Source organism: Rhinopithecus roxellana, chromosome 3 (genome assembly GCF_007565055.1).
Source record: "Rhinopithecus roxellana isolate Shanxi Qingling chromosome 3, ASM756505v1, whole genome shotgun sequence".
Taxonomy (NCBI): domain Eukaryota; kingdom Metazoa; phylum Chordata; class Mammalia; order Primates; family Cercopithecidae; genus Rhinopithecus; species Rhinopithecus roxellana.
In genome coordinates, this window is record NC_044551.1 from 54593618 (window position 1) to 54665706 (window position 72089).

General features: G+C 42.3%; 1 long non-coding RNA gene and 1 pseudogene across 1 annotated transcript; both read right to left on the bottom strand.

Annotated features, from left to right (window-relative positions):
• Positions 1 to 9747: 9747 nt before the first annotated feature.
• On the bottom strand, positions 9748 to 58194 carry LOC115896514. The gene is made up of 8 exons (XR_004056411.1): positions 57672 to 58194; positions 57170 to 57399; positions 55996 to 56031; positions 41617 to 41750; positions 40614 to 40783; positions 30220 to 30288; positions 14342 to 14462; positions 9748 to 10126 (listed from the first exon to the last, which is right to left on the bottom strand). It is a non-coding gene; the product is annotated as an uncharacterized LOC115896514 (long non-coding RNA).
• LOC115896620 lies at positions 10728 to 10822 on the bottom strand (annotated as a pseudogene).
• Positions 58195 to 72089: the final 13895 nt, after the last annotated feature.

Below are 72089 nucleotides of genomic sequence, written 5' to 3' on the forward strand. Positions count from 1 at the left end.
AAGTGCTTCAGTAAAGGGTCAGATAGTAAATATTTTATGCTTTGTGGACCACAAATGATGTCTTCCTCCTCCTCCTCCTTCAAAAAAATAATCCTTTAAAACAGTACAAACTTGTAGGACACACAAAAAGAGACTTCAGGCTAGATTTGACCTGTGGGCTGTAATTTGCCAACCTCTTATGTAAACAATCAACAACACAATAAATCAAGCCCTGATTTATAGCGTTTGCTAATTTCTGTCGATGTGATGGCACTGAACACGAAATTGGGAAGAGATGCATAACAACATGTCTTAATATAGTGTTGCCACCATTCAGATGTGGTAAGCAACCTCAAAAGCATAGGAGTAGTAAAATTATTATTAAATGATAAGTTTTGAGTATTTATTACCTTTATTTTCAATGACTTATTTAATTATAAGCTTATGTCTTCTGATCTTTAATAATGACTGTGTTTAACAATTGACTCTGAAAATTCCTGAAAATTTAACAGCCATCTTTTCTGAGCTGGGAAGAACTGGCTCTAGCACACCACTGGGTGGACCCAGGCATCATGATTTTTTTAAAGCTCCTCAGAGATTTCCAAGGAACAACCACTGCTGTCAGTACATCTGGCCCCTTAAAGACTGGAGCAGAATGCCCAGGGGTGTGGTTTTTTGGTTTCTTTCCAATCTGTCAGTCACATTTTCCAAAGTCTGATTAATCCATTCCAAGTTTCTCTCTCTTTCTATCTCTGGAATAAACTCCTGACATTGTCCTGCCAGCCTCCCCAAGCTTCTGTGGTCTCCCGCTCTAATTTACCACCCTTGCTACTTTTCAGTCTGAGCAGACCAGTCTCGGTCTTGAATATTTACTTGCAACTCTTGGGCTGAATTCTGCAGCTTTCCTCCTGGAACTACTGCCTGACACACAGTTTAATGCACAATAGATATGAAAACCCAGGTTCTATCATGGCTCCATGAGCAGGAGAGGCCAGGTCATGAAGGGCTTTTGTGTGACTCACTGGCCTGTTGTATCTTTTTTTTTTTTTTTTTTTTTTAAGACAGAGTCTTGCTCTGTCGCCCAGGCTGGAGTGCAGTGATACGATTTTGGCTCACTGCAACCTCCGCCTCCTGGGTTCAAGCAATTATCTTGTCTCAGCCTCCTGAGTAGCTAAGACTACAGGCGTCGGTCATCACGCCTGGCTAGCTTTTTATTTTTAGTAGAGATGGGGTTTCACCATTTTGGTCAGGCTGGTCTTGAACTCCTGACCTCAGGTGATCCACCTGCCTCGGCCTCCAAAAGTGCTGGGATTACAGGCATGAGAAGCCATGCCCGGGCTGGCCTGTTTTATCTTAGGCTCATCACAGCCTTCCCCCTGCCCTGGTCCTCAGGCATCCCTGCAGGCTTCCGCTCAGCTGGCTTCTGAGTCACGTGGTCTGTGAAGACTGGAGAGCTGTAGGAGAAAAGAAGCCCAGAGAGTCCTCACCTTCTCTTTCTGCTTTGGCAGCATCACCAGCTGTGGCTGGGTCTTTTTTCCTGGACTCCAACTCCTACTGAGAGACCCCTGCTATGATTTTGGCTCCCCGGCACAGCCCTGGCTCCTGGGCTCTGGTGACATCACCTCTTCCCTTTGACCCCCAGGCCTCAGTCCTGGCTTGCTGCTGGTGTCGATCTTTGCATTGCCTTACCATTGCCCTTGTCATTTCACCTCTTTCTCCACCCTTGCAACAACTCCCCTGTATTAAATTTCCCCTTAGCTCTTTTGTTAATGGGGCCTTGGCAGATTTAGCCTGAAATGCTGCTCTGAGGAGTCTGGGTTTCATGCTTTCTGGTAGTTGGTTTGACATCAGTAGAGGCTTTTGAGAAGGAACATGGTATGATCAAGTGGAACAAATGGGTGTTCGATATTGGGGGTTTCATGGATGTCCTAGAAAATTTGTAAATAGCCTTTGTCTATGAAACATGCCACAATTGTCTGAAATTTTGTGCATATGTGCATAAGTGACTTTTTTGTGTGTGTGGGGAGAGAGCCTATAGCTTTCATCAGATTCTCTGTGGGATTTCAGAATATCCTGAGAACTACTGAACTAGAAGTAGGATCAGTTAGCAATCTAAATCACTCAATGCATCAGAGTCCAAGCAGGAAACAGAACTCACTGGAGATGGTTCTGCTGGAGACTTTAAAGAAGGGGCTACTTCAGAAGTGTGGGCAGAAGTAGGTGGACAAACAAGAGATGGGAGGCACCCCAAGTTTAGCATCAGTGGGGAGCTGGTATCCCGGAGGACTGAAGGGTCAAGGGAAGGAAACTGAGGGACTGGGGCCCATGACATTTGGAGCCCTGGAGGAAGAGCCTCTCAGTAGAAGCAGGAGTGCTGGAGGGACACAGTCTTCTGAGATGGAGAGTCCAAGCAGGGGACAAGGACACAGTGTAGCCTCTCTCTTCCCACTTGACTGGCCGTTAGTGCCTCCCCTCATCTCTAACACAATTGGAAGCCAGCAGTCACGGGTGTTTGGGTGATCTGGTCTGTGGGGTCAAAGTGGGGGAGAAAATGCAATAAATGGGTACATTGGGACACAGCAGGGTAGATGGAGAAAAACCAACATTCATAGAACCAACACATTCACAGAAAACACGTTACTTAGGACTTCCAGCATTGTGCAAGAAGGAAATTGACAGAAGCCAAGTTTGGTAGTTGCTGGCATCATTCCTCACATTCTAACTTCTGGATTCTGCTTTTCATCAATCCCTTCTGCACTAACTTGCCCAGCCTAGTAAAGTCATATAACGAGAAGCAAAATTCAGAGGATTCCTTTGTTGTTGTTGCTAACTTTTTCCTTCCACTGCTACTTACAAGCTCTCTGACCTTGGAAGTCACAAAAATGTCTCAGAGCCTCATTTATCAAGTATGGAAGAGGTTGGGTTTGATGTTTTGCATTGTGCCTTCTGGCTTGAAGGTTTTATGATGCTTTAAGAGGGTCTTTGGCTTCCTCTTTATGAAAGGCATGCAGTGTTTTGGCCCCTTCCAAAGGGGTGAGCCGCCTTCCCTTGCCCGTTGTCGCCTGCAATGGTCTGAAGGCTGGAAGAGAGCACAGCAGCAGTACTCCAGTCCTCCAAGGAACAGACCACAGCAGGTTATTAGCATTTTATCGACTTTGGCTCTGCTGTTGATTGTCAGGATCTGTAGTGAAATGCTTTAATATACATTTGAGTCTAAGTGTTACCCAGGCCGAAGAAGCACTAATTTTGAAGATATGTTTGCATTATAGCCTGTGTTCTAGAGAGACCTAATATAAAGAAACACACCCAGCAACTCTGCTTACTCGGCTGGTGGAGAGAATTGAGGAGTGTTGCTGAAGGGAACTCACTTTTGTATGCATTTTAGAGATTTAATTTTATTAGCCAATGCAAATGATCTGTTCCACAAATGTAAAACAAAAGGACAAGAAAATGATCCCTGTGTCAATATCAGGATGTCTGACTTAAAATCCCATTCAAATAACTCCCTAAAAATGATCAGACACTGAATACATTATTATTCTGACTTTGACAAAACTAGTCTGCACAAAGAAGCAGCCCCATGAGGCTATGGATAAACCAACCACCTTAAAACTTCAGCATTTTCATGTCAGTCACAGATTTTCTTAAGGGCCAAGTCACTGTTTAAGGACTAATATGTTTGGAGAGGGAAAAAAACCACACTGCGTTATTAGGCAGAATCCTCTTTACATACAGGGATCGGATCAGTTTGCCCTGATTGTGTTGCCTGCTTTATTGTCCTACTTCAAACACGGGGCCTTGGGCATCATCTCGAGGAAGGGCTGATTGAACTGTCGGCCTGACACTTGTCAGCTGTGGATAATACAGGCTTCAGTCCGTCATGCTCACACATAAATGAACCATGACAGAGATAGACTGTTGAATAGAAAAAGCAGTTTTACTGTGGATAACCTTTCTTGAATAAATGCAACAAATAATAAAGTCTGAAAAGGGGGAACATGTACCTTAGGAAAGCAGTGGCGTTCAGAACCAAACAGTTATTATCTTTTTGGGCCATCAAAAATTGTCCATTTATCCAAGTACGTTATTGAGGGAAAAGCTAAAAGTGCTGTGATTATCATAAAAATGATGGCAGTTGAATCTATGCAGTCTTCAATATTATATCACATAACAAAACCTAGTTACAGCTCACCAGGATTGAAAAAGGAGGCATTGTTTACATACCAAATGGAATCCACAATTGTTCTTAGAAAATGGTGGCACACATCTTAATTAAAAGAGCAGAAAAAGAATCTAAAGCTCTTTCTTTATGTCTTTAAAACATTTCTCCTTTTTCATTAAAAGAAAAAAAAAAAACAAACCCAGAACTCCCAGTAGAAACTGTGGAAACTCTACATTTCAATCAAGACAGTCAAAAGAATGATTTGAATTTACAGGCCTGTAATTGGAACAAATTGGAAACAAAAGAAGAGCTCGTTTAAGCCACGTGATGTGGCCACAGTGCTGCCATGTACAGTATGTTAGAAAAAAAAAATCATGTTTCTTTAAAGCAAAGCTAACTCCACTGCAGGCTCTGAGCAATTTGCATAAATGTCTCTACCATGATTTTTTTTTATTTATGGGCCCTAAGTTTCTAATTAAATACTAATTAATACTATCACCAGAATTGTCTCCCATCCCCAGCTCTTCATAGCTTTGTCACTTTGATTAATGCACAGTCATTTATTAACTTATTTAACAAGCTGGGGTGCCTCATGACAAACTAGATTAAATTATCCTCATAACAGTCTCATTACTGGAAAAAGGGAGTTTTAAACTTAATAAAAATTATCCTCAATAATGTTAAAGCTTTTTCACCGTACCCTTAAAAGATAGAAATAGGTTTCTTGTTTGATTTATAATATATGGAGTTGTATAAAGCATCCATTAATAAAATTTATAAGTTCATTTAAGCTTGCACATTACAGTAGTGCTGTAGCCTTGGGTGCTTATTATTTAACTTTTGCTGTAGTTATGAAGATAATTAATGTCCTGACCAGACAGGGACTAAAATACCCACCAGAACAAGATAATTAGAGACATAAATAATGTTTAAGTTCTTGTGTGCTGCTCTTAAAATTAATTGTTTTGTTTTCCATCCAAACTTGATAAAGAAGAAAATAAGAGTTTACCAAGGAACTGTACGATGAAGGTGAGATGTTTGCTTCGGTGGACTGGCAAAGGCTAGCAAGTCTGGCAGCTTCTGGGCTGGAGGAGGGAGCAAATGTGGCAGGGGATTTGGGTCTTTCTGGGAAACTGTTCGGCCCTCATTGCTCTCTGTCGCCCTCTGGTGGCCAGGTCCTGTTGACAAGCACACCTTGCAGCCAGGCCTGTTTGTCAGTGGGAGGCGGAAGGGTGAGGCAGAAGTGGGAGCTGGAGGACGTCTCTTCATTTAAGGGCTGGGATAAGCTTCTCATCTCAGTCAGACTCCAGGAGAAGGGGGGGCCCCAGAGGGAGCTCAGCATGCCTATGGCAGCAAATCTTTCGTGCTGACAAAGCAGAATGCTGGAAGCTGTGGCTCAGGCCCTGCCGCTCTCAAAATAAATAGGCACAAACGCTTTAAAACATGCGTGGAGCACTGACCCTCCGTGGGGCTGTGTGCTAAAATAAGTGTTCAGCATGTTTGGAGGGCAGATTCTCTTTTCATTTTCAGTTTCTTGCTAAAATAGCACCCTTGTTAAGGGCCTACGTGACCCGGTAGGAAGGGCAGGGAAAGGTATCTGCTGACGGAGAGTCTGCTGTCTAAACTTCCTTCTGGCCTGGGCCGTGCTGAGTCTTTGAGTGGGGCTGTGGGAAAGGCGCAGTAGCTCCCTGGTCATAGATAGGGAGCTGCCACCCTATGTAGAAAACACTTCACCATTGACAAGGCACCTTGGCATGTATCCTGCAGTCTTCGCCCCTTCGCCCCTCCAGAGCCCTGTGAGACCAGAGGGAGGGACTGTTACTATGGTTGCTGAGGGTCACGTGCTGATTTCAAGCTCTAAACCGGCCGGCTGGTGACTTCCTTCCCGGGAAGAGCATCTGGCTCCTTTTCCTTCGGTATCTGAAGTCCTTTCTGCTCATACCCTCCTTCTCCCGCTCACCTTTTCTTTTCATCCTTGATTCAGAGCAGAGATAACAATAACTCTACTTGTTCCCATACCAAAATAGCTCACTTGTCAAAGCTGCAGGGAGACTGGTGCCCGGAAATTCTGTGAGCGGAAGAATGGCTCGGAGAATTTTCTCTGAGTTTAGATTAGAACGCTTCATGGTCAGAGTCCTCTCCCATTCACTCCCATCCCTGGGAGGTAAGAAGACAGCAAACGTCTTTATGATTTATAACTCTTGTTTAGCATCGATTAAGAGCGACATCTTTGCAAGTCTATTAGTAGAGACCTATTAGTGGAGGGTGGCTTTGGCCAAAAATAGATCAACATTAGGCCAAACCTTAGCTCCCTGATTCCCTCAGTTTCCTCCAGGCAACTTCATTTGAATTCAGGGTACTAAGTTCCCAGGCTTGCCCAGGATTCTGCTTGGGCAAGGAGGCCAAATTAAATGAAGCAGGGCCTCTAGGATCCAAGAGAGGGGATGTCCTAGATTAAAATAAAAGCACAGGAAGAGAAGAGCTCTTGGTCGGTGAAGGAAGGTGAAGGCCCAGGTGATCTTATTCCTGTCTGGGTCCTTCCACTGGCGTTCCCACCGGCTTCATCATGATGGCCTCAGGAGTGGAGGGGCAGAGGGGAATGGTGGCAAGATGGATGCGGGCCACAGATTAGGGATGCGTAGTTGGGAAGAACACAGGAGAAGAAGAGAGGGTTTTTCAGTGGTGCTCAAACTTTAATGGGCAAAACATTGTTTAAATGCAGAGTCTCTTGCTCCAGTTTCAGAGTTGCTAATTCTCTTAGACTGAGATGTCGCCAAGAATCTGCATTGATAACAGGGCTTTAGTGACTTTGATTCAGGGGCCAGTCCATGACCAGTCGTTAAGAAACATTGGACGAGGAAGGGAGAAAGAGAAGATGAAAGAACTGTAGGAAGTGAGGGAATTTTGCCTAAATCATCTTTACCTCCTGAGAAAGTGCCATAGCTGTCTTCTCTCTGTCTCTCTCTCTCTGTCTCTCTGTCTCTGTGTGTGTGTTTGTGTGTGTGTGTGTGTGTGTGTGTGTGAGACAGAGAGAAAGAGAGAGAGAGGGAGAGAGAGAGAGAGATGCCCTTCATGTCCAGAGATGAAGGTAGGTCAAACACATCTCCTGGGCTCTTCCAGCACTTCTCCTTGTGCTTACCCTGGAGGCCCTGCTCAAATCTAGTCTACGTTGTGTCCACTGGAGGCTGCTGTGTAAGCTCTGTCACTCTCCTCACCCCTTTCCTTTGACAGTAGCATCATTCTGTGAGGCGACATCTGAAGGAAAAGGGGGTACAGCTGTGCTCTGAGCCAGAGTTGCTGCAAGTATTAAAGAGAAGATTGAAAAAGCCCTATTTCTCACCTCCATACAACCTCCTGGAATAGTTAAGGTGTCAAAATGGCCTTAATTAAACTGCCTCAGGCACATCCTGAGGGCCAGTCTATTGCTTGGGCCACCATGGGCAGACAGAGGTGCTGTGAGGGTAAGGCACCCTCACACAGCTTCAGAACTAAATGCGCCCCAGCTGGGATGTCCTGACCTGTCACGGCTGTCTCTATTGTGCTTTTCATGCCTTGGTAATCACGTAGGCAGAATGATGTGGATGCTACATGTGTGCACAGATCAATGCATTCATGGTCACAGGCTAGTGCCAGGCACTGTGCTGGGTGCTGGCAATAGATGAAGATGAAAGAAGTTTTCTTGCAGACTAGCTTGACTGTTGACCCTTGAAGGCTCTCAGTGGCATTGCCCTGAGCTGAAAGAGTATATCCAGAGGTTACCTGGGACTGAGTGTGTCTTCTAGCACCACTTAGCCACCTGGCACAGAACAGGACACTCATGACTAGATGGGCTCAGGGATGGCTTTGTAGGGTGGATGTGACAGAGGGAGAAGAGTGATAGGGTTTAGGGCTATGGTCCCTAAACTGGAGTGCACACACCCTCAGGGGCTGTATAAAATGCTCCAATGGGAATGGGCAGAAAAACTGAAATGCTTGTTATATTGGTCTTCTAAAATCATGTCATTTGTGCCTTTCCATTTTTGTGATACGTTTTAAAATGAAGAAAATGTCAGCCCAGTAGTAAAATGTATTCGATTTATGAACATATTGGGGCTATGTGCTTGATTCTTTTCTTGCTTCGTTGCCAACTGTGCACTACGAAGCAGGTTCATAGTCTGTTGGTTTAGAAAGGGGGCTGTTGTCAAAAATGGGGCTGAAGTGCTGGGACCTGGAGTGTAGGTGGGAGGGTGAAGGAAGCAAAACCAAAAGGGGGATGAGAGAATGAGGAAATGGGAAGATCAGGGATGGATGGGCTCAGGGAGATTGAAAGTCAGGGGCAGTGGGTTGAAGGGAACCAGGATCCCAGGAGAGGAGGCTGTGGTGAGGCATCAAGATACAGGTTGAAAATATCTCAGGTGGGACCACTCTAGGCCATTGGCAGGTTAGGGGTGTCACCAGGTGAGGGAGGGAAAGAAAGGGACAGCAAATGTATTGGATGTGCTGCCCACAGGGAGGGACACTGAAGTGTCCATGCCGATGGCAAGATCTAGGACAGAAAAGAAGATGGTAAGTTCCCAAGATGTGAGTGGAAGGTTCAGGTGGTGTTGGGCAACCAGGTGGCTAAGGGAGAGAAAGAGAGAGGGATTTACATACAGTTGGAAGGACACAAAGCCCTTTCCAGTCCCCAGGAGGATGGGGCCATGAAACGCTCCCTACCTGGGGTAGGCTGGGCAGCACCCAGGAGAGCCACAGTCCCTGCGGACACAGGAAGAGAAAGGAGTGCTCCGCCCTCCCCACAAGCTTGGGTGCGTTGCTCACCCTGGAACCAAGGTCCCAGAAGGCACTGGAAGAGCCTTTGGATGTGAGGGATGCAGCAGGAGTGGGTGTCTCAGGGGTCAGAGCAGCTGGCGGGAGCCTGTGGGAGGGGAGGGGACAGCAGAGGCTGCTCATGCCGCCTGCACCTCTAGTGTGCGCTCCTCCACACAGTCTGCTTGGGATTTGTGGAATCGATTTTGTGAGCATCACCAGCTTTTTAACATTATTATTATTGTAAGGAATGTATAAATGTCTTTTCATTCAAAAACACAAAATAAGTTATCAGTAGGCATGGACAATGACAACTACAAACCATCAACCATCATATACCTTGTCAAATGGAACCCTTTACTGAAACCTGCAACCTGTTCTTTAGTCTCTTTTTTGAAGTGATTTCTCTGAGATTATTGGTGAGAAACACAACTCTGAGCTTCCTGTAACAGTTCCTGAGTAGTGATAAAGCACTATTTAAGGAGTTAGAACTCACTGCCTCCCATGCCACCTCCACCCACTCTGCCTGTGCCAGGGTCCTTCTCTTTAGGATCTTCCTGACACCTTCTTCTCTGAAACAGGTGTTCTCTGTTTCAGGCAGAGAAGCAGCAGTCCTTCCTATACCATAATAGTGATGATTATGCCTGTCCCCCTCCCCACCATCCCTCTCCCCCGTGCAGCCAAAGATCTCCCAGCAGGGCTTCACAACTAACTTCTGAGGGGCTTCGCACAATGTTCTCGGCTGTCAGGGATCCTCCTAACTTCTGCTCTTGTGAAGGTCACTGCAGGCATTTTGAATGTTTTATAAAACAATTTCTGTATCAGTATTTTGATCTTTATTAGTTGCAATTCATGAGTCCCAAACTGGAATACACCGAAACCAAGCCCAACCACCTCTTAGAAAGAAGCCTCCTTCACAAGCAGCTGGAACCACCTTGAGTGTCTCTGGGGCTGCTTCTTTTTATTCACTCGGCCTCACCTGTCCCACAAGCCCTTGGCATGGCTGTTTCATCTGAAATTTTTGCTATGTGTTCATTCATACTCGCTAGTATTGACCTTTCTTGAATGTGTTTTTCCATCTGAGGTTCATCACCTTTCTTTTTTAAAGGTGTGGTGGCATCATCTTTGGTCACAATGACTTCTACTTTTTCGAGGCTGAACATCTTCAAGATTTGGAGTGAGCCCCTCTTCTTCAAACACCTGCAAAAACATTTAAAAATAAGGTAGTTTCAGGGTATGGTTTTTCTTTAATCTACCAAATTTATTCATAATACATTATGCAGGTGTTTTGATGAGAATCCAGAAACCTCTTTAGATACCATATTTCTCTGAAATGTGAGAATGGAAGATCATTGCTATTCCAGGACAAGTCTTGTGCATAGAGCTTTTTATTGCTTTAATTTGCATTATTTCATTTACTCCTCAGAACTCTGTCAGTTAGCAACAGCTTGATCATGCAGATGAGTTAACGGAACCCAGAGGAAACTCGCCCAAAGTTATACAGTTAGCAGTTGGTGGAGCCAGGACTAGATGCTGGGCCTTGACTGTCAGTCCAGTATTCTGTCTACTAGATCATTCTGTCTTTCAGATCATTCTAATCTGAGAACAGGTAGACAGGAAGATCATTCCTGACCAGGAGCATGATGCTTAGACCTAAAAGGGACCCTGTTCTGTATCTAAGTCAACCCCCGTCCTCCTAAATATTCAAGTGGATGTATCTAACTAAGAAAATGCAAACTATAGGACTGTATACCTATAAATGTTATCCCTGGAAAGAAAAGTAACATTTGGTAAATGTACAAAAAATATGGAAAAAATTTGCATGTTATCCTTGTGCAGGGGCCATGCTAATCTTCTCTGTACTGTTCCAATTTGAGTCTACGTGCTGTTAAGCAATCTCCAGAATATTTTAAAATGAATCTACTACAATAAAAAAGATCAAAGGGTGTCACATGGTAAGCACTGTTTTGTAAAACATTTGTATAAGTTGCATACGTGTGTATATGTGTGAATCAGGATGTAAAGTTTCCTTCTGACTGTGAGTTGTGCCAGCAAATGTTGGGAGCCACTGGTATGGTGGAAAGAGCCTTGGAAGTGGGTTCAAATACTTAGTTCCAGTCTCTGCTTTGCCAGCAACTACCTGTGTGAGTGCGGCCAAGTAAGTTATCCCCTCAGGCCCTCGATTTCCTTATTTTTCAAAGGAGTAGGTTGGACTAGATTATTTTTGAGTTCCATTCCTCTCAGATTCTATCAGTCTGGGGGTTCTTTCATGGCATCACTGAAACACAGAAGCCTTCTAAATGGGGAAGATGGGTGGAAAGAGGGGACAGGCTCAGAACAGCAAGCAGGAGCCAGGTACAGCCACGTGACTTTGCCGAAAGCGGTTGCTGCCAGTGCTCATACTCACTGCCTGTTATCATGTTAGTGGCACCCCTAGATCCTGCTGTCATGAGGGTGTGAATGATGACCACGGTTAAATCCAAATTGGAGCCTGTGGATGGCAGTGGAGGTGAGGACTGCCAAACGCATGCACCTGGTCCCAGGCTTGGCACTGCGAGGGCTCAAAAGCAGTTCTTAATGATAAGCATGATAAATACTCAAAGTGGGAAGCAAAGGAAAGGCAACTTAAATAGAACAAGTTGAAATTTAGCAGCCGTATTCCCTCTACAATCTAAGTGGCCCTGGAGTAATAAAGACCTTCTTTGGAAAAAAAAATAAGGGAGGTGAGCGATTTCAGCAGATATGCAATGTGAAATTCCTACTGTAACTCCTCTTCTGTTGTAGACTAGCATTTAGTTTTCTGTAAAGAGCAGGGACCTGTTCTCACGTTTCACTCATTTGATGGGTAAGATGCAAAGCTAATTTCATGGTGGTGAAACACCCAAGAGGTTGCTTGCTTTCCGTTAATGTAGAAGACATCTTTGACATTAACACATAGGAGATTATATACATATATACACACATACACATGAGAGCTGATAAATGCATTTAATGCATAAATTATTTATTGGTCTTGGGACGGCATACAACATGACAAGAAATGAGATATATCTGTGTGATATGCTTGCACATGTAGAAATTGAAGGAGTATTTTTTTTCCTCAGGTAGAAACATAATTCCAGAAAACATTCTGCCTTTGAAGAACAAAAGTACAAAGATGTTCCAACAGTTGAATGTTACAGTTTTGCAAAATTGCTTATTATTCATTGCATTTGGAAACAGGGCATGGAGAAGAAAATCATCTTTCTCAGCCTAAATCTCTTTAGCATGCTCCAGTTTCATGTCACCGGCTAGGTAACATTTAATAAGATGTGTCTGTTGGCCTGCACAAAACCTGGCCGACAAGAGTCTCGTGTGTCATGATGCAGATCAAAAGTGGGCTTGGTTGTTGTTCAGCACTGTGTATTTTCAAAGAAATAAATTAATAATTTAAGGCCTTTTAGAACTTGTGGAGGGCACCAGACTGACAGCTTGGGGCTGGGGCCTGTCTACTGCCCAGAAGCATCATGGGTGCAAGTCTGGAAATGTCCCCACCCAGCCCACAAGAGAGCCTCCCCCAGTCTTCCTTCCACGAGACCCAAGAGAAAATGTAGCATGGTGGTTGGGTCCCAGCATGACCTGGGGTGTGCAGGAGGCACTGCTGGACGAAGTGGGGAGAAAACGCGCTTGTCAGCCCCTCCTTTGGGGTAGGTGGCTGGGGAGATTTAAGAGGTGAGTACCTTTCTGGTCATGACCCATCACTACTGGAACTAACTAAACCCAGGAACCTCATGTAGGAAGTTGGTGTGGCCACTTCTTCAGTTACTCTATCTACTTTCAAACTACAAAAACAAAAACAAAAAAATCCAAAACCAAAACAAAAAAATAACTCAGTATGAAGTCTCAACAGAAAAAAAGAAAAACTCCACAGTCTTTGCTAACCAAGTGGCTGTTATTTTTGGCTGTGGCTGGGCTGGTGAGATGCTCTTTGGCCGTCTGTCACTGTGCACAGCAGTCTGACTGGAATTTTAGCGAACCAGGAAAGGGATGGCTATATTTGGCCTCTGGAAGGGAAGTTGCTGAGATGGAGACCGTGCTTTGGGTCACAGGATTTGAGCCAGCAGGAGGGGAAGCAACTTGCCCCATTTCCCATTTTCAGCTGAGGAAGCGGGTGGGACAACACAACCTAAACCTTTGTCAGGAAGAGGTCTCTAGGTGAACACACCACACTGTTCCCAGGGGAACTTGTTCCAGCCCAAGGAGACCGGCCTTGGCCTGACTGGCCAGGTGAGCGTGGGCTCAGTTACAGTGCCTGTGAAGCAGGATTATTACCTCTGTTAGTCTTTATTTAGCCCTTGGCACTGGATCTAGGCCTTCTCCTGGTATTTTATTCATGGAAGCATCTAGGACTTGTTTACTAGTTACTATTCATGTGCCCCTATGTTTGCTCTTGGAATGTCAGCATTTTGGTTTACTTTTAGGACCCACAGAGCTTCTACATACAAGGACATTTAAAAATTTTTAAAAATCAGACATTGGACTAGGTTGCCTTCCCCATTTAGGCTCTAGGTTATGTGTGTATATATATGCACACACACACACACACATATACACACACATATACATACACTATATATATGTACACATATATACACACACACACATATAACCTAGAGCTTAAATGGGGAAGGCAACCTATATGTATTATGTATACACACATAACCTAGAGCTTAAATGGGAAGGCAACCTATATAATAAATTATTAAATCTTCAATTATATTATAAAAAGAATGACATTCGAGTTATGATAGAAAAACAAGATTATTGTTTATAGAGATATCACTAAAATATGCATTTTGTAAGGCTCATTGATTTATTTCCAATTCGAGAAGCAACATAGACATACAAAATGGTTCATTAGATATTCATTATACCTCCTTGGCTGCTTTTATTAGAAGTACCCATGGTGCCAATGGCAAGGTTGATATTTTCAGGGGTGGAATCAATGCTTGAAACTCATCAATATCTTATAAGCAGTTTTGGTTTAAGGTATTTTGATGATTTCATTGAAATGTTTTACCCCATTAAAAAGCTATAACTTAAACTGTGGTGCAGGGCGGGTGCACATTAGATGATAAATGGCTTTGTGTAAGAGATTTCAGATTTGTCAAATCTGCATTAAAGAACTATATTTGAAATTGGTTGGAAGGTTGGGTGAATTCTCTAGGTAAAAATGACATTTGTTTTATGGATCCCTCCGAAACAATTTCCCAAGAGTTTTCATTTGAATAAATCACATCTAAGTTCAGCACTCCAGAAACAGCTAGAAAGGGAGAGTTGCCTTTGCTTTTCTGCTTCCTCTTTTCTGGGAAAAGAGTCAATTTCCTCATCTATAAAGAGAGTGAGACTAGATAACCTGGAGGTCAAAGTACTTACAGCCTTTCACTTATTAATTCATTCACTTAATGCTTATTTACTGACCAGGGGTGGGCATGTTCTGGCACTAAAGGAACAGCAACATACAAAACCTAGTCCTTGTTCTGGTGGAGGTGACATCCTACAAGGAGAAAGACAATAAACAGATGAGATAATTTCATGAATAATGTATTGCTATGAAGGCAGGAAAGAGTATTGTGTTTAGAAGTTGTGGGTGGGTGGTGCCTGCAACCTTCTCTGAGAAAGAGTCATTTCAGCTGAAGAGAAGCCAGGAGTGAACATCTAGAGGAAGAGTATTCCAGAGAGAGTAACAGCCAGGGTGAGAGGCAATGCAATAGCATGCTAGGGGAAGAGAAGTGTCCAGGTCTTCCCTTCTTGGGTCTTCCTCCCCTGCCTCTGCTGCAACGGTGAATACTCTGCTGTAAGGAAGTGACTGAGGCCAAGGTGGCTGCAGAAGGAGTACAGAAGGGAGAGAAATCAGAGGATGGGGAACACTGGGGTCAGAGGTGGATAGATCTGTTACAATAGACTAGGCTGCACTGCAGTGATGAGGAAGCACCCCATCTCAGTGGCTTAACCAAGCACATGTTTCTTTCTTGCTCGTGTTGTGGTCTGATGCCAGTCTGATGCTCCTTTCTGAGTAGGGATACAGATTCTTGCCGTCATGTGTCTCCACCATCGCAGGGTCCTTTATTTTCAGTCTCACAAATTGGAAGGGGAGAATGAGTGGAATATTGTGTTGAATGTTTTAGAGGCCAGCCCTGTACTGGCCGCCTGACTAGAATCCAGTGACATGACTCTAATCTAATTGGTGAGCATCGAGTCAGTTTTAGCCAAAAGAGAAAAAGGCATAAAAGAAGGGGTTCTACTGCTCTCCCCAAATACTTGAAGACTTGCACTGCACATGTACCATCTTGTCCAGGAGTGCTGGTGAAGGGGTTCAGATGGGGAGGTAATGTCCTCACAGTGATGACTTCTCATCATCTCCACTAGACAGTACACGGAGAAGAAAGACTGGGGAAAAGGTCACCATTTCAGCCCTTGAAGGGAGCTCAGGAAGATGAGCCTCTCACTTTAAGCTCAAACCAAGTTATTTTGCTACTTGTTCTGAATCTGGAGGAAGAGCCAGGTTTGATGCGAGAGGCTCCTAACTCCTATTGCCTGGCATTCAAGACTTCCTTCCATCTGTCTTTAGCTCATGTTCTATCCAACATTGCTTCTCACATCTCAGAACATCTGCTCTAGCCAGGCCAGACTTCTCCAGCCTTCCCATCCAATAGAGAATGAACTTCATTCTCCTGTGTTCTCATCATTCTTCTCTTGCAGTGCCTGGTTCCTCCTCTCCACCCAAATCTTGAGTCCTTCTTATCTTTGTGGAAGTTCGCTGCCTTGGGGACCCTCAGCTCTGGGGGATCATATGCATTATTCCTATGTACCACTGGTGGAATAGGCTGGCTCAAGGGGGTACAGTCACAAAGAGGCTGTACATTTCTCCTACCCAGCTTCAGATATGCTCAGGCAGGTCCCTACTTCCTGTGCTTTGGCGACATCTCTTGCAGATGCCTTGGCTTTCTGGATTGCTTCCAACTACTAGAAAAGCCTCAATTCTGATAATGAGATTTCTTTTCAGTGTTAAAGGTCCAGTTCAGCTTAATGTCAAACTTCAATCTCACCTGCAAATCAAAGTTAGTGATATCAGCTGAAGCTCAGGTTCATGCAGTTGGGAAGGAGGGGTTGATTGGCAATTTTATTCTCTCTCTACCTCATCTCTCTTCTGGCTCTTCCAGGATCCAGGCTGGTATTGGTGAGATTAGAGGAAGAGGGACAGAAAAATATCTCACATCAAGATTCTCTCTTGGCTGTGGTTGAGAGGCCCTGCAATGCCCTTCATTCTGGCAGGGTTCTTTCATGAGGCACATTTTTGGCAACGCAGAGGAAACTCCTCTCACTCATCACACAACCTTCAACCACTTCTCCCTCTCACTACGCTCCAGCCACGCTGGCCTTCTTTCCATTCTCAATTCTGGGCAGTTCTTTTCAGCTTCAGAGCCTTGGCATTTTCATTCTCCCTGTCTGGATCCTGCTGTCCCTCTCTTTTCTAAGTAGCCCCTAGTGATTTTTAAAATCTCAGCTCAAGTGTCAAGTCTTCAGAACACCCTAACATAAACTCTTACCAGGGCAGGCCCTAGTTGTGCACTCTCCTAGCCCCTGTAATGAGGACATTAATTGTATAAACAGCTGTTTAGCATCTCTCTTTCCCACGTGAATGTGAGTTCCAAGAAGGCTTGATAAATTGGTTTATTGGGCTGTTTTTACATTGCTGTAAAGAAATACCCAAGGCTGGGTAATTTGTAAAGAAAAGAAGTTTAATTGGCTCACGATTCTGCCGGCTGTACAAGCATGGCTGCAACATCTGTCTCTGGTGAGGCTTCAGGAAGCTTACAATCATGGTGGAAGGCAACGAGGAGTCAGCATGTCACATGGTGAGAGCAGAAACAAGAGAGAGAAAAGGGGGAGGTCCCAGAGTTTTAAACAACCAGGTCCCTCATGAACTAACTTGAGTGAGAACTCACTTGTCCCCAAAGGGATAGTGCTAAACTATTAATGAGAGATCTGCCCTCATGATCCAATCACCTCCCCCCAGGCCCAACCTGTAACACTGGGAATCACATTCCAACATGAGATTTGGAGTGGACAAACATTCAAACCATATCAATAGGCATTTGTAGAAAGACAGAGCAAATGAATGTTCCTAATAAGTAAATGAGCACCTCGACATGCCAAGCAGATAGTAGGCACTTAATAATTATTTGTGGAACTGACATGAAATTGAAGGCAGGAGCCATGTCTGTTAATTTCTGGATTCGTGATATGACTTAGTTCAATAAATGCCTGTTGCCCAATGTTTTGAATAACCTCATCGGAATTAACACAAATAATGGAGAATTGGCTGCAACATGGTTCTGACCTGCACCTTATGGATGTTCCTCAATGTCAGCAGAAGAATTACTTTTATCTTTACAAAGAACTACGTCAGCCAAGACAGGATGCTTGCATTTAATCAGCTGACTTTATATTCTGTAGTCTGAGAGGAGCATGATTGCAGGAAGGGACATGGATAATGTAACCATAGATCCAAAGAATGACAATTTCTAAATAATTTGTCCCTTTGTTCTCTTTAGTGCACTTGTACTTCTATTAGCCCAACCAATCCAATTCTTGGTTCCCCAAACAGGGTCACCATATGTACCTTCAACCTGACTTGTATGAAGACTTGTTTTATTAGTCACAATTAGTTGCAGGTGCAAAGACTGGGGGCACAACTAACTGTGTCTGGAATCACCTCCTCACATATGCAATTAAACACTTGCACACTCAGAATTAGGTTCAAGTGGCTAATTGCACCCGGAAGCAGGTAATTGCAGGTGCAATTAGCTACAAGTGCAATTTTTCACCCGAGACTAATTGCTCCCAAAGTAAGGAGAGAGGGATTGGAAATTCAGCACCGAATGTATGTGTGGTTATTGCAACCACCTGTGATTTTAATAGTCGCTTCCCCCCTCCCCCCCGACTTATAGTGTGGTGGCCTCCCTTTGGTCTTTTTGAATAGCTAAATTGCTTAACTCCTTCTGTATATTTGTTCTACAGCATTCTCTTTCCAGCTGGGTATTCTTTTCCTTACTTAGACTCTCTTTCTTTAGAATTTATTTATTTTGTTCTGTAATCCCTGGCTATTTAAAGACCATGTATTCCTCCATTGTTTAACTGTATCTAAAACTTCTCAGAATCTAAGTAAATAATGGTCAATAACTTGAACAGCTTAGTAGATGGTAACCGTCAAGTAGCTCTTGAACACTGTTCCTTGAGGAATATCATTTAAACATAACAGATGTAAAGCTCTTTTTCCCATCCCTGGTGACGAGGAGATGGATCACTCAGTCAAAGCACCCAGAAACCTGTCTTCACTAGCAGGTTTATTTTTTTCCTACTAGCTTTTCTCCCGTATCAGTAAAAGTCCAATCAGGAGAGCACCATCTTTTTTTAATTTTAATTTAATTTAATTTAATTTAATTTTTTAGATAGAGACTTGCTTTGTCACCCAGGTTGGAGCATAGTCGCATGATCTTGGCTCACTGCAACCTCCGTCTTCTGAGTTCAAGCAATTATCCTGCTTCAGCCTCCCAAGTAGCTGGGATTACAGGCACCCACCACCATGCTCAGCTAAATTTTTGGATTTTTAGTAGAGACAGGGTTTCACCATGTTCGCCAGGCTGGTTTCAAAATCCTGATCTCAAGTAATCCATCCACCTCATCCTCCCAAAGTGCTAGGATTGCAGGCATGAACCACCACGCCTAGCCAGTTTTTTAATTTTTTAATGACTACAAAATGAAAGCATAATTGGAAAAAAATTCAATGAATTTAATTTAAATTGAATACACTTAAAATAACCAAGGAAACCAGAACTTTTAATACTACTACAGAAAATCTTTTGATCATGTAAACATTATTTAAGTAAGCTGTTGATCACCAGTTATTTTAACAGAGATAATTTAATAAAGGGGATTATTAGGTTAGTATTAGGACGGAAAAGGCAAAAAAGGAAGCCTGAGGTATCTCAGTGATAGTAACTGCAGGGAGCAGCTACCACTCCAAGGGCTGAGGAAACAAAGCAAGAGACTGGAGTTAATAGAACCTAGATGCTTAGGGGAAGGGCCAAGCAAAGCTGGAACACAGGCCTCTGGTGGAGGGTTTTCCCAGGCTGGTGCGGAACCTCAGCAGCTTGAGGAGGGATCACATAGAGTTGGGACTCAGAGCTCTTAAGAGATGTCCAACTGGTTTTGTACCCTTGGAATTTGGAGAAGAGACCTGGCAGAGCTGGGACCCACAATGTTGAGTGGGGCTTCCTCCCAGGTGGTCCTGAACTGTGAGCAACCCACCAAACACTGCAGCGCTATTTATAAAACAGAAAAAAATGCCTGCAGGATGTGCCCTGAGAGTGGGGCTGGTAGTCTTTTGCTGGATCCAACCAGGACGAAGCATGTTTTGATATGAGCAGGTAAAAAAGGGGCATGAAGTTAGTGAATCAGAGCCTTTGCAGGCGTGTGAGTTTATGTGTCTTCTTTTCTCTGCATTCGGCATTTTCCTTTGCATGATTTTATTCTCATTGTGTCATGCTGAAAATACGTGCATGTGTGAGAGAGACAGAGAGAGAGAGAAAAAGAATATCATAGTGAGTGCAAGCCAGTGGTGGTCATAAGATGGTGATCTTAGCAGGTGTGCACAGCTGGCTCTGCCCAGCGATGTGCAGCAGATTTCATTTCCTCATAGCTCACCTGGCTGGTTAATCTCCTTTTGCCCTTTCCTGCTGTGAGAATTCATGGCCAGCCTGAAGCCAACCTCCTGACTTCTGTGGAGTGCTGACTCCTCCACTTCCCTGCTTAGTCACTCTGAGGTGGAACAGGATCCCACTTGCTAAGCTAGTGGCTGCCTCTGCTGAATGCCAATCTGAAGGGGCGATCAACCCCTTTGAACTCCCTCTGGCTATTGAGTCTGCCATTGTTCAGACCCTGCAGTGTGCATGGACCGGTGACAAAGCCCGGGTGAGGAAGCAAGAGATGACAACCGGAGGGGAACAGGGGAGGGCAGGAAGGCCTTTGACTTGGCCTGGACACCTGGCGACGCTTTATGGCCCCAGACAGACTCTCCTGCTCCAAGATCCAGCCCAGGGGCTGTGAAGGTCACTTGGTGCTCGCTGCCCATGGGAAGGAAGTGTTTCCTTGGGCAGCAGAACCAGGCTCCTTAATGACTGCTTCAGCTGAACATTTCTACTTGGAAAGAAGAGCAAATGTTCCTTTGCCCTTGCCACCCTGCTTAGTTGTAACTTAGGCCCCTCAAGAAGGAACATAAATATTAGGGAAGTCAGGTCACCTACCAATGGTTTGGGCTAAGAAAAACATTTTTTTCTTCTCAGGAAAGTGAATAAAACCACATGATGGAAAATGTTGGAAATAGAGGAAAGAGAACAACAGCTTTAAAAAATCTGAGTAACCTGTACTAGTCACTAACAGCATTTGAAGGTGCTTTTACCCACTCCTCCCCTGTGCAAATAGTTCATTCATTCATTCATTCTCTAAGTGTTAGTTGAGTGTCTACCATTGCCACTTGCTGGAGATAGGACCCTGAACAAAATAGATCAAAAGTCTAGCTCCTAGGGAGCTTCTATTCTTGGTAGGGGGAGAGGGGCACATCTTGCATATTCAGTTTCTTATCCTGTTGTCATTTGTCAGTTGATCTTAGGAGCACTTCCCTTGTCATTGCATCATCTTCATACCCATTATTCTGATGATTGCTTGCTTTTCCGAGTGAATGGATCAGACTCCACTTAACCACCTCACTGCTGTCCAGTGGTTTCCCATTTGCACAGTTTTAAATAATGGCGTGGTTAGTATATTTGTGTAGGCGGATTAAAAAACCCATTTGCACAGTTTTAAATAATGCTGTGGTTAGTATATTTGTATAGGCAGAATAAAATATATATATATATTTTATTATACTTTAAGTTCTAGGGTACATGTGCACAACGTGCAGGCTTGTTAAATATGAATATATGTGCCATGTTTGTGTGCTGCACTCATTAACTCGTCATTTACATTAGGTATATCTCCTAATGCTATCCCTCCCCCCACTCCCCTTCCTGTGTCCAAGTGATCTCATTTTTCAGTTCCCACCTATAAGTGAGAACACGCGGTATTTAGTTTTCTGTTCTTGTGACAGTTTGGTAAGAATGATGGTTTCCAGCTGCAACCATGTCCCTACAAAGGACACGAACCCATCCTTTTTTATGGCTGCACAGTATTCCATGGTGTATATGAGCCACATTTCCTTAATCCAGTCCATCACTGATGGACGTTTGGGTTGATTCCAAGTCTTTGCTATTGTGAATAGTGCCGCAATAAACATAGGTGTGCTTGTGTCTTTATAGCAGTGTGACTTATAATCCTTTGGGTATATCCCCAGTAATGGGTATTTTCTACTTCTAGATCTTTGAGGAATTGGTATTTCTAGTTCTACATCCTTGAGGAATTGCCACACTGTTTCCACAATGGTTGAACTAGTTTACAGTTCCACCAACAGTGTAAAAGTGTTCCTATTTCTCCACATCCTCTCCAGCACCTGTTGTTTCCTGATTTTTTAATGATTGCCATTCTAACTGGTGTGAGATGGTATCTTATTGTGGTTTTGATTTGCATTTCTCTGATGGCCAGTGATGATGAGCATTTTTTCATGTGTCTATTGGCTGTATGAATGTCTTCTTTTGAGAAGTGTCTGTTAATATCCTTTGCCCACTTTTTGATGGGGTTGTTGGTTTCTTTCTTGTAAATTTGTTTGAGTTCTTTATAGGTTCTGGATATTAACCCTTTGTCAGATGAATAGATTGCAAAAATTTTCTCCCATTCTGTAGGTTGCCTGTTCACTCTGATGGTAGTTTCTTTTGCTGTGCAGAAGTTCTTTAGTTTAATGAGATCCCATTTGTCAATTTTGGCTTTTGCTGCCGTTGCTTTTGGTGTTTTAGACATGAAGTCCTTGCCCATGCCTATGTCCTGAATGGTATTACCTAGGTTTTCTTCTAGGGTTTTTATGGTATTAGGTCTAACATTTAAGTCTCTAATCCATCTTGAATTAATTTTCGTATAAGGAGTAAGGAAAGGATCCAGTTTCAGCTTTCTACTTATGGCTAGCCAATTTTCCCAGCACCATTTATTAAATAGGGAATCCTTTCCCCATTTCTTGTTTCTCTCAGGTTTGTCAAAGATCAGATGGCTGTAGATGTGTGGTATTATTTCTGAGGACTCTGTACTGTTCCATTGGTCTATATCTCTGTTTTGGTACCAGTACCATGCTGTTTTGGTTACTGTAGCCTTGTAGTATAGTTTGAAGTCAGGTAGCGTGATGCCTCCAGCTTTGTTCTTTTGGCTTAGGATTGTCTTGGCAATGTGGGCTCTTTTTTGGTTCCATATGAACTTTAAAGTAGTCTTTTCCAATTCTGTGAAGAAAGTCATTGGTAGCTTGATGGGGATGGCATTGAATCTATAATTTACTTTGGGCAGTTTGGCCATTTTCACGATATTGATTCTTCCTATCCATGAGCATGGTATGTTCTTCCATTTGTTTGTGTCCTCTTTTATTTCACTGAGCAGTGGTTTGTAGTTCTCCTTGAAGAGGTCCTTTACATCCCTTGAAAGTTGGATTCCTAGGTATTTTATTCTCTTTGAAGCTATTGTGAATGGGAGTTCATTCACGATTTGGCTGTCTGTCTGTTACTGGTGTATAAGAATGCTTGTGATTTTTGCACATTGATTTTGTATCCCAAGACTTTGCTGAAGTTGCTTCTCAGCTTAAGGATATTTTGGGCTGAGACGATGGGGTTTTCTAAATTTACAATCCTGTCATCTGCAACAGGGACAATCTGACTTCTTCTTTTCCTAACTGAATACCCTTGATTTCTTTCTCTTGCCTGATTGCCCTAACCAGAACTTCCAACACTATGCTGAATAGGAGTGGTGAGAGAGGGTATCCCTGTCTTGTGCCAGTTTTCAAAGGGAATGCTTCCAGTTTTTGCCCATTCAGTATGATATTGGCTGTGGGTTTGTCATAAATAGCTCTTATTATTTTGAGATATGTTCCATCAATACCGAATTTATTGAGAGTTTTTAGCATGAAGGGCTGTTGAATTTTGTCAAAGGGCTTTTCTGCATCTATTGAGATAATCATGTGGTTTTTGTCTTTGGTTCTGTTTATATGCTGGATTACATTTATTGATTTGCATATGTTGAACCAGCCTTGCATCCCAGGGATGAAGCCCACTTGATCATGGTGGATAAGCTTTTTGATGTGCTGCTGGATTCAATTTGCCAGTATTTTATTGAGGATTTTTGCATCGATGTTCATCAGGGATATTGGTCTAAAATTCTCTTTTTTTGTTGTATCTCTGTCAGCCTTTGGTATCAGGATGATGTTGGCCTCGTAAAATGAGTTAGGAAGGATTCCCTCTTTTTCTATTGATTGGAATAGTTTCAGAAGGAATGGCACCAATTCCTCCTTGTACCTCTGGTAGAATTCAGCTCTGAATCCGTCTGGTACTGGACTTTTTTTGGTTGGTAGGCTATTAATTATTGCCTCAATTTCAGAGCCTGCTATTGGTCTATTCAGGTATTCAGCTTCTTCCTGGTATAGTCTTGGGAGAGTGTAAGTGTCCAGGAAATTATCCATTTTTTCTAGGTTTTCTAGTTTATTTGCGTAGAGGTGTTTATAGTATTCTCTGATGGTAGTTTGTATTTCTGTGGGGTCCGTGGTGATATCCCCTTTATCATTTTTTATTGCATCTATTTGATTCTTCTCTCTTTTCTTCTTTATTAGTCTTGCTAGCAGTCTATCAATTTTGTTGATGTTTTCAAAAAACCAGCTCCTGGATTCATTGATTTTTTGTAGGATTTTTTGTGTCTCTATCTCCTTCAGTTTTGCTGATCTTAGTTATTTCTTGCCTTCTGCTAGCTTTTGAATGTGTTTGCTCTTGCTTCTCTAGTTCTTTTAATTGTGATGTTAGGGTGTCAATTTTAGATCTTTCCTGTTTTCTCTTGTGGGCATTTAGTGCTATAAATTTCCCTCTACACACTGCTTTAAATGTGTCCCAGAGGTTCTGGTATGTTGTATCTTTGTTCTCATTGGTTTCAAAGAACATCTTTATTTCTACCTTCATTTCGTTATGTACCCAGTAGTCATTCAGGAGCAGGTTGTTCAGTTTCTATGTAGTTGAGCAGTTTTGATTGAGTTTCTTAGTCCTGAGTTCTAGTTTGATTGCACTGTGGTGTGAGAGGCAGTTTGTTATAATTTCTGTTCTTTTGCATTTGCTGAGGAGTGCTTTACTTCCAATTATGTGGTCAGTTTTAACATAAGTGCAATGTGGTGCTGAGAAGAATGTATATTCTGTTGATTTGGGGTGGAGAGTTCTGTAAATGTCTATTAGGTCCACTTGGTGCAGAGTTGAGTTCAATCCCTGGATATCCTTGTTAACTTTCTGTCTCGTTGATCTGTCTAATGTTGACAGTGGGATGTTAAAGTCTCCCATTATTATTGTATGGGAGTCTAAGTCTCTTTGTAAGTCTCTAAGGACTTGCTTTATGAATCTGGGTGGTCCTGTATTGGGTGCATATATATTTAGGATAGTTAGGTCTTCCTGTTGAATTGATCCCTTTACCATTATGTAATGGCCTTCTTTGTCTCTTTTGATCTTTGATGGTTTAAAGTCTGTTTTATCAGAGACTAGGATTGCAACCCCTGCTTTTTTTGTTTTCCATTTGCTTGGTAGATCTTCCTCTATCCCTTTATTTTGAGCCTATGTGTGTCTCTGCATGTGAGTTGGGTCTCCTGAATACAGCAAACTGATGGGTCTTGACTCTTTATCCAATTTGCCAATCTGTGTCTTTTAATTGGACAATTTAGTCCATTTACATTTAAGGTTAATATTGTTATATGTGAACTTGATCCTGTCATTATGATATTATCTGGTTATTTTGCTTGCTAGTTGGTGCAGTTTCTTCCTAGCATCGATGGACTTTACATTTTGACATGTTTTTTGCAATGGCTGGTACCTGTTGTTCCTTTCCATGTTTATTGCTTCCTTCAGGATCTCTTGTAGGGCAGGCCTGGTGGTGACAAAATCTCTAAGCATTTGCTTGTCTGTAAAGGATTTTATTTCGCTTTCACTTATGAAACTTAGTTTGGCTGGATATGAAATTCTGGGTTGAAAATTCTTTTCTTTAAGAATGTTGAATATTGGACCCCACTCTCTTCTGGCTTGGAGAGTTTCTGCTGAGAGATCTGCTGTTAGTCTGATGGGCTTCCCTTTGTGGGTAACCCGACCTTTCTCTCTGGCTACCCTTAAGATTTTTTCCTTCATTTCAACTTTGGTGAATCTGACAATTATGTGTCTTGGAGTTGCTCTTCTCAAGGAGTATTTTCGTGGTGTTCTCTGTATATCCTGAATTTGAATGTTGGCCTGCCTTACTAGGCTGGGGAAGTTCTCCTGGATGATATCCTGCAGAGTGTTTTCCAACTTGGTTCCCTTTCCCCCCTCACTTTCAGACACCTCAATCAGACGTAGATTTGGTGTTTTCACATAATCCCATATTTCTTGGAGGCTTTGTTCATTTCTTTTTACTCTTTTTTCTCTACACTTCTCTTCTCACTTCATTTCATTCATTTGATCTTGAATCACTGATACTCTTTCTTCCAGTTGATCGAGTCGGTTACTGAAGCTTGTGCATTTGTCATGTAGTTCTCGTGTTTTGGTTTTCATCTCTATCAGTTCATTTAAGGTCTTCTCTACATTGATTATTCTAGTTATCCATTCATCCTTTCTTTTTTCAAGGTTTTTAATTTCTTTGCGCTGGGTATGTACTTCCTCCTTTAGCTCTGAGAAGTTTGATCGACTGAAGCCTTCTCTCAACACTGCCAAGTCATTCTCCATCCAGCTTTGTTCTGTTGCTGGCAGTGAGCTGCGTTCCTTTGGAGGGGGAGATGCACTCTAATTTTTTGAATTTCCAGCTTTTCTGCCCTGCTTTTCCCCATCTTTGTGGTTTAATCTGCCTTTGGTCTTTGATAATGGTGACGTACTGATGGGGTTTTGGTGTGGGTGTCCTTTCTGTTTGTTAGTTTTCCTTCTAACATTCAGGACCCTCAGCTGTAGGTCTGTTGGAGATTGCTTGAGGTCCACTCCATACCCTGTTTGCCTGGGTATCAGCAGCAGAGGCTGTCGAAGATAGAATATTGCTGAACAGCGAGTGTTGCTGTCTGATTCTCGCTCTGGAAGCTTCTCAGGGGTGTACCCCACCGTGTGAGGTGTGAGGTGTTGGTCTGCCCCTAGTGGAGGACGTCTCCCAGTTAGGTTGCTCAAGGGTCAGGGACCCACTTGAGCAGGCAGTCTGTCCATTCTCAGATCTCAACCTCCGTGCTGGGAGATCCACTGCTCTCTTCAAAGCTGTCAGACAGGGGCATTTATCTCTGCTGAGGTTTCTGCTGCTTTTTGTTTAGCTATACCCTGTCCCCAGAGGAGGAGTCTACAGAGGCAGGCCCGCCTCCTTGACCTGTGGTGGGCTCCACCCAATTCGAGCTTCCCTGCAGCTTTGTTTCCCTACTTAAGCCTCAGCAATGGTGGGTGCCCCTCCCCCAACCTCGCTGCTGCCTTGCAGTTAGATCTCAGACTGCTGTGCTAGCAATGAGGGAGGCTCCGTGGGTGTGGGACCCTCTGGGTCAGGTGTGGGATATAATCTCCTGGTGTGCTGTTTGCTAAGTTCCTTGGTTAAGCGCAGTATTAGGGTGGGTGTTACCTGATTTTCCAGGTGTTGTGTGTCTCAATTTCCTTTGACTAGGAAAAGGAATTCCCTTCCCCCTTGTGCTTCCCACGTGAAGCGATGCCTCGCCCTGCTTCAGCTCTTGCTGGTTGGGCTGCACCCACGGACCAGCGCCAACTGTCTGATAGGCCCCAGTGAGATGAACCTGGTACCTCAGTTGAAAATGGAGAAATCACCTGTCTTCTGTGTTGCTCACGCTGGGAGCTGGAGGCTGGAGCTGTTCCTATTTGGCCATCTTGGGTGTGCCTCCCCCCAAAAATACATATTTTTGGGATAATTTCCTCTCTGGCTATGTCTTACACAGTATCAGGTAGGACTCTTGGTTACAAACAACAGACCTCAAATCTGGTTAGCTTAAGCAGAAAGGGAATTTACTGGAAGGCTATCTATCCAGTAGCCTATGGAATTATCAGAAGGCTGGAGAACCAAGCTCAGAAAAGCATCAGGAATGAGGGTCAGGGGCAAAAGTACAGTGCAGGTCCACACCCCGTACAGTCCCTGAGACCTGCTGCAGGTCCCTCCTCACTGCCTCCTACTCTCCTCTCAGCTCTTCCAGCTTTCCCAGGAGAAATCTCTCTCCTCCTGAAGCCTCTCTCTCGCGTCCTGGAATCTTGAGTTCAGGGTGGAGCACTGGTGGCTGGGTGAAGGTCAGCAGCCTGCTGTTCTGTTTCTAGGGAGTGACAGGAGGTGTCCTTCCTGACTCTCCAGATGGGAAGTGGCTTCTGCCAGAGAGGGGTGTAAACGCCTCTCTGCAGTGCTAGTAGGGACCAAGTATTCTCAGCGCCTCCAGCAGCCTAGGGGACTCAGCCTCCAGGACTGGAAAAAGGAGGGTGACATTCACATAAATGATTGTTTTTTGATAGGTAAGGAAACTGGGGCTTAAAAAGGATATGTGACTTACAGCAGACTACATTGCCAGCAAACCTGGGCTGTGAGGACTTGAGTCCAGGTCTTCTGAAACACCCGAGGGTTAGTTGGACAAGTATTACTTCCCTCCTCTGGGCTGGTGGCCTGTAAGGGGTGCCTGGAGCGATCCTCTTGCTGGGACAAAAGCCCTTTCAACAAAGGGGCCTTTGTAACAAGCCCTTCTTTGTTTGGCCACCAGGCTGTTCCCTGGAGTAATTAAAGCCTGTAGTCCTTAGATATAAGGCTTGCTAACACTGCTTGACAGGAAAACAACAATGTGAGTTTGGGTGCCAATGCTAGATTGGAAATGCATGTCCTCCTGCTCCCAGACACCTAGGGATGAACCACATGGCTAGATGGCCCTGCCCCTCCTCCCTGGCCACTCTGAATAGAGGAGGACAGCACCCACTGGTCCTACAGGATGGGGACTAGTGGCACTCTCCTGGGCAGTGCCAGGCAAGTAGGCTGGCATGCAGCTTTACTGCTGTGGCCGCGTCTCTGGGACCTGCTGGTGGACATCTGGCTTACTGCTGCTCAGAGGAGAAAAGTCACAGCCTTCCACGGGTCCTTGGATATCGGGCGCTGCCAACCTGCATCTTGTCCACAGTGTCCCCCCTGGGGTGGGGAGGTGCTGCTTTCCTTTGTCTAGGGAGATGTTCTCCCCTGCACTCCCTTGGGGTCTCAGGATACAGCATTAAAATTGGCTTATGTGTTTAGTCATCTTCTGTGAGACTGTCCCTTTATGCTAAAGACCCCTCAACTAGAGGAGAAAAGACAAGCTTGACTCTACCAGAACTAGGAAGTTAACCGTTTATGAGAGTTGTACTGCTGGGGACCATGAAGGACACTGGAAATAAACTCTGTCTCTGCTCTCAGAGAACTTCAGATGTCTCTCAGTGCGGCCACTACTTGGAGGGGAAAAGAGAGAAACTTCTCTCTTTAAAGACAGTACCCTGGGTCAGGGCCTTCACAGGCTGAGAGCTCTGTGGGGGCCTTCACTCACCCTGTTCCCTGCAGACACCCAAGGTGCAGCTCATCTGCCAGCAAACAAAGACATTCCAGGTATAGGTTAAAGTAGAATTTCAGCATTGGCAGAGTTACCATTCATAAATTCAACAACTTGTGTGTGCCCTCAAGGGCCTGTGGCAGGAGACGAGGTTTAATTGTGCTGAAGCACACATTTCCCTCACATGAGGTGGGTGAGTCACTTCACTACTGAGAACTGGGTACCAGGGTTTCAGCAGTTTTGGGCTCTTGGTTCCTCATCACCAAAGGCGATTTGTGGGGATCTTTATGTTTCAGCAGTATGTGAGAATCTGGGGAGTCATGAACAGCTCAGGCTGGGTCTCCTGTTACGCGGGAAGTCTCTGGTGGGGATGGTGCTGGGGTCTGGGAATCCCCCCTCGCCACGCCACTCCCCTCAAGCCCACAATCCTCTGGAGCCCTCAGGCTTAGGATCAGGCTCTTTCAGGCTCACCCCACCTGTCAACCAGGGGCGGGTGCACCCGCCCTCAAGATGCACACAGCTGCATTGCCTGCAGAGAATTTAAAACCAATAATAAAATCGACTATGAGTCAGTTTGCTTTTTATTATCCCCACGCCAGTAATTCTAAACAATGTCAGTGATAAAATAATCCTCCCACAAATCTTTTGTTTGTCCACTTCCTAAACAATTGCTGTGGTGACTATTGAATTTTAGTTCTATACATTCATATACATCTGTGTGCGTGTGTATACATATATTCCCATATATATATGCACATACATATATATGCTTCAAATTAGCACAGTTAATTACTTATCCTTTTACTAATATTATATTTTATGTGAAAGTAACTTAGGAGAACTTCCATTAAGACAGAATAGTTCAAGATGGTTCAAACCGGCTTCAGGCACAGTGTGTGTCTCCAGCCCCTGTGGTAGTAAGTATGCCTGCATTTAAATAATCGATAAAGGATGATAGTACAGTAATTGCAAAGCCAAGATACAAAACCTGAGTTAATTTAATTCTGTCATTCTGCGCAACCACTTGGAATTTTAATTTGTGTTTGAAGTTTAGTAAATGCATATTTTAGTTCATACACGAGATATTTGACTGGATTTGAATAATATCCTGAAAATTAAAATTTATTCTGTTTAAATTATTGTTTTAAAGCTAATGAATGAATCATGAGAGTAATAATAATTAATGATTATTACATGATTATCTCTGAAAGTAATTTTGTCCCATAGAGGAGGGTACTAAAAAATGATCAATTTGGGGAGTCAGATATGTTATCTTGGCCACTGTCCATGGTGATGCAGATGACAGAAATTGTTCCAGTTTATTGAAACAGGGGAGCATTAATAATCAGGTATTAATTGGCCTATGAACATTTTGGAAGTGCTGAACAAGCAGACTCTAGTTGGAGCTTTCAGAAACAATTCCAGTTCCCAGGACGATGCTCTGATATTATTGAGGGAACATCCGTCCCCCACTGTCTGTGGCAGAGCCCACCATTCTGCCATGATCTGAGCCAGCAAAGTAAAGACTTTGTGCTGTGCCTCCCATCCCACTGACCTCGCTCTCAGTTGAGGTCTCATGCAAGTGGCTCTTATTGGCAGAACCCAATCCCACGAGGGACTCTACCTGCAAAGGAGGAAGGGAAAGTTAGTTTTTCGTTTTCTGGTGTCTACAGTATAGACTGGCTCCCTGAGAAAGTTAGGAATGGAGGCTGAGTCAACTGGCCCACAGCATCCTTCACATCTACCCAACTGAGTCTCTACGCTTGACCTTTTGGTCTCTAGATGGGGAAGAATCTCCCCTGTCTGGCAGCCAGGTTCTGCCTCATGCTGGCTTCTGGAGAGAATGGCTGTCTCTGTAGTGAATAGTGAAGTGTGTCCAGCCCAGCTATTCTTTTTTTTTTGACAGGGTCTCACTCTATTGCCCAGTCTGGAGTGCAGTGGTGCAATCTTAGCTCACTGCAGCCTTGACCTCCCAGGCTCAAGTGATCCTCCCACCTCAGCCTCCCAAGTAGCTGGCACCACAGGTGCATGCCATCACATCTCGCTCGGTTTTTTTTTTTTTTTTTTTTTTTTTGCATTTTTTTGTAGAGATCGTGTTTCATCGTATTACCTAGGCTGGTCTCAAACTTCTGAGTTCAAGCAATCTACCCGCCTTGGTCTCCTAAAGTGCTGGACATTACAAGCATGAGCTTGGACGTTACAAGCACCCCGCCCAGCCTCAGCTCAGTATTCTTATGCTGTCTCTTACCATACCCCCACCTTCCCACACCCCATGGAACTTCTCTGCCTAGGCCAGTCTGCTACTTGGAATCTTCTGGTGGTGCATTGTGAGTAATAGTTCCAAATCTTCTCTACCTTAGCACACAACCATCTCTTGAGTAAAGGCTGCTTCAGAATCCCCACAACTTTTCATAATGCCAACCCTAAACTCTGCCCCAACTAAAGTGCATGAATCTTTATCATTATTCTTTAATAGCAACTTTTTTTGGGATTCTTCTCAATACATATTTGCAGACTAAATATAACTCTTGTCCTCAAAGAGTTTTCACCATCATTCTCATAACATTAAAAATATTCTAATTTGCATCTATGCATCTATACTTGGGTCCCTAAATCTCAGCCCTCCTGTCCCTTGTAGGGGCAGTGGGTGTTTGTGGTGATGTTGGGATTGAGGAGTAGGTTCCATCCACAATGACTAGGCTAGAGGGTGACCCTTCAGAGAGGGGCAGGATGCAACTTTGGCGTGGAAATGCCAGGTGAGGCCAGGGAGGTTTGAACCCTAAGTCTGTTCTGTGGCCCAGGACGCAGGGCCCACATCAAAGACTGAAGCTCTGCTTACAAGGTAGGAGGAAAGAACATGCAATGACCTGAAACTGAAGAGGCTGGATTTCTTTCTGTCACAGGCTCTTAATAGCTGCATGACCATAGACCAGTCACTTCACCTCTCTAGGGAAGAAGGTTACTTCCAATGAAGATGGTTATTTACTTCTGAAGTAGTGGGACTAGGAAAAGAGGTGGCACATAAGGAAGGAGGAAGCAGGGTTTATGACACTGGGGTATCTCCCTCCGGACTGCCTTTGGAGGAAAGCCCCCGAAACAGCACAGATTCCCCGCATGGTAGGCTATGCCTTGCTCTACCCCACCCTGCCCTCTGCCACCATCAGGGCACTCAGAAGGAAATACATCCAGAATCCTGAGCTCCAACGTGGAGCAAAACCAAGGATAGAAGTGGGCCTGGCAATATCTGGGCTAGAAGTCACATTTCCTCATTTCCTTTTGAACATGGAACCCTTTTCCTGAAAGGGTTTGTTGTCTTCAAAGCACAGTTTCCTAGTGTCTGTCCTGCAGGGACACTTTTGCACGCACACACACACACGCACACACACACGTGCGTATCTATAAAATTGATTTAATTTCTTTCTGGGTTCTCATTTACCAAAATAACAAACCAACTAGCAAGTCTCTCCAAAGGAGGACATCGTCAAGATCAGACTCTTCTCTAAAGATACAGCTAATTCCAGCCGCACATTAAGATTCTAAAGTTAAGATTGCAATGTGAAATGTAAATCGATGTGACATTGTCAAACAAAATGACCTGTGGGCTTGGGAGGTTGGTGCTTGTAGGAAGAGGCCAAAGTGTGCATCTTAATCTTGATTTCCTTTGGGAATGTTTCCTTTACTGTGTTCCTGACTCTGATTACGTTCTTGTGCAATCAAAACAGCTCTAGTCTCCAGGGCTGGACAGTTCCTTTTTCTTTCTTTCTTTTCTATTCTTCTTTCTTTCTCTCTCTCTCTCTTTTTCCCCACAGGACAAATTATTGTTGTTTTGATCAGTGACAACTGTTTGATTTTTTATTTTTTAGCTGTAAGTATGTACATGTGCACAAAATCCCATCCTATTAGGAAGAAAAGGAATGGATTTAAAGTCCTGCATGTCGTATAAATTATTTAATGCACAGGGGCCTTAGAAAACCAAAGTTCAGTGTTCAGGGGTTGACCTCAAAATGGCATGAACAATCCAATAAGCAAGCACCAGGTTTCTTCATTTATATCTATAATCACAGGATATGATGAAGCCTTTAGCTTTAGGAAAATTTCAGTTGGGATTTGTATTTAACAGCAAGCTTATTTTTGGCTTGGCTTTAAATGGATAGTAGGGACTGTGTAAGCCAGGTAGTAAGAGAAGCTCTGAATTACAGTAAAAGGTATATCTCTCCCAGCTCTTCTTCCCTGTCTATAACATCATTTGGAAACTTCTCTTCTGCACAGTGTCACAGCCATTTTTTGGGTCTTGAAGCACAGCCTAGTATTCAGAGTATCCATCCGTCTCCATATGTGGACCTGACTCCAACACTCCTAAGCTCTCTTTCAATTTCTTTAGCTATGTACTTCAGTGAACTGCAAACAAACATCATTTTCCTGATGGTGATAAGGTGGTAATAGACTTTACTTCATTGCCTGGTGCCCTTCAGATATGCTTCCTACAAAACTCCTCAGCAGAACAAATACAGTTACTGAATTTGGTTACTGGTACACAATGAAATAACAGTGAAATAACATAGTTACGTGGTTATAATATAGTTAAATCATGCAGCAAGTTGCACACAATAGAAAATGCAGTTAGGCAGAGAGAATGAAATTAAGGGTTAGAGGTAAAAGAGAGGATGTATCTTTAGATGTGATTTGAAATGAAAAGCAGACACCCCAGAAAGGACAAAGATGTCACCAGATGATGCCTGAAGAAGCCGCTTCTCTTGTCAACTAAAGCAAGACTGGGTAAGGACACTGGGAAGGGCATGTTCAATTGGCTGTATAGCTGATCTCGCATAGCCCTCCTTTCCCCTCCACTGTGATCATACTGATTTAGTCCTTATTACCTCTTTCCTGGCCTTTACAATTGCTAAATAGCTGATCTTCCAGTTCTCTTCTGATTTATCCCACAAAGCACTGCCAAATCAATTGTCTTTTAACACCAGTCTGATTATATCATTCTTCTCTCCCAAATCCTTCAAGGCTTCTCATTACTTACTAAAGTAGAGTAAGTAGCACTTTCTTAGCTTGGCATTCAAGGCTCTTTCTTCTAGCTGTACTTCTCAGAGTGAACCAACACATCAGCATCACGCAGGAACTTGTTTAAAGTTGCAGAATCCCAGGCCCCATCTCAGACCCATTGAATAAGAATCTGCATTTTATCAAGATCCTCAGGTGATTCACATGCACAGAAAGCTTGAGAAGTGCTCTAGCCAAACTAAAATACGTAATATTTTCTTTCCTATTTCTGGTTTTTCCCTATGCTACTATATCCACTTTTACTTCGTCTTTGCCTATCCACACATGGGGCCCTTTTATGATCATCTCATATGTTATCTCCTCCACAGAACCTTTCCCCATTATCCCATGGACCAGGCAGACTAATCTTCAGAATGCCTACTCTGCCCTTTATAAATTGAACTTCCCCCCGATGAAAGGATAGTTTTATTATATCCCTTCACTTGGTCCTTTAAGCTATAGGGAGTTATATAGCCTTGAGGCTATATAATGTTGATTATATGGATAATCAACATTAGAGCAGTTCAGCTAGTGGCCACCCAGTAACCCAGAATGTGGTCACATGAAATGTGAGTAGTGACAATAAAATTCTCTCTCCATTTTAGAATTTAAATAAAGCAGCGATTACTAACATTAAACACCAGGAGATAGAATCAAGGTCATGAGAGGTCATGTGCAAACTACAGTTATGAGGAAACAGAAACTTTGAGTAGCCAAGTTGTTAAAGACAGGAGGATGGAGCAAACATGTGGACATGGTAGACATGTCATGAGAGAAAGACAGAGGAGATCGAGAGAAAAATGGGTTCCCAGATCTGTCCAAGTTCATGATGACTTTTGCCTACCAGGTCATAGGTTCTTATAATAACATCTTCTAATCTACATTACTTGAGAAAAATTGAGTAAGTGTCCATTACTAGCAACCAAGATACCCTAGTTTAGATCCCCAGGTGGAGCTGGCTCCATCCCTAGCCTTCTATTTGAGACTGTGGTCCTCATTCTTGTTGACTGTTTCCCCAGCTTACATTATAACACCTGTGATGCTATAAACACCAGATACTAACAAATAGTAGTAAGATTGTGTCCTCTCATTTTTTGAGCACTAGCAAGGTGCAGGCTTAAAAATAATCATAGGATTGATTCAAATTGAATTATAGGGAAGCAAAGCATTAAAGTAAAGGGAGGTGACGGGACTTATCATTAATAAGGGCAACTGAACTGTGGAATGGTCAGCATTTTTTTGAAATCTCTGGTGCATTGTACCAGTCAAGCCAAAGAGCCACAATCTAGTGTGTATTTTTAATGCAAGCTGTTTGATGTTGTAGCAGCAAAATTAATAAATGTAAAATTTATTATTCTGAGAGATGTAAAATCCCATCTCTCAGAAACCTGATCTCAGCTGATGCTATTTTATCAGGAAAATAATTTCTTAGACCCTTAGTTAGTTGGATGTACCAAACACATGTTTCCAGCTGGTCAACAATCTTCCTTCTTAACCTTTAATCTGCTCCAGGCTGTTCCTATAGATTACCGGACAAATGATGTTCTGAGAATTATGGGTCTCTGCAGGTTGAAGGAGGCAGCTTCATTGTTACTATTTGCAGGGTTGCCTCCCACTGAAGGTCAGTGTGGGCCTCTGCTTCTGTGGGCATGGTGGTATATGCAGGGGAGCCATGTGCACTAAGGGAAATGGTTTTGTGTATGCATGCTTTTCTTTTAGTGTGGGTTGTCAAGCTGAATCTTGAAACTGTCATTATACTTGTTCAGAAGGGAGGCAGAGAGAGGGCCCTAATTTTACAAGTACGTGGGGATTTCTTTCCCCTCTCTTAATTCTCTCTTGAAGAACACCACCCTCCAAATCCGGAGGTTTCATCTGCTTTTAAGCTGGAAGCTTCTTCTTTAATGGCTTTGTGACTCACAGGGCTCGGGTGATGGTTGCTTTTTCTGTGTATAGAACTATAATCCTTCTCAATTATCAAAGACATAAATTACTATTATTTCCTTACCAGATCGAACATCTTGCTTAAATATGTGAAAGAAAAATTGTTGGTTGTCTGGTGAATTTTCCTCTTGGAAAAACTGCCTATTCTTAATCTACAAGTTCAATGAAAGTTCAAAAGTTTATCAGTGCAAACTCTATATTCTAATAATTCATCAACCAGCTTCTGCATCCACATCAGTAGACTCCAGGTTGAGACGTTTTTGTCTTTTCTCCCATGTAAAAGTAATCAAACAGCACATTTCCTGGGAATATCACAAATACCTATTGATCATAATCAGAGCACAGATGGTATGAGAGAGCTTGGCTGACACATAGGCCCTCATGTCAATCACAGGAACAAATTGATTTTGACTGCCCGGTCACAATTCTTCTACCCCAGCAGAATTCCATTCAGTGCTGTGTTTGGAGAATTTTGAGCAGACAGCATTTCTGAAGGGGTGTCATAGTCCAAAGTTAATGTAGAGGTAAACTTGATTACTGCCAAAATGGGTGATTTTAATGTACTTCATACTTACCTTTACCACAAGAAGGTCAATATCTTTCTCCTGTGTTGAAAGCGCTCTCATCAATTTATAATTTATCCTGATTTCTGTCTGCTAATTAGGGGAAAGGAAAATACTGATTTGCATTCTTTCATGACAGTATGCGGTGCCATTACTACTTTTCTCCAACCGGATTTATTTTCTTACTCAGTTTTTAAAACTTAATTATTCTGTTTTTTAAAGATGCCAAATCGATGTTTATTTCTAAATTTACAAATTATTCTCTTTAAAATTTCAAAACAAATGAAACTTTTACCAAATTTGTAGTTCACTTGCACTCCATGGATCTAGATCTCTCATTTAATTTTCTTCCCGTTCCTACACTTCTTATGCTAAGCAATACTTATTTTATATTATAAGATTTCTTTAAAAAAAAAAACCCTGATTATTTTCTGTCCATAAGTACCCCTTTTCCAGCCTCTTTACCTGGTGCATATTATTTTTTCCTTCCTTCCTTCCCTGACTCCCCACCTCCTACCCTCCCTCCCTCCCTCCCTCCCTCCCTCCCTCCCTCCCTCCCTCCTCCTTCCTTCCTTCCTTCCTTCCTTCCTTCCTTCCTTCCTTCCTTCCTCCTCCCTCCTTCCCTCCCTCCCTCCCCATCCCACCCTTCCTAATCCTGGGGTTATCCCTGCTGCAGGGATCCCTGCCATCTCTACATAGGAGCTCTGTGCAGGCAGGTGATCTATATGTAAATCATGTTAAGTAAAACCTAATAATTTTCATTAAAATTATTAAAGCACTTATGCTATCAGTCTTTCCCTTATGACCTGAGCATAGATATGTATACTGGAGAATAACGCAGAAAGAGAGGGCCAATACCCCCCAACACCATTGTAAAATCCTCTGTGAGAGTCAGATAAGAAGGCACCTTCTTTTATACCATCCATTACTGTCCATTACTTTACTGCTTCATACATCAAGGCTGCCAGGACAAGTTCAATAGGGAATGAGTCTGACTCTATCAGGGAAGGGGTTTGGAATTTGAATGAAGAATGGCTTGGAGACCAGCCTGTTATGTCTTTATCCCCAGCCCAAGCCCCAGCCCCAGGCATGTTTCCCACCTGGTCATTCTTTCTTGTCATTTAGCTATCCTACACATTTTCTCTCAAATTGCTTCCTACCTATGGCCTCTCACTGATATGGAGAGGGGAGCTAGGCAATGATGCTTTCATGTTACTTGTCTTTAAACACCTAAGCCTGCTCTACAGCCATCACTGATTGAAACAAAAGTGAACGTTTCTCTCAAGGGGAACCAATCCATAGACTGGTCTAATCCAACTAAATGCCTCATCTCCAGAATTCAAGTCCAGAGATACACAACCTGTAATCAGATACTATTGGGTGCTTGGAAGCAAAGGCATATTGGTCCTGGGGGAATCAAAGGTTACCCAGGCCTGGGTCAGTCATTTTCAGCCCTGTGTACTCTGATGAGTCAGTCAATGGAGAAAGCTTGTCCATGAAGACAAGAAAGAGATCAAAGCTGGCAAAGAGATGAGAGACCTCAGGCCCATGTCAGGAACAGAAGAGTAACCCTGGCTCTGGGGTTTGCAGTATCAGACTTGTCAGAATTCCTGTGGCCCAGCTCCCCTAGCTCTTGTCCTGGAATGCTCTTATGCTTGCCTGCAGTGCTTTTGAATTGGTCCTTGCTTTTCTTAAACTGGTTTGAATGAGTTTCTGTTCTTCATAACCAAATACGCTTTGTCTAGAAAGTCTCCTATTAGAGAGATTCAGATGGAGAATTTCAGTCTCCTTCATTGCCTTAGTTCAGTGCCTGGGAACTCTAGGAGATCATGTGTTGTCTTCCATCCAGCTGAGTGCAGTTTCACAAGACAGACTATGCTGGGAGAAGAATGTATTATTCTTTAAGTGTTCAAATCTCTCAACTTCACCTTTAAAGTCCTTGGCACTCATCCTCCACCTCTCACTCTGATGATTGTCCTGCTGTGGCTCTGACCACTCACTTAAACCATCTGCTTTATTAATTGTTCCCTCTGGTAGACGAAAGTTGGCAAAACTTTTTTTTTTTGGTTATTTTTCCCATTGAGAGATGGAGTCTAATTCCCATTCCCTTGAATATAGGCTGGCCTTTAAGACCTGCTTAAACATCAGAATGTGGTAGACATGATGTTTGGGTCTTCTAAGGCTAAGTCATAGGAAACCTTGCCGCTTTTGCCTGTGTCTCTGAAAACAATCTCTTGGAACCCTAAGCTGCCTTGTAAGAAATCCTGCTACCCTGAGGTTGCCATACTGTGAGAAGCCCTAGACATGGGGCAGATAATAGGGCGTAAGGAAGGTGGGGAGGAGGTGGGGCAAGAGAGAGAAAGAGAGAGAGAGAGACCACAGACTCCAAGCACCAAACTTATGAGTGAAGAAGCCATGTTGGAAATGGACCCTAGTGCCATGTAGAGCAGAGATAAGCCACCCAGCTGAGCCTTTCCTGAATGACTGCAGCACAAAAATTGTAAGCGAGATATAATTTTTGTTTAATCTACTTAGTTTTGAGGTAGTTTGTCACATACCAACAAAGAACCAGAATATTTCTCGTCATCTCAGAGGTATTTCAGTCTCATTCCATTTCCATATAGCATTCTGTAGCACAAGGACACCCTCTTCCTTCTTCTCATCTCTAAATCTTTTGATGATCAGGACAAGAATCTCCCTTTCTGATAGGCTTTTCTGATTTCTCCTCTCTTCTGCAGTGTGTTTGGCCAAAGCTACTCTTGGAACCCTTAGCTTGGGCAATCTTGTGTGCCTCTTTGATATGTTTTAGACTGTTGTGTCCCAAATCCCCAAGGGCAGAGCCTATTTCCTACTCTTTTTTTTTTTAATCCCTCTACATTTTGGCAGAGCCCTGAATACAAACAATTCAATCTGTGTTAAGACTCCTAAATACTCTTGTCTTGAGGCTAAATAGCCCTAATCTCTTTAATCCAAATTTATATTGGCACTAATCAAAGGCTTGTCTGTCCAATTATACATTTTCAATTAGATATTTAGATTAAATTAAGTAAATTGAGGTAGCTTTTACTTTTTATTCTCAGATTGCATATAGACTTTAAACGTTTGGGGTGGGTGGGAAAAAACCCCAAGGAGAACAGAAAGAAATTCCCATGTAATGGGATAAACAATGGGCAGAATCAAATGACATGCTGTAGGTCTGTTTGCTTGTCAACACATGCCTGCATCATTTATGGGAGGTCAGAGTCAAACTCTACATTTATAGTTTTGTTCTAGCTCGGGTGAGTGTCTTTTAACTGCTTCACCTCTTTCTGAAACCTGTTTTGTTTGGACTTCTCCCAGCCCACCACAATGAACTTTCCCATGTTCTTAGGGCGTTTTTTTTTTTTTTTTTTTCATTTTCATTTTCATTTCCATATACCCCTTGGCTTCTCTTTCATATGTAACATTCTTCTTTGCAGTGTTCAGAAAACTCATTAGCTTCCAACCTTCTCAATTAGGCAGAACAAACACGCATTACTCCAAATTGCCCCGCACTGCAGTAGAGACAGAGTTCAAGCAGAATGTTGGCCCACCACCCAAGGATTTGACCACTGAAGTTTACTTCCCTTCAATCAAATTTAGATCAGATCTTCCTGTAGTTTTCTATGTAGGTAATGAAGCTCTTATCTTCAGTTCTCAAAGGATCACTGTTTCCTTTTCTGTATATATTTGTTTGTTTTATTCATGGTGAGTACTTACCTATTATTGTATGTGTATCATTCATTTGTGGAATCATCTGCTGTCAGATTTTCCCATTTTTCTTAACCTAACAATCACAAAATCAGCCACATATCTGATAGCAGAAGAACCACATTGAGACGCAGAGATCTTTTTAAATGGTGCAAAAGAGAAGGGACACATTTAAAATGTTCTCCTTCTTAAATGATTCTGTTTAAAAAACTGTGAAGTTATTGCACTCCTCCCTAGAAATTACAACTGTACAAATTCTAACTTTTCCCAGTGCTCAGGCACACGAGAGACAGGGAACATTCACCACATTCTATTCGTGTTCATAGGTCGTGACTAAGATAAATAGATTTTAGAGAAACATTGATGTGGGTGTGCTCCAAGTGGGAGGAATTTCATGTTCCAGTCTCCCTGCTGAACACCTAGAATATTAGAGGCTTTGTGAAGTTTGTGCTTGACTCCTTTTAAAGGAGGATATGACTAAGGTCATAGTGCGATAAATCTCTGACATGACTGTGTGGAAGAAAACAAGCTGAAGTGAAAAGCTCGAATGCATGAGGACATTCTTACAAGTAAGAGGCAATTGAGGGGATGAATAGTAGCTTTTACAAAGGAGGTGGCTAAGAATTCACATTTCAAGCAGGAATGCCCTGAGCCTTCTCTTTCTCACCTGTTGTCAGTTACACCACCACACAGGGACATACACAGAGAGCTGATTTATTCTTAATATCCAATCTGTTGCAAACTGTTCACTCCTCTTCATCAGAATGCTCACTTATGACATAGTCTTCAGTTCCTTAGCAACAAACTGTCATGTCACCCTGGTGAAATTCTGGTCAGCTGAGAGGAAAAGGAAATGCTGAATGGTGATGGAGAAAATCTTTATTTTAATCACAAATGTGTATGTATAAGAGCTGAAAAGACAATACGAAAAGGCAGGTCAAGGAAGCTACATTTGAACAAGTGTTTTTGATTAAGGTTTATGTGGGCACAGAAGTCCCCTTTACGTTCTTTTTATTGAATAATTTCCCTTTGATCCTTGAGTAACTAAAAGAAAACCCAGCACTTGACATTAACCTGGGACTCAGAGCCCCGTGGTGAGATTCCTTTGCCTGCCTGCTCCAGCACAAAACAGCCCTGCCCAGCACCGTGGGAGCACATTCATCTTTATTTCCCAACCGGGCTTTTCCTCTTCCCCCCTCTCCTGGGTGAGAATGGAGGACAGTCAGCTAAAGCAGTCATTGTACGTATACTTTTTCTTTACTTGCGATCAACTTCAAAAGAGGCTGGTCAGGAGACACCAATGACAATGTAAGAAGATGAAGATTGTCCCAGGAAGTATGGCCCCAGAAAAAGAGCAGAGATGACCAGACATGGGAGGTGTTGAGAATTCTATCTTTTCTCCCTGTCTTAATTGTTAGGAATGATATAAAAATCATTTCTTTATTTTTGGCTTTGTGGATAAAACCAAATCATTGAAATGAGAACATAATTAAAAGGGAAAAATGCAGAATTCTTTTTTAAAAAAGATAGATGAAAGGACAGAAAGAAAAGAAGAAAGAGACAGAACCCAAGCAAACAAACATTATTTAAACAACTTGGAGCATGCTTTTTTTAAAAACACAAAAAGCAAAAAACAAAAAAACAAACAAAACCATATCAGTGCCATTTACCTGAATTCCCAGTTTCTGTATTTAAATGTCTGATCAGTCATTCAGTTCCAATACAGACATGATGTTTGAAGGCCACTTTGTAATGGTTTTACCCTGGTTCAGATTATTTGCGATCCAGGGGGAAAATGTGCATTCTGTGCAAAAAGCAAATAGAAAACATATCTGAGCACAAATCAAAAGAATGATTACCACACTCCTGCTCTGTACCCATTACGGGGTTCCCAAGGCTCTCATTCTGTTTGTCTTGGCACTTTTTCTTCAGCTGCTTTGGTTGGACTGGGTGGGAAAAACAACAACAACCCACAAAACCCTAGGCAGAGAATGAGGCTGGTGGAAATGGAAATGGGTAACATGAAAAGATGTGACATCCTTCAAGGGCTTGGCGCTTCAGACTTCACTGTGGGGGAAGCTGCTTGGGGAGACCTCCTCGGGCTCCCACGGAGGTCGTTGCTGAGTTTGTGTGAGGAAGTGCCTGACCATTAGTGGGAGGGGCAACCCTTCTCTCATTTCAATCTCTAGCAAGCTCTCACTCAGTGAGTAATGAAAAATGGCATTTGCACAAAGTGGAGAGAAAAAGCATTGTTTCTATAGCATATTATACTTTCCACTGCTCAGGGGACAACATTTCATAACCTATAAAAAAGAATTATCTACATAACTTACTGTGCATGGCAAAAAAAGTTGCAATGTGGCTTTAAAAGAGCTGTCTCCAACTGCAAAACACACTCTATCTCTCCCACTCCCCACTGACAGAATAGCCTGTGTTTATAAGCAAATCCACTCAACCCCTTAATGATGACCTAGAATAAACATCTGACATACACTAGCTTTCAAGCTCTTCTGTGTTTAGGCATGAATTGTTCATTTCTATGCCTTTTGTATCCAGCCTGAAGGAAAGACAAATGATACAAGGGATGATTTACATTATCAGTGGAGGCAGAGGTTATGTCTGTGTTTATCTGATCCTCTTTTATTGTGTAACTAACAGTGAGATATCCAGCCTTCTGCACAATGACCATTCAATTTGAGCCACCCACCCTATGTCCATGTTTACTTCAATTTTAAAATATATTAAAAAGACAAGCCCTTGTATAGTAACACAAGGTTTATTTGGTTCAGGCAGGCATGTAGGAAAGGTATGGATTTCTCATTTAGTGTTAGGCTTCCTCCGCACTTACCTTTCCATAAAGCCTGCAAGAGTATTGCCACTGGGGCTTTCCTCTCTAACTGCACTAGGAGAATTGGTACTCCACTTTACAAGGATGATGTGGATTCCCAGCTCTTGTTGATCCTATACTCTTAGTAGAGCACAGGAAACTTGGAACAAATTTACCTAGCATCAGAAAAGACCACAGGAAGTATGCATGAGCCTGGAGAACAGGTAAGTTTGCTTTTCCTTGAAGAAAAATCCAGTCATCTCAAAAACTGTCAATCTGGCTTGGAAGATAATTTCATGAAACCAACCATAGGCCTTCAGGGCAACCTATACTACAATTGAACATAGTGTCCCAAGATGGTATTCACTAAATATCCCCTTTGGGGCAAACTACCCATTCTTCTGTAGTAGGACTTGATTTCTAAAGGGAAAAATTGCTTTTAAGCTCTCTAGGATCTGTCTAGTCATGGGGGTGCCAATCTTTGTTGTTTTATTTTTTATTTTTCATTTTTTTATTATACTTTAAGTTCTAGGACACATGTGCACAATGTGCAGGTTTGTTACATATGTATACTTGTGCCATGTTGGTGTGCTGCACCCATCAACTCGTCAGCACCCATCAACTCATCATTTACATCAGGTATAACTCCCAATGCCATCCCTCCACCCTCCTCCCTCCCCATAATAGGCCCCGGTGTGTGATGTTCCCCTTCCTGAGTCCAAGTGATCTCTTTGTTCAATTCCCACCTATGAGTGAGAACATGCAGTGTTTGGTTTTCTGTTCTTGCAATAGTTTGCTGAGAATGATGGTTTCCAGCTGCATCCATGTCCCTACAAAGGACACAAACTCATCCATTTTTATGGCTGCATAGTATTCCATGGTGTATATGTGCCACATTTTCTTAATCCAGTCTGTCACTGATGGACATTTGGGTTGATTCCAAGTCTTTGCTATTGTGAATAGTGCTACAATACTTTGAAGTCACCTTAATCTCATTGCAGGAGATCTCTATGGAACTCATGGAGATGGAGTGGTGGTGGAAGATAAGCTCATGGAGATAGAATGATAGTGATGGTGGAAGATAAGATGGTACCATATATCAGGTCCTATGTCCTTCTTTGAATTGGCTCAAAGAATATGGGGTCAGTTTGGGGTCAGATGAAAGAAACACATTCCACCTAGTTGCTCTGAGGAAACTATAGAACCTGGACAGAGTGTATAAGGAACACAAAAGTTAAATAGTAGAAAGCAAATTGGGGAAAAAGGCCAGAATTTGGAGTATCACTGAACTTACGGTGAATTTATTATTTGTCCTCTCTGAGGTCTCCCATTCTGAATACAATGTGGCCTGAGAGCCAGAAGTGGGCACCAGGGAGCAGAGAGAACTCCAGGAGAAGCTGGTTAAAGGAGTGAGAGATTCTAACTCTCAGAAAGAGTGCAAAAATCCATTATTACTTTTGTATTTTCTCAGTTCCCTCATACCCCAGCCCCCAAGCAATCTCTTAATGGCAGCAATAGGAACAAAGGAAGCAATGAAGAGCAGAATCAATGAAATTGAAAACAGAAAAATAGTAGAGGAGAAACAAAGAACCCAAAAGTTGGTTATTTGCAAAGATCATTACAATTGATGAAACTGATGGGCCTTTAATAAGATGAAGTGGGGCGGGGGAGAGAGGAGGATGAGGAGGAGGAGACAAAGGGGCAGGGGAGAGAGAGAGAAAGAGAGAAAGACTAGTATTATTGATATCAAGAATGAAAGAGAAGATACTGCTATAGATCCTACATATCACAATAAAAAAACAAGCATCAGGGAATACTACAAACAACTCAATAAAAAAACAAGCATCAGGGAATACTACAAATAACTCTATGCACATAAATTCAACAACCGAGAAGAACTATACCAATTCCTTGAAAAGCCCAAACTACCAGAACTCTCAAGATAAAATAGATAACCTAAATAGTTCTATAACTATTAACAAATGGAATTTCTAGTTAAAATTCTTCTGAAAAAAAATCTACAGGGTACAGATGATTTCACTGATTAATTCTCCTAAAATTTAAAGAAGAAATGAGATCAACGCTACACAATCTCTTCTAGAAAATGAAAGAGAACACTCATAACTCATATTATGAAGCCAGCATCAACCTGATATCAAACACATATGTTTTGTCTCATTGATTTTTGCTCTTATTTTTTATTGTTTTTTTCCTTCTGCTTGCTTTGGATTTTTCTCTTTCTAATTTCTTCAGATGAAAGCTTACATTGTTGACTTAAATCCTTTCTTTTTTTCCCTAGCATTATCAAATGTTTTAAATAAGCATTTAATGTAGAATTTTTCCTCTAATCACTGCTTTACCTGCATCTGCATCTTATAAAGATTCATACAAAAAACATAATAAACACAAAGATGATAAAACACAAAGATAACAAAAAAACCCTACAGAGAAGTATTCCTGATTAACATAAACACAAAAAACTCTTCAACATATTAGCAAGTCAAATCAAGCTATACATAAAAAGAATTATCATACCGTGACCAAGTGTAATCCACTATATTAACAGTTTAAGAACCCAAATCACACATTCATTTGATTTGCTGCAGAAGAATCACGTGATAAAATTTAACATCTATTCATGATAAAAACTCTTAGAAAATTGGAAATCGAAGGGGAATTCTTCAAACAAATAAATAACATGTATAAAAAACTAATAGCTGACATGATGCTTAATGATAAAAGATTATGTACTTTGCTTCTAAAATAGGGAGCAAAACAATAATTTCCATACTCACTACTCCTACTCAACATTGTGCTGGGAGTTCAAGCAAGCACAATGTTGACAAGAAAAGACAAGAAAGACAACAGATAAAAAAGACAAATAAAAAAAGTGACTCATAATATTGCAAAGGAGGAAATAATACTGCCCCTATTCACCACGTCTCATATATGTCTATGAAGGCAATTCCAAGGAATCTACAAAAAAGTCTCCTAGAACAAAGAGGTGAGTTTAATAAGATTGCAGGATACGAAGTAAGTACAGAAAAATTAATAATATTTTCATGTAATAGCAATGTATAATTAGAAAACAAATTTGAAAATTTATAGTAGCTTTGAAAAGTGAGATATTTAGCTATAAATATAACAAAACACCCACAGGATCTGTGTGAAAAACTGCAAAATGATAATTAAAGGAATCAACAAAGACCTAAATAAAGGAAGAGGCATATCCCATTAGTGGATTGAAAAACTCGAAGTTGTAAAGAGGTCAGTAAGCCTCAGACTGATCTGTAGATTTAATACAATTCCAGTCAAAATACCCTACCTGGCATTTTTGTAGGTAGAGACAAGCTGATTCTAAAATTTATATGGAGACTGTCCATTCTCCATTGTGCATTTTTGGCACCCTTGTTGAAGATCAGATGACTGTATATATATATGGATCTATTTCTGAACCCTCACTTCTGTTCCATTGATCTGTATGCCAGTTTTTATGCCAGTACTATACTGTTTTAATTGTTGTAGCTTTGCAATATATTTTTCAATCAGGAAGTGTGATGTCTCCAGCTTTGTGCTTCTTTCTAAAGACTGATTTGGCTATTTGGAGTCTTTTGTGGCTTCATGTGAATTTTAAAATCGTTTTTTCTATTTTTTTAAAAAATGCCATTTGGGATTTTGATATGGATTACATCAACTCTATAGGCCACTTTTGGTAATACGGACATTTTAACAGTGTTAAGTCTTCTGATCCATGAATACGTAATATCTTTCAATTTATTTATGTGTTTTTTCTTTCTTTAAACATCTATAAAACTATAAAACATCAATGCTTTATAGTTTTCAGTATATAACTCTTTCATCGTTGCCTATTCCTAAGTATTTTATTTCTTGTTGTTATTGTAAATGGAATTGTTTCTTAATTTCCTTTTTGGATAGTTCATTATTAGCCTATAGAAATGCAACTTTATTGAATTCATTTATTAGTTCTAATAGTTTTCTGTGGAGTCTTTATGGCTTTCTACACATAAGATAATGCCATCTGTAAAGAGGTAATTTTATTTCTTCCTGTCTGATTTGGACGACTTTTATTTCTTTTTCTGGCCTGGTTAGGACTTCCAGTACTATATTGCATAGAAGTACTTTCAGTACTATGTTGAGAGTGAGCATCCTTGCCTTGCTGATCTTACAGGAAAAGCTTTTGTGATTTTACCATACCATTGAGTATGACATCACTGTGAGCTTTTAATATACAGCCTTTATTATGATGAGGTAAATTCCTTCTATACCTAGTTTGTTGAGGATTTATTTTTTTTTGTGAAAAGGTTTTTAATTTTGTTAAATGCATTTTCTACATCTATTGGGATGATCATGTAATTTTCTAGAACTAGAAATACCATTTGATCCAGCCATCCCATTACTGGTATATACCCAAAGGATTATAAATCATGCTGCTATAAAGACACATGCACATGTATGTTTATTGCAGCACTATTCACAATAGCAAAGACTTGGAATCAACCCAAATGTCCATCAGTGACAGACTGGATTAAGAAAATGTGGCACATGGGGCGGAGCAAGATGGCCGAATAGGAACAACTCCAGTCTCCAACTCCCAGCGCGAGCGACACAGAAGACCGGTGATTTCTGCATTTTCAACTGAGGTACTGGGGTCATCTCACTAGGGAGTGCCGGACAATCGGTGCTGGTCAGCTGCTGCAGCCTGACCAGCGAGAGCTGAAGCAGGGCGAGGCATCGCCTCACCTGGAAGCGCAAGGGGGAAGGGGATCCGTTTTCCTAGCCAGGGGAACTGAGACACACAACACCTGGAAAATCGGGTAACTCCCACCCCAATACTGCGCTGTAAGCATACAGGCATTCCAGGAGAATATATCCCACACCTGGCCGGGAGGGTCCCACGCCCACGAAGCCTCCCTCACTGCTAACACAGCAGTCTGCCGCGATCTATCCGCAAGGCAGCAGCGAGGCTGGGGGAGGGGCGCCCGCCATTGCTGAGGCTTAAGTAGGTAAACAAAGCCGCTGGGAAGCTCGAACTGGGTGGAGCTCACAGCAGCTCAAGGAAGCCTGCCTGTCTCTGTAGTCTCCACCTCTGGGGACAGCGCACAGCTGAAGACCAACAGGGGAAGTAGCGGGAGCCGGTGCAGACGCGAACGACTCTGTCTGACAGCTTTGGGGAGAGCCGCGGATCTCCCAACGCGGAGGTTGAGATCTGAGAACGGACAGACTGCCTGCTCAGGTGTGTCCCTGACCCCTGAGTAGCCTAGCTGGGAGAAATCCCCCACTAGGGGCAGTCTGACACCCCACACCTCACAGGGTGGAGTACACCCCTGAGAGGACACTTCCAAAGGAAGAATCAGACAGGTACACTCGCTGTTCAGCAATATTCTATCTTCGGCAACCTCTGCTGCTGATACCCAGGCAAACAGGGTCTGGAGTGGACCTCAAGCAATCTCCAACAGACCAACAGAGAGTCCTTCTGACTGTCAGAAGGAAAACTATCAAACAGGAAGGACACCTATACCAAAACCCCATCAGTTCGTCACCACCATCAAAGACCAGAGACAGATAAAACCACAAAGATGGGGAAGAAGCAGGGCAGAAAAGCTGGAAATTCAAAAAATAAGAGCGCATCTCCCCCTGCAAAGGAGCGCAGCCCATCACCAGCAACGGATCAAAGCTGGTCAGAGAATGACTTGGACGAGAGGAGAGAAGAAGGCTTCAGTCCATCAAACTTATCAGAGCTAAAGGAGGAATTACGTACCCAGCGCAAAGAAACTAAAAATCTTGAAAAAAGAGTGGAAGAATTGACAGCTAGACTCATTAATGCAGAGAAGATCATAAACGAAATGACAGAGATGAAAACCATGACACGAGAAATACGTGACAAATGCACAAGCTTCAGTAACCGACTCGATCAACTGGAAGAAAGAGTATCAGCGATTGAAGATCAAATGAATGAAATGAAGCGAGAAGAGAAACCAAAAGAAAAAAGAAGAAAAAGAAATGAACAAAGCCTGCAAGAAGTATGGGATTACGTAAAAAGACCAAATCTACGTCTGATTGGGGTGCCTGAAAGTGAGGGGGAAAATGGAACCAAGTTGGAAAACACTCTTCAGGATATCATCCAGGAGAACTTCCCCAACCTAGTAGGGCAGGCCAACATTCAAATTCAGGAAATACAGAGAACGCCACAAAGATACTCCTCGAGAAGAGCAACTCCAAGACACATCATTGCCAGATTCACCAAAGTTGAAATGAAGGAAAAAATCTTAAGGGCAGCCAGAGAGAAAGGTCGGGTCACCCACAAAGGGAAGCCCATCAGACTAACAGCAGATCTCTCGGCAGAAACTCTACAAGCCAGAAGAGAGTGGGGGCCAATATTCAACGTTCTTAAAGAAAAGAATTTTCAACCCAGAATTTCATATCCAGCCAAACTAAGTTTCATAAGTGAAGGAGAAATAAAATCCTTTACAGATAAGCAAATGCTTAGAGATTTTGTCACCACCAGGCCTGCCTTACAAGAGACCCTGAAGGAAGCCCTAAACATGGAAAGGAACAACCGGTACCAGCCATCGCAAAAACTTGGCAAAATGTAAAGACCATCGAGGCTAGGAAGAAACTGCATCAACTAACGAGCAAAATAACCAGTTAATATCATAATGGCAGGATCAAGTTCACACATAACAATATTAACCTTAAATGTTAATGGACTAAATGCTCCAATTAAAAGACACAGACTGGCAAACTGGATAAAGAGTCAAGACCCATCAGTCTGCTGTATTCAGGAGACCCAACTCACATGCAGAGACATACATAGGCTCAAAATAAAGGGATGGAGGAAGATCTACCAAGCAAATGGAGAACAAAAAAAAGCAGGGGTTGCAATCCTAGTCTCTGATAAAACAGACTTTAAACCATCAAAGATCAAAAGAGACAAAGAAGGCCATTACATAATGGTAAAGGGATCAATTCAACAGGAAGAGCTAACTCTCCTAAATATATATGCACCCAATACAGGAGCACCCAGATTCATAAAGCAAGTCCTTAGAGACTTACAAAGAGACTTAGACTCCCATACAATAATAATGGGGGACTTCAACACTCCGCTGTCAACATTAGACAGATCAACGAGACAGAAAGTTAACAAGGATATCCAGGAATTGAACTCATCTCTGCACCAAGCGGACCTAATAGACATCTATAGAACTCTCCACCCCAAATCAACAGAATATACATTCTTCTCAGCACCACATCGCACTTATTCCAAAATTGACCACATAATTGGAAGTAAAGCACTCCTCAGCAAATGTAAAAGAACAGAAATTATAACAAACTGTCTCTCAGACCACAGTGCAATCAAACTAGAACTCAGGACTAAGAAACTCAATCAAAACCGCTCAACTACATGGAAACTGAACAACCTGCTCCTGAATGACTACTGGGTACATAACGAAATGAAAGCGGAAATAAAGATGTTCTTTGAAACCAATGAGAACAAAGATACAACATACCAGAATCTCTGGGACACATTTAAAGCAGTGTGTAGAGGGAAATTTATAGCACTAAATGCCCACAAGAGAAAGCAGGAAAGATCTAAAATTGACACTCTAACATCACAATTAAAAGAACTAGAGAGGCAAGAGCAATCACATTCAAAAGCTAGCAGAAGGCAAGAAATAACTAAGATCAGAGCAGAACTGAAGGAGATAGAGACACAAAAAACCCTCCAAAAAATCAATGAATCCAGGAGTTGGTTTTTTGAAAAGATCAACAAAATTGACAGACCGCTAGCAAGGCTAATAAAGAAAAAAAGAGAGAGGAATCAAATAGATGCAATAAAAAATGATAAAGGGGATATCACCACTGACCCCACAGAAATACAAACTACCATCAGAGAATACTATAAACGCCTCTACGCAAATCAACTAGAAAATCTAGAAGAAATGGATAATTTCCTGGACACTTACACTCTCCCAAGGCTAAACCAGGAAGAAGTTGAATCCCTGAATAGACCAATAGCAGGCTCTGAAATTGAGGCAACAATTAATAGCCTACCCACCAAAAAAAGTCCAGGACCAGATGGATTCACAGCTGAATTCTACCAGAGGTACAAGGAGGAGCTGGTACCATTCCTTCTGAAACTATTCCAATCAATAGAAAAAGAGGGAATCCTCCCTAACTCATTTTATGAGGCCAACATCATCCTGATACCAAAGCCTGGCAGAGACACAACAAAAAAAGAGAATTTTAGACCAATATCCCTGATGAACATTGATGCAAAAATCCTCAATAAAATACTGGCAAACCGGATTCAGCAGCACATCAAAAAGCTTATCCACCATGATCAAGTGGGCTTCATCCCTGGGATGCAAGGCTGGTTCAACATTCGCAAATCAATAAACGTAATCCAGCATATAAACAGAACCAAAGACAAGAACCACATGATTGTCTCAATAGATGCAGAAAAGGCTTTTGACAAAATTCAACAGCCCTTCATGCTAAAAACGCTCAATAAATTCGGTATTGATGGAACGTACCTCAAAATAATAAGAGCTATTTATGACAAACCCACAGCTAATATCATACTGAATGGGCAAAAACTGGAAAAATTCCCTTTGAAAACTGGCACAAGACAGGGATGCCCTCTCTCACCACTCCTATTCAACATAGTGTTGGAAGTTCTGGCTAGGGCAATCAGGCAAGAGAAAGAAATCAAGGGTATCCAGTTAGGAAAAGAAGAAGTCAAATTGTCCCTGTTTGCAGATGACATGATTGTATATTTAGAAAACCCCATCGTCTCAGCCCAAAATCTCCTTAAGCTGATAAGCAACTTCAGCAAAGTCTCAGGATACAAAATTAATGTGCAAAAATCACAAGCATTCTTATACACCAGCAACAGACAAGCAGAGAGCCAAATCAGGAATGAACTTCCATTCACAATTGCTTCAAAGAGAATAAAATACCTAGGAATCCAGCTTACAAGGGATGTAAAGGACCTCTTCAAGGAGAACTACAAACCACTGCTCAGTGAAATCAAAGAGGACACAAACAAATGGAAGAACATACCATGCTCATGGATAGGAAGAATCAATATCGTGAAAATGGCCATACTCCCCAAGGTTATTTATAGATTCAATGCCATCCCCATCAAGCTACCAATGACTTTCTTCACAGAATTGGAAAAAACTGCTTTAAAGTTCATATGGAACCAAAAAAGAGCCCGCATTGCCAAGACAATCCTAAGTCAAAAGGACAAAGCTGGAGGCGTCACGCTACCTGACTTCAAACTATACTACAAGGCTACAGTAACCAAAACAGCATGGTACTGGTACCAAAACAGAGATATAGACCAATGGAACAGAACAGAGTCCTCAGAAATAATACCGCACATCTACAGCCATCTGATCTTTGACAAACCTGAGAGAAACAAGAAATGGGGAAAGGATTCCCTATTTAATAAATGGTGCTGGGAAAATTGGCTAGCCATAAGTAGAAAGCTGAAACTGGATCCTTTCCTTACCCCTTATACGAAGATTAATTCAAGATGGATTAGAGACTTAAATGTTAGACCTAATACCATAAAAACCCTAGAAGAAAATCTAGGTAGTACCATTCAGGACATAGGCATGGGCAAGGACTTCATGTCTAAAACACCAAAAGCAACGGCAGCAAAAGCCATAATTGACAAATGGGATCTAATTAAACTAAAGAGCTTTTGCACAGCAAAAGAAACTACCATCAGAGTGAACAGGCAACCTACAGAATGGGAGAAAATTTTTGCAACCTACTCATCTGACAAAGGGCTAATATCCAGAATCTACAAAGAACTCAAACAAATATACGAGAAAAAAACAAACAACCCCATCAAAAAGTGGGGAAAGGATATGAACAGACATTTCTCAAAAGAAGATATTCATACAGCCAACAGACACATGAAAAAATGCTCATCATCACTGGCCATCAGAGAAATGCAAATCAAAACCACAATGAGATACCATCTCACACCAGTTAGAATGGCAATCATTAAGAAGTCAGGAAACAACAGGTGTTGGAGAGGATGTGGAGAAATAGGAACACTTTTACACTGTTGGTGGGATTGTAAACTAGTTCAACCATTATGGAAAAGAGTATGGCAATTCCTCAAGGATCTAGAACTAGATGTACCATATGACCCAGCCATCCCACTACTGGGTATATACCCAAAGGATTATAAATTAGTCTACTACAAAGACACATGTACACGTATGTTTATTGCGGCACTATTCACAATAGCAAAGACTTGGAATCAACCCAAATGTCCATCTGTGACAGACTGGATTAAGAAAATGTGGCACATATACACCATGGAATACTATGCAGCCATAAAAAAGGATGAGTTTGCATCCTTTGTAGGGACATGGATGCAGCTGGAAACCATCATTCTTAGCAAACTATCACAAGAACAGAAAACCAAACACCGCATGTTCTCACTCATAGGTGGGAACTGAACAATAAGATCACTTGGACTCGGGAAGGGGAACATCACACACTGGGGTCTATCATGGGGAGGGGGGAGGGGGGAGGAGGGAGGGATTGCATTGGGGAGTTATACATGATATAAATGATGAATTGATGGGTGCTGACGAGTTGATGGGTGCAGCACACCAACATGGCATAAGTATACATATGTAACAAACCTGCACGTTATGCACATGTACCCTAGAACTTAAAGTATAATAAAAAAAAAAAAAAAAAAAAAAAAAGAAAATGTGGCACATATACACCATGGATTACTATGCAGCCATAAAAATGGATGAGTTCGTGTCCTTTGTAGGGACATGGATATAGCTGGAAACCATCATTCTCAGCAAACTATCGCAAGAACAGAAAACCAAACACTGCATGTTCTCACTCATAGGTGGGAATTGAACAAAGAGATCACTTGGACTCAGGAAGGGGAACATCACACACCGGAGCCTATTGTGGCGTGGGGGGAGTGGGGAGGGATAGCATTAGGAGATACACCTAATGTAAATGAGGAGTTAATGGGTGCAGCACACCAACATGGCACATGTATACATATGTAACAAATCTGCAGGTTGTACACATGTACCCTAGAACTTAAAGTATAAAAAAAAAAAAAAATTCAATCCTTTTTAAATGTCCTGTATTACTTTAATTGATTTGCATATGTTGAACCATCCTTGCATCCCAGGGATAAATCCCACTTCATCATGGTATATGGCCTTTTAAATTTATTAAGAAGACTGTATGTATACATGTGAAAGAATGAAATTGTACCCTCATCTGACACCATACATGTAAATCAATGCAAAATGGGTTAAAGATTTAAACATAAGACCTGAAATTTTAAAACTCCTAGAAGCAAACATTGAGGAAAAGCTTCATGCCATTGGTCTTGGCAATGATTTCTTAGATATGACATCAAAAACACAAGCAACAGAAGCAAAAATAGACAACTGAGACTACATCAAACTGAAAGGATACTGTATAACAAAGGAAACAACAGAATGGAAGAAAATATTTGTATACATATTCTGATAAGAGTTTAATATCTAAAATAAGGTTTAAAAATGCCTTCAGCTGAATAGCCTAAAAATACAATAACCCAACTAAAAAACTGGCAAAGAACCTTGAATAGGCATATCTCCTAAGAACATATACAGAGATATCTGCATTTCCATGTTTGTTGCAGCATTATTCATAATAGCCAAGATATGGAATCAACTTAAGTGTCTATCAACAGATGATTAGATAAAGAAAATGTGGTATTTATACACAATGGAACACTATTTAGCCTTAAAATAAAAGTAAATCCTTCCATATGTGACAACATGAATGAACCTGGAGGACATTATGCTAAGTGAAAGAAGCCGGTCACATAAAAACAAATAGCTGTATGATTTCACTTATATGAGGTATCTAAAATAGCTCAAATACATAAAATAAGAGAGTAGGATTGTAGTTGCCAGGGATAAAGAGAAGGGAGCAATGAGGGATTCATCTTCAATGGGTATGAAGTTCCATTTATGCAAGACAAATATGTTCTAGAGATCTACTGTACAATATTGTGCCTACAGTTAATATTGTGCACTTAAAAACTTACTTAAAGGGTAGATATGTTGACATGTTAAGTGTTCTCACAACAGTGAAAAAAACTACATTTGTATAAACATTTAAAAAACAAAAAGTAAAGTCATAAAAAGTTTATATGAAAAGTCAAAGTAATTATTTAAGTATTTTAAAACAGAATAAGACTGGAGGAATCACACCACCTGATAATAAAACTAATTATGAAGCTAGAGTAATTAAGACAGTATAGTATTGACAAAGGAAAGGGCTCAGGATTGTTGGAACCAAATAGAGTCTAGAAATGGACCCCAAAACAGATGGCTAATTGATTTCTGACAAAGGTGCACAAACAGTTCGATGGAGGAAGAATAATCTTGTCAACACATGGTATTAAAACAATTGAAAACCTATACGCAAAAAAAAAGAACCCTGACTCAAACCTCACACTTCATACAAAAATTAACTCAAAGTGGATTATAGACTTAAATGTAATATGTAAAACTACAAATCTTTTAGAAGAAAACCTAGAAAAAAGCTTTATGATCTGTCATTATGCAGAGTTCTTACACATGACACCAAAAGCACAATTTATTTTTAAAAATTGACAAATGGACTTTATCAAAAATAAGAACTTTTGCTCTGTGAGAGATCTAACTTGGAGAATGAAAAGTCAATACACACACTGGGAAAATATATTTTTGAATTACCTATCTGACCAAAGATTTGTATCTAGAATATGTAAAGATTATTCAAACCTTAATATGAAGAAAACAAATAACCCACTAAAAAATGAGCAAAGGTTTTGAACACATCACCAGTGAGGATATAAAGATGGCAAATAAACACTTAAGTAGATGTTCAACATCGTTAGTCATAAGGGAAATATAAATTAAAACCAAATGTAGTGCACTTAAAAACTTAAGAGGGTAAGTTACCACCACAAATGTAATGATAGCTGATTGTGGTTTTAACTTCTATCTATTGAAGTAAAAGAAAAATGTTGACAACACAAAGTGCTGGTGAAGACACAAAGCAAATGAAACTCTCACACGTTGTAGGTGGGGATGCAAAATGCAGCACCCATCCTGGAAAACAGTTTGGAAGTTTCTTACAAAGTTAAACATGCACTTACCATATCACCCAGCAATCCTGCTCCTGGGTGTTTACCCTAGAGAAATGAAAAATTATGTTCTTATGAAAGCCTGTGCATGAATGATTTTAGCAGCTTTTTTTGGTGTTTTTTTTTTTTTTTTTTTTTTTTTTTTTTTTTTTTTTTTTTGAGGCCAAGTCTTCTCACTTTGTCACCCAGGCTGGATTGCAGTGTCATGATCATGACTCACTGCAGCCTCGACCTCCGTGGCTCAAGTGCACACCTGGCTGATTTTTTTATTTTTGGTAAAGATGGAATTTCACCATGTTGCCCGGGCTGACCTCAAATTCCTGGGCTCAACTGATCCTCTCACCTCGGCCTCCTAAAGTGCTGGGCTTGTAGGCATGAGTCACCGTGCCTGCCAAAAGCTTTCTTCCTAATTGCTCGAACCTGGAAATACTGCAAGTGTGCTTCAACGGATGAATGGATAAACAAACTGTGGGACATCCATACATTGGAATCTTTACTCAGCAATAAAAAGCAACAAGTGGATGAGTCTCCGAGGCCTTTGAAAGGCATTATGCATGAAAGAATTCAGTCTCAAAAGATTATGTTCTATATGATTCAATTTCTATGGCAACCTCAAAAAGACACGAAAACATAGTAATGGAGAAGAGATCAAAGGAATACCATGGGCCAGGTGCGGTGGCTCACACCCGTAATGCCAGCACTCTGGGAGGCCAAGGCGAGCAGATCACTTGAGATGAGGAATTCAAGACCAGCCTGGCTGACATTGGAGAAACCCCATCTCTACTAAAAACACAAAAACTAGCCAGATGTGGTGGCACATGCCTGTAGTCCCAGCTACTCAGGAGACTGAGGCAGAATAATTGCTTGAACCTGGGAGACAGAGGTTGCAATGAGCTGAGATCACACCACTGCACTCCAGCCTGGGTGACAGAGTGAGACTCCATCTCAAAAAAACCAAAACAAACAAACAAACAAACAAAAAAGGGATGCCATGAGGGAGTTTTTTAGGGCAATGGAATTGTTTCTGTATCCTGATTGTGGTTGTGGTTATTTATATATATTGTACAATCGCTAAAATTCATAGACCTGTAAATACATATAAACACAAAGTCAATTTTACTCTATAATGATCACAAAAGTAATCTAGGGAGCATAGCTGTGAAGTCTTCCCTCAGGTCCTCCTAACCTCCTTCTCCTTAGGGGCTCCGAGGCCTTTCCTTCCTCTCCTTGCTTCTGGATTCTGTCTCATAGTGCTCTTCTGTTTCCCTCCCAGTCTTGCCACCACCAGGCTGTAGCACTTCATTCAGGTCTTGTCTGGGGCTGTGACTCTGTGGCTTTGTTCCACACTCTTCTTAGTCAAGAACCGCCACCAAAATCTACTGGGTTTTCAGCCAGTTCCCTCAACAAAAAAACAAGCTACAACAAAAACAGAAATCATCTTTGATTTCTCTTTCTTCTACCTTCATATCCCATTCATTAGTGAGTATTGTCAGTTCTGCTTTCAAAATAGGTCCTGAGCCTAATCCCTGCAGCCACCTCTATCCGGGCCATTGCCATCTTAGGCCTTAGCTACTGCAACAGGCTTCTATCTGGTCTCTCTGCTTCCACTTCTTCCCTGCTATTGTCTATTTCCAATGCAGCAATCAGAGTAATCCCACGAAAACACATACCATGTCATTTCTACTTACAGTCCTCCTAAATCTTCCCAGTGTATTTAGAATAAAAGCCAAGTACCATCCCACCGCCTCCGCAGGGCTGTCCTCCTCCCCCTGCTTCCTCTGGTATTGTGCCCTGACCACGCTGACCTTCTTGCTCTTTCCAGGATATGTCATGCTTATTCCCACTTCAGTGCTATTTTCTCTGCCTGGAACTGGCTTCTCCCAGAAATCTGCATGGTCGCTGCTTCAGATAGTTCAAGACTCAGTCCTCAAGTCACTTCCTCAGAGAGAGCTCCTCTGCCTGTTTTAAATAGCCTCCCCAGCCTTCCAGTCTCTCTCTAGCCCCTTAACCTGATTTATTTTCTCTCAGCACTTAACCACCTCGTGCAAGGATGCTGGCTTCCCATGGCAACATAGAATCCATACTCCTTATTATTTCCTAGAAAGTGCTATGCGACCTGGTTCACGCCTCGCCTCTGACATCATAACCCTCTGCTCCTGAGGGACAATTCCCTTTTCTGTGCCATTCCCTGTGCACCCCTCCAGCCACACTGACTTCCTTGTGTTCCCAGAACAAAGCAAGGGTGCTTCTACCTCGGAATCTTTGCATCTGTGATTCCATCTCCCTCGAATGTTGTTCCTCCATAGAGCTTCCTAGCACATTCTCTGCTCAAATGACACTTAATCAGAGATTTTCTTGACCATCATATATAAAACAGCAAGCCCTTCATCATTCTCTACTCCTCTTATCTGTTTTATTTTTCATAGCATTTATAACTACCTGGTGTGTGTATAGCTATTTATCTGTTATGTGTTCTTAGCTCCCTGTACTAGGCTGTCAGCCTGCGGGGAGCCACGACTTTGTTTTGTTCACTATTGATTGTCTTTCTCTGTGAGTCTCAGCCTCATTCATACCAATGTTGCTTTGAGGATGGCTGGGTGCAGGGAGGCACTGGAGTACCAAGAGCCCTGGAGACACCCCTGGCCATACGGCTGTTGTTCCTTGTCTGTCTCTCTCACCCGCGTGTAAGGTCCATATTGGCGGTGACTGAGAGGCAGGGCGCGGTGCATAGTGGGTGCTCAAGAATAGCTGTAGAATGAACAAATGAATGAATAAATGATAGAGGTTTTTGGATATTTAAAAATAATGTTTTGGCTTTTAAAAGGAACTTTCCATGTTTTAAAACCTAAATGCAGAATAATGGTATGAATTGGCCAGTGAGGAAGTACCTTATGTGAAGTTTACTGCTAACATTTAAACATTTTCTCCTGCCTAGTGAAGACTTTTTGATGTCTTCCCATTGTTCTTAGGGTCATAATGCACTTTAAGATGGCTCCTGCCCCTTTGTCAGCCCACTTTCCCTTGCTCTGGGTCTCAGTCACACAACCCTCCTTTCAATTTCTCCTACCCGTGTTCCCTCCCAGTTCCAGGGCCTCTGCCTGCAAGGCTTCCTCTGTCTGGATGCTCTGGCTCCCACCCTCCCCAGAGTTAACTCCTCCTCACCCTCCCCATCTCTGCTAAATTCTCAGATCTTCAAGGGAAGCCCTCCCTGACACCCAGGCAAGGGTGATGTGCCCTCAAATCACCAGGTACCTCTCCTGCACACCCCAGATCACAGGTGTGGTCTAACATGTGTTTGTGTGATTATATAGTTAAGGTTCCCATGATGGGGAACTGGGTCTGCCTTTGCTTCACCATTAACTTCTCTGGAAACTAGCACTTCTGGAAACAGAATAGGCTTTTAAAAAAATATTTGTAAGGCCAGGCACGGTGGCTCATGCCTGTAATCCCAGCACTTTGGGAGGCCAAGGTGGGCAGATCACGAGGTCAGGAGATGGAGATCATCCTGGCTAACATGGTGAAACTCCATCTCTACTAAAAATACAAAAAATTAGCTGGGTGTGGTGGCCGGCGCCTGTAGTCCCAACTACTCAGGAGGCTGAGGCAGGAGAATGGCGTGAACATGGGAGGCGGAGCTTGCAGTGAGTCGAGATCGTGCCACTGCACTCCAGCCTGGGCAACAGAGCAAGACTCCATCTCAAAAAAAAAAAAAAAAAAGTATAAAATGAAAACATTACTTAGTTAATGATCTAAAAGTGGCTTATTTTTGTATAGCCTCAATTTTAGTGTAAGGCAGTGAAGGTAATTGTTGTAACAAAAGTCAAGGAAACCCATTAAGCTCTTAATCCCCTGGTACTGTTAGAAGATGAGAGATGCTGTGGTATAGACAGGCTAGGACACATGGCAGGTGAGTTTCCAGGGGCAGAGAGAGGAGATGAGCTTCACAGCTGCTGAGACCTGTCCCTCTGACTTGGGCAGGCATCCTCGTTATTTGAAAGTACAACAGGGCCAAACCTTCAATCCAGGAACACAGCTGGTGCTCAGATTTTTTTTTTAAAACAACATCATGTGGAATTTTCTTTATGTCTTTCTAATAAAACTCAAAGGATAGGAATAAAAATAGAAGAGATCATTGAAATCAGCTCAACATAAGGTAACCTTTGAGCAGTCAGCTGTGTCCCACTGTGAACTGCCTGGCCTCGAGTGTGCATGGGGAAGAAGGGGGTGCAGAGGTCAAGGTGTCTCTCCTTGTCGGGGGTGGTGTGGAGGTGATGGTGTCGGGGATGGTGTTCTCAGGTCGGGAGGAACAGGATCTGTCTGGTGACCTTTAACATGCCTTCCCACCTGGAAACCCCTCAGAGTTTATGCTCATCCTTTGTGTTAGTCAAAGCTTAAATCCCCTTCCTTATCTAAACTTTGCTAGAGAGATGAAATCGGTGTTTGCCCGGCTTGCTGCTCATTGGAATCACATGGGGAGGAAGCCTAGCACCCACTTGAGACCAGTGAAATTAGAATATGTGGTGTGGGGCCCAGGTATAGGTATTTTTAAGAAGCTCCTAAGTAATTCTGAAATGCAGCCAGAGTTGACAGCCACTGTAAAACAGGTAGTGCCATGGACGGGTTTCCTTCTTCCCTCTCCTCTGGTGCTCACTCTGTTCTCAGGCTGAATCAAGCTTGGCCAAGCTATGGCCCACAGGCTGCAGGCAGCCCCGGACAACTTTGAATGTGGCCCAATACAAATTCATAAACTTTCTTAAAACATAATGAGATTTTTCTGTGATTTTTTTTATTAGCTTATCAGCTTTCATTAGTGTTAGTGTATTTTATGTGTGGCTCAAGACAATTCTTCTTCCAATGTGGCCCAGGGGAGTCAAAAGTTTGGCCACCCCTGGGCTAAATGATCATCATGTGTGGCAGGCAGACTTCTGAGACAGCCACCAACAATCCTGTCTCCTGACATTCCTGGCCTTCTGTAGGCCCTGACTCCTGGAGTGCACACTGGATTTGAACTCAGGTCCACTTAACCATCAGAGTAAAATGGCTAAGACTGTCAGAAGAGCAGGTAAGGGGAGCTAAAGAGTCCTGCATGAACTGAAAACTTGAGTGCTCAGTCTGCAGTTATCAGTGGCCTCCGTCACTGCAGGTCCCTCCCCCAGCTCTAACCCCAACCCAAGGGGGATGACTTAGGGCCTGGTGGCCCTTTGGTGCCCTAAGAATCCTGGATAGAACCTTTCTTCAAGGTTCTGCCCTTCTCCTTCTTTTGATCTTCTGTTGACCTCACCTGCCAATCTGAACCGGGAGCTGGCATGGCGCCTCTGTCTCTCTCAGCTAGAGAAAACCATCTTCTCAAAGCAGAGCCAATCAGAACAATGTTCTCCACAGTGTGGCTTAGGAGCTGCTTCTCTGGATCATGATTACATTCATTGCCACGGTGTGAACTCAAGCACCAGGGGCCAGGGTCTTTCCAGGATCCCTGGGTCTGGCAGTGGGCTCCTCTGGCAGAGCCCACGTGCCTTCTCTTGGAGGAAGAGCAAACTGAGCCTTTCTGATTCCTAGGCCTGTTGGCATTTCTGTAGTGAAGTTTGGATTACCAGGCCAATCAGTGCCCACTCCCTTAAATCTGCCCCCAGCATCAAAAGAGCTGCTCTGGGGATTCTGTTCCATGTCCCCAGTTTCCCCCACCCCCAGAGGCCAGCAGCCCTTTTGTTGGTTTGGCTCTCAGCTTAGATCATTGAAGTGATTTCAGCTCCAACTGGGCAACACTCAGCGTTTCATTTATGTCTTGGCAAGGTTACCATGTTATTACTTAACTGTGCCGCTGCTACTCAATAAGTGGGAACTGATTGAAATAACCACAGGAGTTGCTGGATTCCCCTAATTTTAGCACAGAGTTAAAGCTCACTCCCACAGTTGGAAGTTAAAATAGGCTGCCAGCCCACAGAAATGCCCACCCACCACACCTAATTGTCACCCCACAGATGCCTGTCATGGAAGGAAACATGGAAGGCTGGAGAGAAGTTCTTAGAAGCAAGTTCTTCTCCTCAGTGGATGCCTGAGATCATTTTGGCCAGGCCCAATTTCTTTGAGACTGTAAGCCTGGGGAAATTTGCTTGACTGCTTTAGAGACTCCTGCTTTCTTCCCTGATTTGTCTGACAGGCAGTCAAAGTACAGAGTGCTCATTAGAACAACTGCAGAGAACAGGAACTCCTGTCTGGGGTGTCTCCTTAAATGACTCATTCCTGGAGTCCAGATGTGGGGAGGGCAAAGACCCTGAGAAATCTATGTAATTTGGAAAGCAGAAAAGAGACTTAATCCAAGTTAACTTGCTTTCTCTTGGTGTCATAGCCATCAACCACAACCCAAATGACACCACTTGAAGAAAAATTTGAAGTAAATGACATCTTGTGAAACTTCCCCCATCCCAGAACACTCGAATTGTTTTTTTTGTTTCTTACTATTGTAAACTAGATGTTACCAGATACGTTCTGAAGGTTTCTATGAAAAGTTATTTCTCATAGTGAGCCTGCTTCTTAATATTTCTCATACCTGTGCAATTTTGTGTTCTCTTGTACCTACTTTAAGTTATAATCTGCTCTTACATCTTAGTACAGCATAGTCGACCAGACTGTCAAGGGCAAAGTAGGGGATTAGAATGTGGAGATTTTTAGAGAAAGGGAAGGCTTTATCTGCAAGGTGTTTCCTAAGGGGACCCTGGGAAACCTCCAGAGTTCTTGGCAGTGGACAGTTCCCAGTCTCCCAGGCTTCATGGCCTCAGAGCTGGACTGTGTGGGAGCCTCCTGACACTGGTTTTGGTGATTAGCATCAGATTAGTCATCTTTAGAGGTATCTCCCTCCATGCCAGTCTCCTGCCCAAAAATGTCCATGACTTTCTTTTGTCTATGGATGAAACCCAAATCCCCTAGGCTTGCTTTCTTTTTTCTCTCTCTCTCTTTCTCTCTCTCTCTCCCTGTCTTCCTTCTTTCTTTCTTTCTCTCTCTCTTTCTCTCTCTCTCCTTCCTTCCTTCCTTCCTTCCTTCCTTCCTTCCTTCCTTCCTTCCTTCCTTCCTTCCTTCCTTCCTTCCTTCCTTCCTTCCTTCCTTCCTTCCTTCCCTCCTTCCTTCCTTCCTTTTCTCTTTCTCATTTTGTCACCCAAGCTGGAGTCCAGTGGCACAATCATGGCTCACTGCAGCCTCAACCTCCTGGGTGCAAGCGATCCTCCTGCCTCAACCCCCTAAGTAACTACAGGTGCATGCCACTACGTGTGGCTAATTTTTGTACTTTTTGTAGAGATGGGGTTTTGCCGTGTTGCCAAGGCTAGTCTCAAACTCTTGAGCTCAAGTGATTTGCCCACCTTGGCCTCCCAAATTGCTGGGATTATGGGCAGGAGCCACCGCACTTGGAGGCTTTCTTTCAATAAACTAGTGCCTAACAATATGCTCCCCTTAGGTGCCATTTCCACTCCCTGAAAACTCCTTTCTAACCAGACTCATTGTCTCCTTAGCACACCTGACCAAACCTACCTCCTTGCCTCTGTCAACTTATACTCCACAAATGCCATGGCTTCTCCTGTCTACCCTGCTGGGTCTCATCCAACCTTCCTACCTACTTAAGGCTCAGCTTACCTTGCTGTTCTATATGTAACTTTTCCTAATCTTTCCCAATATATAGTGATTTCTCCACTTTTGAATTTCTACAAATACTTTTCATATAATTATCATGCTGGTCCTTTTTTTTTTTTCAACTAGACTCCTTGAGTGTCCTACTCCTTATAACTATTTGCTAATTGATTATTCTTTCAGAGTCAGTATTTCAAGCATCCAATATGTGTAGGGGAATATGGACCCAAGAATGGAGCGGAAAGACAAATAGAGGAACAGAAAATTTTGCCTACAACCATGATGTTCTCAAGGTTAGCTGACTGTGCTCTAAAATCCACCCAAATTCCCATTTTGGGAGTTGCTATGTGACGAAGGTCTGCCCCTATGGTGTTGGGATGACTTGCTCATGGAGTTACAGTTCTTGCCTAACAGGAACTCACCATGGTAAGAAAAAGACTCAAGCTGGTTCATTTGTTTTTAAGGTTGCAAGGAAATCAAGTCCATAACCACACTTGCTCTCATATTTACTGAAACAGGCCAATCTCAGAACTAAATGATAAAAATGAAAATTAATCAGGGACTCCCATGGGCCTCACATATGGCAGTTTTGAATCTGCTCTTTTTTTCACTATCATAATTGTTTTTTTAAACTCATTTTCTCTGGTTGAATACACAACTGTTAAAAAAAAAGTGGGGGTAGTGGTGGTGATGGAAATGAATAAACCCATGGAAACAGTGAGACATCTACAAAGACAAAATTAGGAAGGAAGGAAACAAAAGCAATTTCAGTATCTCTGTGCAAGGCCTGCATACCTTTCCTTGCCAATACCCCTGGATCAGACTTGTCTCACGAGGTAGCAGGTGTTTCCTTGACTCACACAGAAAACAAGCCCTTGGGCTTCTTGTGCTTTAGGGCCAGTTACATTCAGAACATGAGCACTGGGCCTTGCTCTGCCTGTCCATCCTTCCCAGAAGAGACACAAATGATCAAGTGGTTGAGAAAACAGTTCAACAGGAGGCTTTGTCTCTTTTCTTTTCTTTTCTTTTCTTTTTTTTGAGACAGAGTCTTGCTCTGTTGCCCATTCTGGAGTGCAGTGACATGATCCCAGCTCACTGCAACCTCCGCCTCCTGGGTTCACATGATTCTCCTGCCTCAGCTTCCTGAGTAGCTGGGATTACAGGTGCCCACCACTACGCCTAGCTAATTTTTGTATTTTTAATAGAGATGGGGTTTCACCGTGTTAGTCAGGATGGTCTCAATCTCCTGACCTCATGATCCACCCGCCTTGGCCTCCCAAAGTGCTGGGATTACAGGCTTGAGTCACCGCACCTGGCCCTGAGGCTTGAGTCACCGCACCTGGCCCTGTGTCTTTTATTAATTTGAGCCAACTTAAAGTAAAAACGCTTCTTAACATCGTAAAGTAGGGCTATGTCCCATCCACTGAATTTTTGTAAAAAAGTCAAATAGGGATAGAAAGCAAGCAGCCAGGTAGAATATCATGCCCCAGAACGCCATTTACCTTGGTAGAACGTTACCACTTTAACACATAGAAACCTTTTCACACCAGTTAACAAATAGCATTCAGCATAATTCAAGTCAAGATTTAAAAACTTGGCTGATGCCTCTCATTAGGAATTGAAAACTGTATAAGACTCTTGCTCTGGGAAACTGCATTCTGACATTTTAATAGTATTGCCTTAGCAAGAGTAGAAAATCCATGAACTTAGATTCACAGAAAGTAAATCAAGAATCCTTCCAAAATGGAGTACCTCTTGCTGAGTGATGGGATAGTTTCATGTGAGATGTCAGCACAGCTTCTACACTTGACGTAAAAGTTCCCATTAAAAAAGAAACGGAACTGCTGCTCAATTTTTTTTTAATCAAGCAGAGTTATCTAAAGTGCTTTTTAGAAGACACTATTAGGACAGGAATGGAAAGTAGTCATTATGACTAATCTGCTTTAGGAGTTGGGGTAACCAGTATTACAGGAGGGACTTTCAGAGCCACGGGGACATTTTAGGCAACTCAAATTCCTTCAATTGTTTGCAGTGGTCCTCTCGAGGGGATGTAATGAGCTGACATGCACCAGAAGAGATAGAATGCACTGCCAGCTGGTAGTTTACTCTTGTACAGGAAAGGCTGCTTTTCTCATACACCATTCTTTGTTGTGTTAAAGAGAAATAAATATATAAAAGCCTAAAAGTAAGCTTTCAATTCTTTATGTCTGGCAAAATTGTCAGTACAATGTGCCTTGAGGATATATCCACGGTGCTGTCTTACAGGGTTGTTATGAAAGAATAAGCTCATACTATAATAACCACCCCATACACTTTACAGTTTATAAAGAACTTACATATACATTTTCTCAGTTGAACCTCACAACATCAGTGGGAGGCAGGGGAGGCAGATATTATTATCTCTTGAGAGGGAGTGACCCTGCTGCTGCTGCTGCTGCTGCTGCATATGTGTGGCTTTTGGTTTAGGAAGACTAAGTTGATTGTGTTGTATTTTCAAGTATTTTATATTGTAGAAGGATGTTTACTGCAGCACTGTTTATAACAAGGAAAAACTGGAACCTACTCAAATGCTTGCTAATAGGGGAATGATTAAACTGTGGTACAGGCCTAAATATGACTCTGTAGTCATTAAGAATTTTGATGAAGTATTAGAAATAAATGTATAGATGTTGAAGTATATTTATTGATGAAGGAAATTGTTCACAATATTTCAGCCAATAAACAATAGTATATGCATTTTTTATAATAGGAAAAAATGCACATGGTAAAATGGCGGTTATCTTTGTGTGCTGTGAATATGTATGATACTTGTTTTCTTTTTCATGTTCATCTATCAATTCTAATTTTAGTGTCAATAAATATTTAAAATGTACTATCTGACATTTTCAACGAGAAAAACTTTTACAATGATAGCTAATGGAAAATATATGGCTCCACCTCTGGGCCTCATGGGTAAAGTGATCCTGGGCATGTAGATGTGTCAGCCATGGTCATGGCAGGGCCCTGAGTTCAACCAGATGGCACAAATGGAGTGTGGATCAGGTGTGGCTTACAGTGCTGTGCAAAGGGATAAGGAGCAAACAAGGGTGACAAGACACCAGACACCAGCAACACTGGGAAGCCACGATCACTCCTAGGGCCAAAAGGACAAGAGGAGGAAATAGAGTTACCAGAGCCCTGGGGACAGGAGTTGTGAAGGAACTCCCCTCATTCCATGGGAAGCTGTAACAGCAAAGCATCGCAGACTTTGTCAGACACCAGTGAGGCCAGGGAAGAAGTGCCCTGACCTTTTTCCTCCTGCATTTTCTGCTGGTGCCTTCTGCTGACCAAGCCCTATGGGAAGCCAGCTGGCAGGAGATTCCTAGAGTCAGCCTCCTGGTGCATAGAAAGGGGCAAAGCAGGGCAAAAAATGGGTCTGGCCATGGGGGCTGTGCAGCAAACACAGTGAGCAGAATGTCAGTCCCCGGGAGAAAAGGGGTATTTCTTAGGAAGCTGAAACAGAAAGGAAGAGCCTGTTGGGGCAAGATGGCCTGAGTAATTTGATTTTTTTGCCTGTGCTCAGAGCTTCAAACGTGTGGGGATGGGATCACAGATCACCTGATGCAAACTGAGAGCAAAATTTCTTCATGGAATTTTATTCAGAGATAAAATTGTGTACTTTTAGACCCCAATATTATCATCCTTGCTGCTTGAAGAGAAGAGGGGACTGCCACGGAAAGGAAGACCCAAGTCATCTCCGATGTACCTCACTGCTTCCTGCTGTCCCATCTTTATTCCCATGCTCTCTTTCACTTCAGTGTCTTTGTCACCAGCCCCACATGATAGCTTAACAAGAGGTAGCGTGCATCTAGTGAGCACTTGCTTAGAGTAAGCAGTTGGGGGAGGCAGTGTTTATGGTAGGCACACAACATGATTAACTCATTTAATTCTCACAACAACCCTATGAAGAAAGTGACATTATTCCCCAATCTACTGAGCAGCTAAGAACATTGATAATGGAGCCAGGCTGCTTAGATCTGAATGCTGCCTCTGCCATTTCCCAGCTATGTGACTCAGTTTTCTCATCTGTAAATGGGGATGATAATAGTGTCTACCTATTGGGACGTTTGTGAGGATTAATTGGAGAAATATGAGTAAAGTGTTCTGAACTGGGCTTCATGTAGCAAGCCTGTCTCCAGTTCCCACATAAGGAAACTGAGATACAGAGATGTTAAGGTACTTGTCTCAAATCACAGAGTTGATAAACAGCAGACCTGGACTCTGACCAGGAAGTGGGATTCCTCCATGCAGGCTCTGAATCACTATCCAGTATTGCATAAAAGGGCCATCCTCATTCCCTCCCTGCTACTTTGAGCAGAGAGAATGGGATCACCCTCTCTAACTGCCGAAATGAGTCTCTCACATTTTGGAACACCCTCTCCACTGCCCAGATGAAGATCTGCAGAAATCTCATCCATGCTTCAAACCATACTCCTCCAGGGTCACTTCCCACTCACTCCAGGCAGAATGAAGAGTGCAGATCCCCAGCAATGGTCAGCAGCAGATGGGGGCAGGGGTGTAGTGGCTTTTTTGTCTTATCTTCCTTGGGATCAGACAGAATGGAGACTGGAGTTGTGAGGTTTTTAAGGCCTAGGTCAGCAGGTGGGTCCTTAGTTTCCGAAATATACACCATGGAGAGTCATGACTAAAGCATACTCCAGTTCAGCTATCTGCTCTGGGCCAAAATAGGGGATGGGGCAGCCTCTTCCCTTGCATGGAGGATGCCAAGCATGTCACCATCATCAATTAATCCCCTAACCTATGTAGGGTAAGGAGCAGTCACCTGGGTAAAATAGTGAGGAAAAACCAACATGAAACATCAAGGTAACTGACAGAACTCAGATGGGAATTCAAGAATTCTTTAAGCCTGGGCCACAGCATGATCTCTCATGCTCTTTATTTCATTTCTTGGAAACTAGCTTACCTGTATTTCTTTCTTGCCTTCCCCTTAGCCAGGGGCTTTATAACAAGATTTTTTGTCAGTCTCTTCTTTCATTTCTGAGTGAAATATGGTCAATTTCTAATGACAACAGAACACACCGAAAGCTGTATCACCAGTGAGTCGAAAGTCCCCAATATAATGTCCATGACTTGTTGAAAACACAACAATCAAGAGGCCATTCAACAAATCTCTTTTCCTTCCATTCTTTTCTTCTTTCTTTTTTTCTGGCCTGGTATTCAATGTACATTGAAATAATATGAACGCAACAAGATGTCCTCAATTTCACAGGTGCCTAGTGACCAAAGTCAAAAGAGATTGCCTAGTGTTTGTAGAAAACAGAAACTCTTCCGAAAGCATCATGTACAAGTGAAAAGTGCATAATGTAAGTTTGCAAAATGTTGGTTGGTGCTTCATTTTCTCATTTTACTCATCTTTATAAAGTTGCTGTTAGGAAAGGAGTCATTTAGTCAATTATAATAGTTCTTCACTGAAACTGAACTGGGTCACACATACTGCTGAGTGGTGCCCTGGCTGGAGCCTGGCATCTGGACTGGTGAGAGTAGGAGGCAATACAGAAGAGGCTCTGTAGACAGTTTCCTTATCTGTCAAATGAAAGGGTTAGGCCAACCTTAAATAATATCTAAGGTTTCTTTCAACCAAAAAACCATATGGTTTTCTCCCTAGCTCTGGACCTGAGCTATGTTCTGAGTTTTTAATTAATTCAGAAAATGCTCTTAACTTTGAACCAAATGTAGGGGCGTCAAGATGTGAGTAGCAGAGATGGGAGTGTAGGTGGATTCTGGGCCTTTGATGCCCATAGGAGGATTTTCTGGTGATTAGAAAATGTGCCCTCAGTCAGGCAAGAGAAGGAAATAAAGGGTATTCAAATAGGAAGAGAGAAAGTCAAATTGTCTCAGTTTGCAAATGACATGATCCTGTATCTAGAAAACCCCATTGTCTCAGTCCAAAAGCTTCTTAAGCTGATAAGCAACTTTGGCAAAGTCTCAGGATACAAAATCAATGGCAAAAGTCACAAGCATTCCGATACACTAACAACAGACAAGCAGTGAGCCAAATCATGAGTGAACTCCCATTCACAGTTGCTACAAAGAAAATAAAATACCTAGGAATAGAGCTAACAAGGGAAGTGAAGGACCTCTTCAAGGAGGACTACAAACCACTACTCAAGGAAATCAGAGAGGACACAAACAAATGGAAAAACATTCCATGCTCATGGATAGGAAGTATCAATATTGTGAAAATGACCATGCTGCCCAAAGTATTTTATAGATTCAATGCTATTCCCATTAAATTACCATTGACATTCTTCACAGAGTTAGAACAAAACTGTTTTAAATTTCATATAGAACAACAACAAAAAAGCCTGAATAGCCAAGACAATCCTAACCAAAAAGCACAAAGTTGGAGGCATCATGCTACCCAACTGCAAACTATCCTACAAGGCTACAGTAACTAAAACAGCATGGTACTGGTACAAAAACAGACACATAAACCAATGGAACAGAATAGAGAACTTAGAAATAAGACCACACATCTACAGCCATCTGATGTTTGGCAAATCTGACAAAAACAACCAATGGGGAAAGGATTCCCTATTTAATAAATGGTGCTGGGAGAAATGGCTAGCCACATGCAGAAAATTGAAACTGGACCCCTTCCTTACATCTTATACAAAAATTAACTCCAAGTGAATTATAATTTAAATGTAAAACCCAAAAATGTAAGAACCCTAGAAGAAAATCTAGGCAACACCATTCAGGATATAGGCACGGGCAAAGATTTCATGACAAAAATGTCAAAAACAATTGCAACAAAAGCAAAAATTGACAAATGGGACCTAACTAAACTAAAGAGCTTCTGCACAGCAAAAGAGACTATCATCAGAGTGAACAGACAACCTACAGAATGGGAGAAAAGTTTTGCAGTCTACCAATTTGACAAAGTTCTAATATTCAGAATTTACAAGGAACGTAAGCAAATTTACAAGAAAAAAGCAAACAGCCCCATTAAAAAGTGAGCCAAGGACACGAACAGACACTTCTCAAAGGAAGACATTATTTGGCCAACAAACATATGAAAAAAAGCTCAACATCACTAATCACCAGAGAAATGCAAATCAAAACCATAGTGAGATACCATCTCATGCCAGTCAGAATGATGATTACTAAAAAGTCAAGAAACAGCAGATGCTGGTGAGGCTGTGGAGAAATAAGAACACTTTTACATTGTTGGTGGGAATGTAAATTAGTTCAACCATCCTGGAAGACGGTGTGGCGATTCCTCAAAGACCTGGAACTAGAAATACCATCTGACCCAGCAATCCCATTACTGGGTATATACACAAAGGAATATAAATCATTCTTTTATTATTATTATTACACTTTAAGTTCTAGGGACATGTGCACGTTTTGTTTGTTACATATATATCCATGTACCGCGTTGGTTTGCTGCACCCATTAACTCGTCATTTACATTAGGTATTTCTCCTAGTGCTATCCTTTCCCCATCCCCCACCCCATGACAGGCCCCAGTGTGTGATGTTCCCTGCCCTGTGTCCAAGTGATCTCATTGTTCAGCTCCCACCTATGAGTGAGAACATGCAGTGTTTGGTTTTCTGTCCTTGCGATAGTTTGCTCAGAATGATGGTTGCCAGCTTCATCAATGTAACTACAAAGGACATGAACTCATTCTCAAAGGAATATAAATCATTCTATTATAAAGATACATGCATGCATATGTTAATTGCAGCACTACTCACAATAGCAAAGGCATGGAATCAACCCAAATGCCCATCAATGATAGACTGGAAAAAGAAAATGTAGTACATATACACCATGGAATACTAGGCAGCCATAAAAAGGAATGAGATTATGTCTTCTGCAGGGACATGGATTGAGCTGAAGCCATTATCCTCAGCAAACTAACACAGGAACAGAAAACCAAGCACTGTAGGTTCTCATTTACATGTGGGAGCTGAACAATGTGAACAAATAGACACAGGCAGGGCAACAACACATACTGGGGCCTGTGGGGTGGGGGCAGGGGGAGGGAGAGCATCAGAATAAATAGCTAATGCATGCTGGGCTTAATACCTAGGTGATGGGTTGATGGGTGTAGCAAACCACCATGGCACAGTTTTACATATGTAACAATCCTGCATATCCTGTACATGCATCCCAGAACTTAAAATAATTAAAAAAGAAAAGAAAAGGAAAGAAAAGAAAAGAAAAGAAAATACACCCACGTTGGGTGGAAGTGCCTCTAGGGCACAGGGCTTAGCGAGCTGACAGTTCCTTTTATAAATTAGGAACAGACACCCTTCCTCTGTGTACATGCAGCTTGTGCTAGAGTGCTCTGCTTGGTGAATGAAGCCCTCACTCACTCTTCGGCCAAGCCCACTTGGACAGGGCAGCACCTGTACAACCTACATGAAGACCAGTGGGATGGGTGTCACAGCCATGAGCAGAATCCTTTCAAAGCCTCCACA